This window comes from Solanum tuberosum, unplaced genomic scaffold (assembly GCF_000226075.1).
Source record: "Solanum tuberosum cultivar DM 1-3 516 R44 unplaced genomic scaffold, SolTub_3.0 scf00382, whole genome shotgun sequence".
NCBI classification, from domain to species: Eukaryota; Viridiplantae; Streptophyta; class Magnoliopsida; order Solanales; family Solanaceae; genus Solanum; species Solanum tuberosum.
This window is the reverse complement of record NW_006239306.1, coordinates 342799-398295: the sequence shown is the minus strand read 5'-3', so window position 1 is coordinate 398295 and position 55497 is coordinate 342799. Positions and strand designations below refer to the sequence as shown.

General features: G+C 33.8%; 3 protein-coding genes across 3 annotated transcripts; all 3 read right to left on the bottom strand.

Annotated features, from left to right (window-relative positions):
- Positions 1-4070: 4070 nt before the first annotated feature.
- Positions 4071-4880, bottom strand: LOC107057827 (F-box/kelch-repeat protein At3g06240-like). Its single transcript, XM_015302841.1, has one exon. The coding sequence runs from the start codon at positions 4878-4880 to the stop codon at positions 4071-4073; it is 810 nt and encodes a 269-aa protein (XP_015158327.1).
- Positions 4881-23642: 18762 nt separating this feature from the next.
- On the bottom strand, positions 23643-30607 carry LOC102602674 (O-acyltransferase WSD1-like). Its single transcript, XM_006362077.2, has 8 exons — positions 30341-30607; positions 26232-26598; positions 25233-25468; positions 25099-25165; positions 24806-24915; positions 24485-24700; positions 24124-24261; positions 23643-23933 (listed from the first exon to the last, which is right to left on the bottom strand). Exons 1-8 carry the CDS (start codon positions 30605-30607, stop codon positions 23766-23768), a joined length of 1569 nt encoding a protein of 522 aa, XP_006362139.1. The 3' UTR covers positions 23643-23765.
- A 7538-nt stretch (positions 30608-38145) lies between these two features.
- On the bottom strand, positions 38146-39114 carry LOC102604812 (putative F-box protein At3g10430). Its single transcript, XM_015302840.1, has one exon. The coding sequence runs from the start codon at positions 39112-39114 to the stop codon at positions 38146-38148; it is 969 nt and encodes a 322-aa protein (XP_015158326.1).
- Between the last annotated feature and the right edge of the window lie 16383 nt (positions 39115-55497).

Below are 55497 nucleotides of genomic sequence, written 5' to 3'. Positions count from 1 at the left end.
CTCTACCTTAAATTTGAATTATGAATTCAAGGGTTATGATTCATGTTATGAAGAATCTCTCGATGTTTAGATGTATTTTAGAGTAGTTAGAATAAACTTCAGAGACTCATTCTTGGCACACTGCTGGCACGCCTCCCTAGTCCCCCTAGTGCATCTGGGGTGCGCCGCCCTAGCTCCTCCCCAGAACATTCCGACGAATTTTCTTCTTCGAACTTTTGCCATAATTCGCCTAGAATCAAATGGTTTCTTCCCAACTCACTTAGATTTGCATACCCAACATAAGTACACGAAAATCTACTAAAAAAAACTGTCAAACTTCTAACATTCATCTCAAGAACTCATCAAACTCATCATTAACGATTTAAGAACGAAACTTCAAGAAACTTATCAAGAACTCAAATCATTCAACCGCAAGAACGAAATTATGGATTTAAAATCACATGATTGGCGTGTGGGTGAAAGAACCTAACACTATGAGAGCTTATATGCCTTAATTTGGAGAAAAAAATCCTCGGTTCGCAAGAACCTTGATCGTTCTTCTTTTTCTTCTATTCTCTTCTTCTTGAACTCCTCTCAAAACCCTAAGCGTATTTTAAGATTGTGAAAACTGAACCAAATCAGTTTAGATCCCTAAAATATTACTAAAAACGTTTAAAGCTGATGGGGTAAGGAAACCCCAGAATACCCCTCATTAATTCGGGTGAATTTCCTTAACTGGACAGGCTGACTTCAAACATGCATATTTCCCTCATTCGAACACAAAATTTAACAAACTCGGTGGCGTTGGTAAGAGGATTCAAAGACCTTTCATTTGATATCTTATGGGTCACCTAACTCATCCTATACTGAAAGTTCGTTTGAAGTTGACCCCAAACTCACAACTTAAGCATAACTTGCTAAATTCTAAAGTTGGCTCTTTCCAAATTAGTTCTTTCTAAATTTAGCTCTTTCTAAGGCGGGATGTTACAAAATGAAATGAGTATGAATTGAAATGTTAATTGTTGTCAATCGTATATAATAATCAATCTTTTTACTTGGGTGTACAAGTGTGATTTTTGTTAATTGTGATTGTGATGTGTTATTGTTGGTTAGCTCGGATACCACGCATGGCATGACTAGATATTCTCATGGTTGGCTTGGGTACCACACCTGATACATACTGACGATTGACTTGGGTACCGCACATGATATGAAATATCTATGTGGTTGACTCGGGTAACACGACGATACAGATTACTAACGGTAGAGATCACATAAAACTTTCGACGATTAATTTTGAAAGTGTGATGGAAGAAATTTTATGGCCTTATAATAAATATCGGTGATAATTTTTTATGGCTGAATAATTATTTTTATGCATAATAAATAAACATGACCCTTAACTTGGCTTCAAATTATAGTTTTAACCTTTAACTTTGATAGTGCACATACACTTTAATTATCCAAAATATAAACAAAACAACACTCAAATATTTCATGCAAAACGCATGATATACAAATGTTCCAACATGGATAAGTGAACCACTCATTTGCTGCCAACTGACTAAAATAAATACACGTAGATTTTTGAAAATAATAAAAACAAATTATAATATAGAATAAGGTGAATGTGAAAACAAATTCATTTTTAGGAAATAAATATCACTAGCACTTCTCCTCTTTCTTCTGAAAATAAACCCTAATCTAAGTTTCTATATTCCATGCTCCTTGTCTTCAAATCGAAGGAAAAATTGTACAAAATATGTGCTGAGATTTCATATGCTTGAATGGTACCACTATACAAAAAAAAATGTGTATTGTTGGTCAGATGCTCAAGCCAATAAGGGAATCACTAGAGGAAACTAATGTGTTGGTTGCAAAATTGTTTCAAAACAACTTGTAGATATGGAAGACATAATGAACTTTTCCTTGTTTTCTTTAGTTTGAAGTGTATTTGTGCTTTAAGTTGTCAAAGACTTGATGAAAAAAAAAGGATGTTTTGTGTATTGTGATTGTCATAGTGAGTAGGAAATTACAATTACGAATTTTTGGAGGCCAAACAATAAGCATAGAGTGCTAAAAATTACTAAATAAAATGGTGCACTTACACTATTTGATAAATTGTAAATGAAATTTCCAGAGAGATATTTGTCAAAGTCTGAGTAGCAATCCAATACCTAAGGGAAAATGTAAAAAGTCCCCTAAGTGTGGATAGGAGTCGTTGATTGAGAGTCTTCGAACTTAAATCGCATTTGTTTTTTATAAGTGTATACTCACCTAGGGATGGCAATGGGGAGGTGTAGGCGGGGGCGGTGCAGGTTGAGCTTAACCCGCAAAATTTTTAATCTGCCCCGCCCCGCCCCGCATGACAACTCTTTTCATTTTCAACCCGCCCCACATAATTTGTTTAATATTTTCTTTTTCTAGTTATGTATGATACTAAAAATAAAATTCATAAAAATAAATTCATTTTTCATTAAGTTGTATTAATTTAATAGGATAGTACTTAAAATTTTATTTTTAGAGGTCAATTGAGAAACATGTAAGAAGTTGTATTATTTTTTATTAAACCATTTTCATTTATTATCTTGAATATTTTAGTAGCTTTACTGAAATTATCTAAATAAATAATGCTCTATCACTCTTATAACATGTAAAAAGTTAAAATTAAGTTTGAACCCACATAAAATCATATATACCTGCAACCCGCCCCGCCCCACATTATTTTTTAAAAAAACTCACTTTAACCAGCCCCTCATCTGACCCGCCCCACACAACCTTAAACCTGCCCCACCCCACATAGCCTTAAACCCACCCCACCCCGCATCCGCCCCGCCCCATTTGTCATCCCTATACTCACCCCACATTGCTTACAATAGATATAGGCAAAAAAAAGAACTACTTTATAATTGTTTTTTTTCACAATAACAAAAAAAAAAAAAAATGCCACTTGCATTTAGCAATGAGCAGCAAATAATGCAAAAAAGAGGAAAAATTGTTGAACTGCTGGGCCTTGAAATTTACATTTGACGCGCATAGCTTGGGTGTATTTCAGCACTTTGCCTGGTAGGGTTCAAGTGTTTTTTTGTTTAAGATTTGAATAGTTAAAGTGCCTAGTTGTGCACTGACGAAGTTAAATGTCAGAGTTATAATTTGAAGTCAAGTTAAGGATTTAATTTATGTAATTATGCCTTATTTTTAATTAGTTTCTTACTCTTAAAAATCAACAATCATAGAATAACCACATACCTTCTCCATCTCTATATTTTGATAAGAAATTTTTTTAATGTATACGATATTAGAAGAGAGCTCGCTTTAGGTTACTCTAGATGGGCACACTATCTTTTTTAGTTCATACATATATAAAGGAAGTTTAAGGCTGATAACTCAACCTTCTTCTTGACGTTTGAATTTTTGCATTATTTAAGTATCCTCATTGGTCATATCGTCATAGAGTGTAAATTAAACTCTGTGATGATTATAGAATACTTAGTTTTCTCTAGTTCTTATTTTCTCCATTCTTGTTAATTAGTAGAGGTTTGTTACCTCATTAGGATTGGTAAGGTAAGACCTATAGCGCCCCCGCCCCCCACCCTTGCTTGTACTTATCCACGTTGAGAATTTCATTTTATTATTAATAAAATGCCGCTAGACTGAAGGGATATTAGTTAAAAGCCTGTTGTTTTTCCCGGCTGTGTAAAATCAAAAGGCAATTGTGCTTTAGCCAAGTAATGGTTCTCTTAATTATAGGTTTAGAAGAAATATACCTAAAATTAGAGGAGTTATTGTTTTTTTCCCGGCTGTGTAAAATCAAAAGGCAATTGTGCTTTAGCCAAGTAATGGTTCTCTTAATTATAGGTTTAGAAGAAATATACCTAAAATTAAATGAGTTATTAATTAATGAGAATTTAAATACTCAAATTGAAGGAAAGAAAGTTGCATATATAGTTTTTGACGGGTTCAACCCCAGTACTTCATAAAAGGAATGCAAGAAAATGTTGATCCAAAATTATTAATGAAACGATAAAAGTACCTATTATAAATTTATAACAATAACATGCATGGTATCAAAATTTAAAAGTACAGATCGATTAATGGTCCAGATCTTCATCCTCTCGTTGTTTAATTTTCACTAAGCTCTCCTTATAATAAAAAACTCCACAACCGCCATCATACTCTGCATCTTTTCTCAAGCCCGGATGTTGAAATCCAAGATGCCTCGTCTTGTTAGTCCGAACATCATAGGAGACCAGTTGAAAATCTTTCGTTGCCAAAATGAGAGAGCTATCATAACAAGACTTAATCCTAAAGAAGCATTGAAAGGTAACAAGTTTGTTCCATACACCTGGTTGAATCATTACCCATATATCATAAGCAAACACAATATGCGGGTTCAAGTTCAAGATGGCAATTATGGAACTATCAACCGACATCAAACCCAACATGTTAGTATCAACAGATTGATGACCTGGCCCTTCAATCTCTTTAAATATTTCACTCCCAAATTCGAACAAAAGAATGGTGTAATTACTATGGCGGCCCCCAGTTAGCAGCCAGTAATAAGTTCCATTCAAATAAGCAGTACCAAATGTGTGTTTCACGTCTATAAAGTAGGGGATTTTAGGTTTGAAAATTCTCCACAAGTCCCTAGAACACGAGTAGACCGATGCATAATGTTCACACAAATTATTAATGTGAAAGTAAACCACTTTATAGTCATAAGTCAAGGGGTCCAATCCAAACCCGAACACCAGGGAATCATGGATTGTGGCTACTGGGATAGGGAGATGGAGGGGTTTCACCTCCCTAGTCGCAAGATTCCATAATGCACATGAAACCTCACGATCAATTTCTCCAACCATAAAAAACAAGCCATCCACAAAACCGAAGAGTTGTTTCATACCTATGAATCTTCGAGGATGTTCTTCGGAAATAAAGGTTATGGAAAGGTCGTCATCATCATCATCATCAATGTCACCATTATAATAAATCAAGAGTTGTTGGGGGGGGGGGTATGATTTTTCAAGTGTTGTTGAACAAATTCAGGGGTTTTGATAAGAGTTCACCAATTCTTACAAACACATTTGAATCTCAACAACGAGGTCACCTCAACAAAATCTCCTTCACTATATCTTCAAGGGAATTAGCCAGACAACCATCCATAGTAGTAGGGCTAATCATGAAAAGAAATGAGGAGGGATTCAACCAGCAATTTGCTTCCTTAAATAGACAAGCAAAAATTCCTCATTTTACTATCATTAAATTTTATTCTACTTTTAGTCATGCAAATTAAAATACTTTGACTACATTTCTCACATTAAATTTTATTCTACATTTAGTGATGCAAATCTAAATACTACTTCCTCCTTCTCATTTACTTTGAATACTTTTCCCTTTACCAGCCATTTAAGGATTTAGAATAAATTATTTACTAACTTTATCCTTTAATTCTTTTACATTATTCTATTTATGTCTTATTCAAACAATACTTAATTTTAAGGGCAAATGAATATTTTAAGTAATTCTATCTTGATTTTATAAATTGACAAATAATTTAGGACAAATGCTTTAAGTACGTAATGTAAAATAATAATATGGGAGGAAGGAAGTATGAGAAAGAATATATTTTGTACTTTAAAAGGAAAAAAGAAATACAGTACTCATTCTATATATTTTTAATTGTTCAGTATACAACTAAACCCGCAAGCACCTTAAGCAACTTTTAGTAGACTACCACAAAACTGAAGGGAGAAGAAAAAGTGACTTCCTGATTATTACTGAACTTCATTTAGCCAATGAATCTACAAGCTAATTTTCCTAACACAATTTTTTCATATTTGACTAGTTCTTTCTCTTATAGGAAAAAATTTGCTTTGCTAGTTTTCGCCTGACATTTGATTATTTTAATCATAACAAAAATCTCATCGGAAGCTCAGAAAGATTGTTGAGAAGATTAAAAGCAGGATGGTGCTTCAATCCACCATGATTTTTTCCCTGGGACAATATGTTTCTTTCCTAAGGAACTATTCATAGATATTGTGTAGGACAAAATATGGATACAAAAAGTAATCCATGAAAACGCAATTCGCTCAATTTAGCCAATCAAAAATTTTTACTGATATGTAGTCCAAATTAACTTATGACGAACAGTCTTATAAAAATATTTATAAAAAATATTTTTTTTATTTCAAAGATCACCTGTTAACCTTCTTAACCTTATCATGTGCAAATTTACTCTAGTTTTATATATGTAATTTCTTCTAGATTTTTGGTGTTACTTAGGGGTTTTTTTTGTTCTATGTCCCCCCCCCCCACCCTATTGTAATTATTTCTAATAAAATAAGGCAGTGGTCAATGCCAAACCCATTTTAACTATTTTATTCTTAAGAAAAGGAAGACCCTGCCCATTGGGGTTAAAACCTGGTTGAAGAAAGACCAACATTCTTTCTAAAAAATAATTGAAAGACCAACATTCAAGATTCGAGCTTGAAAAAATTATTTTTTAATTCACTATCAAATTTATATAGCATCATGCAACTATTAAAACGACAATGAATTTTATCATACGATAATCCTAACTTGGAAATCAATCTCTTTGTCTGATAGAAATTCTTAGGTAAGTTAAACTCTGAATTAACTAGTTCACTCAAAAGATCAACAATTGAGTCCATAGTCATATGAGGAACACTCCAATCTAATTTAATATTCATTAATTTAACAGCAACTAACAAGGCAGAATGCGGACCCCTTCACATAGTGGACAACTAGTCTCTTCTAATTGTTCATAGAAACTTCTTGCTTGTTCATTAGGAGCTTCATCAAAATATTGTTCGGGTTTCACCCCTCCTTGAATCCCAAAAGCATCATTGACCATTTCATGAACTCTATCATGTTGAAATGCATCATGTTGAACCCTATCATGTTGAAATGCATCATGTTCAACCCTATCATGTGGAACCCTATCATGTTCAACCCTAATTTGGCCATGTGGTGCAAGAATACTATATCCATCCATGGGAAACAAATTATAAAACATGTCATTCAATCCATCTATTTCTTCATGATCAACCCATCCAAAATATCTAGGCGTAAATCTATTACGACACAAATGAACCATAAGTGTATCTGAATTAAAAAAATTCAAGCACCTATATGCACTATAAGGGCATCTAATCATTCCATTATTCTTTAAAATACCAAGTGTTAGTGCATGATCAATAAAACTTCTTACATCGTCAATAAACTCAGGTTTTAAACCACTACACCAGTTTTATAATGCATGTTATACATCCACAACTGATGATACATCGATAAAAATATATATTGTCAATTATAAATTAAATTTATTAATAATTTAACTACATTAAACTAATTTTATATTGTCAATATATATTTATTATTACTTAATAATTATATTTGTAATTACTTATATATATTTAGTTAATTTATATACCTAAGTTCGTAAATACAACATTTCAAGATCAACAAAATTCAGGCTTCATTAGCTCATAAACACTACATTTCATCAAGATTTCTAATGTTTACCAACTAAGTTCATAAATTCTACAATTCAATATATATTTCTAAAGTTCACAACTTAAAGTTCATAGATAAATCCTACAGTTAATAATTCAACATTTCTATAGTTAAAGCTTAATTCGTTCATAAAGACTACAATTCATCAAGATTACTAAAGTTCACAACCTAGGTTCATAAATTCTACAATTCAAAATTTATAAAGTTCTAAATCTTACAATAATTCAAGATTTCTAAAGTTTAAACTTAATTAGCTCATAAACACTACATATCATCAAAATTTCTAACGTTCACGACCTAAGTTTATAAATTCTACAATTCAATATATATTTCTAAAGTTCATATATAAATCCTACAATTAATAATTCAACATTTCTAAAGTTTAAGCTTAATTTGATCATAAAGACTACAATTCATCAAGATTGCTAAAGTTCACAACCTAAGTTCATAAATTCTACAATTCAAGATTTCTAAAGTTTAAAACTTAATTAGTTCATAAAGACTACATTTCATCAAAAATTTCTAACGTTCAACACCTAAGTTCATAAATTCTACATTAATTTAAGATTTCTAAAGTTTAAGCTTAATTACTTCATAAAGACTACAATTTATCAGGATTTCTAAAGTTCAAACCTAACTTCATAAATTCAAGAACAATTACAAAATTTCTAAATTAAGTTCACAACTTAATTTCAAATAAATCCTATCCAATTCAAGATTTCTAAACTCTAATTAGCGTAATTAGTTCATCAGGACTACAATTCAACAAGATTTCAAGTTCTAAGTTTAAGTTCTAAATTCAAGTTATAATTAAGTTCTAAGCTGTAATTACAAGTTATAATTAAGTTATAAGTTCATGACATTCAAGTTGAATTTTTCTAAGTTAGAGTACAAAATTTTCAAATTTCAAGTATAACTAAAGTTCAAAATCCTAAAATTCAAATTCATGAAACTATGAAGTTCTAAGTTCTAATTTATACAAACAAAAAAAAAATTCTAATTTCAACTTCAAAAGATTCAATAAACTACATAGGATAAACTAACTAATAAATCAAAAATTACTCAATTGAAAAATACTAACCCTAACCTTAATTTAATGAGAAGAGAGAGGATGAAGGGGCAATGGGGTCACGGCACAGTAGGGAGGTCAACGGCAACTCCAGGACCTACGAGAATGGCAACAGCAGGGAGGGCGGCGGCAGCAGCGGGGAGGGTAGCGGCGTCTGGTGGCAGTTTAGAGAGAAGAAGAGAGGAGAAGAGAGAAAGAGGGAAGGGAGAAAATGAAAAAAATCAGATCTGGTTCTCCAGATATTTTAATAAAAGTAACGGACAACATCGTGAAGTCCGTCGCTATTTTGATCAAACATCATATCATCATATCATATATATTATTAAAAGTGGGGAAAATCTAAGTCAAAAGTTGGATAACGAAAATACCCCATACCTACTAATTTATTTTCTTAAAATTATTATTTTTTAAATTCTTTTTCATTTAAAATCAACTTCATAACTACACCTCTTCATTTTCATAACTTATCCTAATAATATTCATTAATTTTGTGCCTTTAACTCACTCATTATCATCTTAAATTAATCTTATTTTCTATTTCTTTTTAGCTTCCATCGGTCAAAAGAAATTTTCATATTCTTTTACCTTCTATAAAATCAATAGTATTAGCCTTTGGGTCATTATCAAATTATTGTATGCTTTCTTTTTTAAAATACTCAATATTTGATGTATTATTAGCACTTTCTCCAGCAAAACTATATTTTTTTTATATTAATTTCTTAGACCTTTGTTTTGCTCTTAAAATTTTTGTTCTCGTTTGTTCTTTGTTGTTCTTTGCTTGCGTTTTCAATCTTCAAAATTTGATTTATATTATATGGCTTATTTTACTTAGTCATTTTTTAAATTCTGGCAGCCGCTCAATCTCTTGATTTTCTTCTCTATTATTTTAAGAAATTTGTACGAATTGGCATAGAATACACGTGAAACGCCTGTGTTCGAGAACTAGTTTTAAAAAAATGACATACTAAGTGACGTTGTATGTTGCTTTATTAAAATATTTGACCACTATTTTGATCAAAATTGCGACGGACTAAGCAGCATCGTCTGTCTCTTATATTAAAAATTTTGATAAATTAAAATTAGTTAAAAATGACACACGGTGTCATAATTAATTAATTTTTACATATTTATATTTTTTATTAAAAGTGACGGACGGTCTCCCTACCTATATTAAATAATTAAGTAATACTATATATATATATATAAATGAACGACTTAGAGCCACTATCTGTAGTTTTTAATAAAAATAATAATAACGGACACCGTCGCAAATAACATCGCTTTTGCAGTGGTTTTCCTTTCCATCGTTTTGCACCACCAATAAATTTTATTCTACATTTAGTCATGCAAATCCAAAATACTTTGACCACTTTCTCATATTAAATTTTATTCGGCAATTAATCTTGTCAATCTAAATACTACTCCCTCCTTCTCATATTACTTTGACTTATTTTTTCCTTTTACCATCCATTTAAGGAATAAGAATAAATTTTCTTACTAATTTTATCCTTTAATTCTTTTAAATATATTCTATTTATGTCGTACTGAAATAATTATTTCAAGGATCTTTCTAAAAAAAATTAATTAATTCTATCTAAATTTTATAAATTGGCAAATAATTTGAAATGGATATTTTAAGTAATGTGAAATAGTAATATGGGACGGAGGAAGTATGAGAAAGAATATATTTTATAGCTTAAAAAGGAAAATGGAAATACATAAACAAGATTCATTCCTTCCATTTTTACTTGTTTAATATAGAACTAAACTCGTAAGCACCTTAACCAACCTTTAGCATACTCCCGAAAAATTGAAGGACAAGGGAAAATGACTTCCTCCTTATTATTTGAAGAGAAGTAAAGAAAAATGAACTGGATAGGATCGTTTGGGGAATTTTCTGAGTTTGTATTTCTTTTTGCTCCTCTATTACAAAGCTACTAAGTATACAAGTAAGAAAGGGACTGAAATGTAAGAAAATAAAGTTTATAATAAACTACAGTTGTGTGACAGCACATGATACCACATGTACTATTTTCTGGAGGCATCTATTCTAGACTATGTATGATGGTATCTATACATGCATATGTATCTATACATTAGAGTGAAATGCTGGATAAGTGAGCTTGCTTACATACAATGGGCAAGACTCCTAAAGGCCCAAATAAAATAGTCCATTAAGTAATAGAGGTCATATCAGTTGCCTTTCTTCTTTCTCTTTTCTGATCATCATCTTCTTTCTTAGGATCAAGCGGGTCACCAAAAATGTCACGACCCAAGCCTAGGGCCTAGACGTGACATGGCGAATGAGGAACCCGAAGGAACACCAAACAAGCCTCTCAAACTTGTCATCACACTTCATCGGTCGCAGAAGTACATTCAACATTAATTAACGGGAAATAGGGACTAAGGGCAAACCATTTCAAAATGACATCATAGAACAAGAGTCAAGCTCATTTACAAAATACTTGTCCAACGCACACCTCTACATACATAGATAGGACGGGGCCATGACATTCTACCGGCTCCCCTCATAATCAAAATACAATTGCAAGCTAAAGTCTCAAAACATAGGAGTAGGAAACATAACATAGCCCTCGAATCATTGAGGACTCACCAACAACTCGGATAAGCACCGTACTAGCCACGTGAATGAAGAGAAGGATCAAGAGTAACTCCGGTCCCTACATGGTGACATCATGTAGGCAAAATATACATATAGCTTCATATGTGTATAATAATACAACAATATAATAACATTCACATAATGCCCTTCATGGCCTCAATTCACAATAATACAACAAATAACCACCTCCACCAAAGGTGGATCAAACCAACCAATAACAATTATATCAATACTAAGAGATTAAGCCATCTTACCATTTTCCAAAGCCATAACCAACATTACTCAATTCCCTACTAATTCAACATTTTTCATAAAATAGGTCAACTTACCCTTTTCCAAAGCCACAATCATCATTCCTCAACTCTCCAATAATTCACAATAGATAAGCATAGCTAATAATAAAAATCAACTATTCAACTCCATTTAAGCATAATTCTATCATCATTCAATCACAAACAATAATCCCACTTCATATGCCAACTTTTGGAAATTTGCAAAGACATGGGTTCATGGAATTTCCTTTCTTAAAACCATCAATAATAACATAAATCATCATTAAAACATTTAATGCAAGAACCCATGTTAGAATTCAAAATTAGGATTTTGAGTTTTTGAACAACTTTTGAAATCTTTTGGATTGACTCTTTGATTGAAGAAGGAATCAAAGATGAAGAGTCCCCATACCTTAATCTTCAAGAACCAAACGAAATTGGTGAAGAAATCAATAGCCACCATCCACCCTAGCTCCATCTTTCACCTTGAGCTTCCATGGGGTTTTGAGAGAGTTTTTTTGAGAGAGGGAGGGTTTCTTTTTTTCTTCCTAATTGGAGTGATTTAAATGGAAGAATTTTGGTCAAAAGGGTTTTATAATTTCTAGGAAATACATATGCCCTTTGGAAAAAAATGGTCCAACACTTAGGAAAAAAAAATGAAGCGGGTGAACAGTAAAAATGCTCACTGGAAATTGCCTTTCCTGCCGGACAGATTTTACGAAAATGAGCATAACTTCTTCGTCCGAACTCCGAATGAGGTGAAACGAAGTGCGTTAGGTAGCTAACTCAAAGGGCTTTCCATGGATATGTTATTGTCCACCCAATAATTTGTGTGCTAGGAGATATGACCCTCAAAGTAGACCCTCGAAAAAGGCTTCACTTGGAAATTTCGGATTTTGATACAGTTGCTCTAAAATTTGGGTTAGACCCATTCCCCACTCAATTTAACCCCCTAAACAAGAATATGAAGTCGGATTTTCGAAAAACGAAACGGATTTTTTTATATATAGCTAAACAAGTTTCCGGTAACTTCCGAAGCACATTTTTAAGAACTTTTTGGGTCATTTCAAAAAACATCCCCCCTCAAGGGGGAGATCGGAGATCGGATTCCTAACTTTCCAATGAAGTGTCGGTGTAGTGGTCCTGCCAAAACCTTGGTGAAGAGGTCTACCAACTGAGAAGAAGATGGAACAAAAGACAATGAAATCAGTCCATCAAGAAGCTTTTCACGACTAAGTGACAATCCAGTTAATTATGTTTCATTCGTTCGTGAAATACAGGATTGCGAGTAATATGTATGGTAGCCTGATTGTCACAATGAAGGTTGATAGGTAGTGGAAGAGAAAGAGAGAGATCAGAAAGAGACCGGACAAGCCATGAAATCTCTGCAACTAATCGTCGCATGGATCGATATTCCGCTTCAGCTAAAGAGAGGGATACCACAGTTTACTTCTTAGATTTCCAAGAAATGGGAGAACCACCGAGACTGATATAAAATCTACTAAGACGTGTATCGAAACACGCAGCCTAATCAGCATCACACAAAGAAAGGATCTGAAAAGAAGGATCACAACTCATAAAAAGCCCAAGATTTGGATCCTTTTTCAGATATCTCAAGGTGTGAGAAGCAGCATGTAGATGACCAGATTGAGAGAACTGCATAAATTGACTCAAAGTTTGAACACCATATGATAAATCCGGACGTGTATGGGTCAAAAAATTTAGTTGCCCCAACAAACGTCGATAAAAAGTTGGATCTTAAAGAAGAGTGCCAGAATCGGAGTTTAGTTTTACCGATGGATCTAACGAAGTGGAAGCAGTGCGAGTACCAACGTTAGGATACTCAAATAGCAACTCAAGAGTAAATTTTTTCGGTGTGATTACAAGTCCATCTGACTCAGGTAAAATTTCCATACCCAAAATATAACTTCCCTAACCAAATCATTGATTTTGAATTCTTTATCTAAGAAAAGCTTCAACTCTCTAATTTTCTCAACGTCATTACATGTCATCAGAATATCATCAACGTACACCGCAATAATAGTAATCAATGCACCAGAAGATTTAGAGAACAAAGAATAATCATTCATAGAATGCGAGTAACCCCTTGTACTCAAAGCTGAAGACAACCGCGAATACGACTATCGAGAAGCAATGAACATGTCATTGCATTTTTTCCACTTTCCAAACATAGGTGAGTCTTTCTTTGGAATTTCAATGTTTCTATTTATGAAATCTAACTTGTTCTTAGCTGAAAGTGATACTAACACTCCTCTTTCTAGTTTCCATAACTTGTGCCATCAAAAATCACGTTGATAAGGTTCATCCCAGGTGAATCTGATGGTGTAAGATAGTAAGGGTGATTTGAATCCACTACATCTTTGTTGGCAGTGCTAGATTCAGAAACAGGAAGAACGTCAGTTGCATCTCCCATTTTGAATATCAAAATAAGAAGAAGAAACATATGAAGAGAATTAGAAGAAAAAAAACTGGAAAGAAGAATAATCATGATGAATTCTTCTAGTTTTGCTCTGATACCATGAAGAGAAGTAAAGAAAAATGTACTAGATAAGATCATTTGGGGAATTTTCTGAGTTTGTATTTCTTCCTGTGTGACAGCAAAAGATACCACTTGTACTATTTTCTGGAGGCATCTATTCTAGACTATGTATGCTAGTATTTATACATGCATATGTATCTATACATCAGAGTGAAATGTTGGATACGTGAGATTGCTTTCCTACAATGGGAAAGACTCCTAAAGGCCCAAATAAAATAGTTCATTAAGCAATAGAGGCCATATCAGTTGTCTTTTTTTCTTTCTCTTTTCTGATCATCATCTTCTTTCTTAGAATCAAGCGGGTCACCGGAAATATTATTGAACTTCATTTCGCCAAAGAATCAGCAAGCTGATTTCTGTTGGACTTTTATAAATACACTGAAGAGACAAGACACCGACAACTTTTAACTTTGTTACAAGCAAGTAAACAACCTGATAGATTAATGAATACAATTGTACCACTCTAATGACTGTATCAACATACAGTTTTGTATCACCCTTTATATATTAGCTTGTATCTATCGAATATAATTTGTATTGCTATATTTTTGTATCATGAATATATATACAATCAATACAAATGCAAATGAATATTATTATTTTTAATGTTAAAATGCATATTGCTAAAACAAGTGCGCGTAACTTTTGTATGCAAGAGTAAAACTTGAGTATATATTGTAAATTGGAATAAAGGGAGAAATCAGTACACATTTAAAAATATATACTTTGACTACATAAATAAGAATTAACATTTTTACTAATTTTATCCATATACTCTTTTGACTAAATGAATAAAAAAAAATGACAATGGAGGAATTATTTTGAAACCTTTAAAATATTTATGTATGTGATCAATATTTTTTACATTTAGGCATGGAAATCAATATACTTGACTACATAAATAAAAATTAACATTTTTACTAATTTTATCCATATACTCTTTTGACTAAATGAATAAAAAAAAATGACAATGGAGGAATTATTTTGAAACCTTTAAAATATTTATGTATGTGATCAATATTTTTTACATTTAGGCATGGAAATCAATATACTTGACTACATAAATAAAAATTAACATTTTAATTAATTTTATCCATATACTCTTTTGACTAAATGTATACATGAAAAAAAAATTAACAATGAAGGAATTCTAATGAAACTTTATAATCAATACGGTTTACACCCTCAAAAAGAATTAATTTAAGGGGTAAATAGAAAAAAAAAAATTAATTTTATCTAAATTCTGTAAATTGCTAACTAATTTGGGATGAATAATTTTTAGTAATGTAGAAAAAATAATATGGGACGGGATCCAAATACCAACATTCTTGTACATGCTGTGTTGTTAATCTATTAGGAGTTGCTTCAGAAATGTATGTTTTGTTGTAGTATGAATTTATTTAAACAATTAATGCACTTTTTTGACTAAATATGTACATGAAAAAAAATTAACAATAGTGGAATTCGAAGTCTCCAACTTATTCTCTACTCAAATCTTCAAACAATTTTACATACTTATAAGCTCAATTACAAACACTGAATGCATAGATTATAACTATGAAATTGATTGAACATGCTTATACACTCAACGGCGATTAATGGTCCAACTCTCGATCATCTCATTGATAAGAGCGTACCAGTTCTTGCTAGCACATTTGAATCGCAACAACGACTTGATAGGACAACTTAACAGAATCCCCTTCACTATATCTTTAGGGAAATTAGCCACGCAATCATCCATTTTAATCTAGGTTTTTCCACAGAAGCAATTTGCTACTTCTTTAAATAGATGAGGAAATTTCCTCATTCTTATCCTTCATTTTTCGTTACTATAATTCATTTTACAAACACTAAATTTTATTCTGCATTGAGTCATGCAAATCCAAAATACTTTGACTATATTTCTTATATTAAATTTTAGTCTACATTTAGTTATGCAAATCTAAATACTTTGACTTCATCTCTTATATTAATTAATTTTATTCTAAATTTATTCATGCAAATCTAAATACTTTGACTACATTTCTTATATTAAATTATATTCAACATTTAGTCTTGCAAATCTAAATACTTTGACAGCATTTCTCATATTAAATTTTATTCTGTTATTAGTCATGCAAATCTAAATATTACTCCCTCCTTCTCATATTACTTTGACTACTTTTCCCTTTACCAGCCATTTAAGGAATAAGAATCATTTTTTTACTAATTTAATCCTTTAATTCTTTTAAATACAATATATTTAGTATCTTATTCAAACAATTAATGCACACTCTTGACTAAATATATATGTACATGAAAAAAATATAACAATGGAGGAATTCATTTGAAATTATAAAATATTTATGTTGAAGAATTAATTTTGAAAGCAAAATAATAAAAAATTAACTCATCTTCATTTTGTAAATTGAAAGATAATTTGGAGCAAATATTTTATAGCTTAAAATGGAAAGGGAAATACATAAACAATACTCATTTCGTCTAGTTTTGCTTGTTCATTAGAGAACTAAATTCGCAAACACCTTAATCAACCTTTAGCAGACTCCCCTACACAAAACCCAAGGAGAAGAGAAAAGTAGTTGATTTCCCTGACTCTTATAAATACTCTGAAGAGACAAGACAGTAAAACTTTTAACTTTGTTACACTCATGAATTAAACGCAGGATTTCATGCATTTGTTTATGAAATTTCCACATAACCTAACAAACATAACTACTATATTTACTATGCATAGTTATAGTTTAAAAATATTATTGAACGTAATTATAGTTAGGGTTTTATAAAAAATCTCTCTCCTCTCTATATCAGCATGTATCAACCAGTAAAATGTGCCTAACACATTTATAAGGAAGGGAATTGATGTGTATAAATCTTTAGGTTGGAAAATTCTCCATGAGTGCATAGAATAGGAATAAGACATTGCATATTCATCTGGTTCTAGAAAAAGTAAACCACCTTATAGTCATTAGTCAAGGGGTTTATTTCGAACCCAAAGTAACGGTTGCAATTTTCATATGGTTGAAGCTTAATTTTGTGTGCAGGGTTGGCAGAATTCCGCAATGCACATAAAACAACATTAGCACAACATTAGCAATTTCTCTGGCCATAAAATCCAAGCCTTCCACAGCTTCTTGGACTTGTGAACAGCTTCTTAGCCTTGTGATTCTTTTCAATTTTCCTTTTGTCAGTTTCACTGTATTGGTGTCGGATTTTAGGAACAACCCTTATGATATTCTCATCGTTTACCTTGATAGTGGGCACATAGGGACCATCGAGAATAACATCTCATAGCTCACTATCCTTAGTCATGAGATAATCATACATGCGAATTTTTCACCATCTATAAAACTGACCACAAAAAAAGAGGGCGGAAAACCACGGCCTGTGCAACAGAAATTTCAAATTGTCTTCACTATCTTCAAGCAACAAGTGAATATATGTCACACCCCGAGCTTACACTGTAATGACCCTGAAGGTCATTTTTGGAAATTTTCATAAAATGACCGTTTTACCCCTCCCGATAGTTGCCCCGAGTCCTAATTGTTGTATTTTCGAAGTTGGTTTGAAGGAAAATTGATGAAAAGTTGAGTTTTTGGAAAGCTGAGTTTTTAAGAGTTAAAAGTTTGGTTAAAAGTGTTATTTCGAGTCATTTTGGAGTTTCGAGACTCGAATCGGATTTCCGTCGATTCCAGAAGTTTTAGAATGTTGAAACGAGTCTATGATACTTTACGGATTCGAATTTGGAGTTAAAACGAAGATTTGAGGTCCTAAGTTGCAAAAATTGTGAAATTTTGATCAAGAGTTGACTTTGATCAACAAACGAGGTTCCGGTGCTCGAAATGGAATTCCGAGGGCACCGTTGGATTCAGGGGGTGATTCTAAGTCTAGAATGAGTCTTGGTTGAATTTTAGAGGCCCCGAGTGCGTTTCGAGTTTTTGAGCCTAAAGTTAGTTTCTTGACGCCTTATCGGATACCGGGTCAAGGAGACCTCGAATTCAAATTCCGACGATTTCATTGAGTCCGAAATGTCATTTTCAAGCTAGTAGCATATTTGGTTTGTGTTCGGGAAGTGCCAAATGAGTTTTGGGTGAGCTTTTAAGCTTCTTGGATGCTTTGACACTATTTCAGCAAATTGTGGCAACTAAAGGGTTCATTATTAGTTTTAAAGGTCGAAAAATTATTCTGAAGGTTCTGAAATTTTGAGCATGAATTATAGGACTTATCTGCAAATTTTGGTGCATTTTCGCTAACCCGAGATTGGACTTTTATCGCAAATAAGAAATAATTGTTTACCGAGTAGAAATGATATTTGACTGGGCAAACGAGCATGAAATTGAGCTCCGATTGAATGAGCAGGTCCGTATCATTATTTAAGACATTTACAAAAAAGAATCGGGTCATTTCACTATCGTATGAGGAAATTACGGCCTTTTTAGTGAAAGATTAACTGCTGTTTTTCTGGTGCATAACAGTCATGCACTGTTATAAAAATCTCAGACTGTGTTCATTTGGTATTTTGAGCATATCGGGAGTTCTAGAGATCGGAATGGAGTGATTCTTACGGGTTTCTTCTTGAATTAATATGAGGGTTAGTATTCAATCTTCAATTCGACATTTTCTCATAATTTCTTTATCTGGTTTTATTTTCCCTATCCGTAAACCTCTTGGAAAAATTGGGGTTTTATCGATTTGGACTCCCTTTTTGATGAAAAAGGTATATTTACGATCCTTATGTTATGGGTAAACTGATTTTAACATAAAATTATTGATTCATCGATTATTTTCATCATATTAACCGCGTACAATTTGGACTTTCCCGGTAAAGTTAAAGTTTGATAAATTGAGAATTTCAAGGTCGATCTTAACTCCGTTTTTGATGAAATTTCATATTTGAACTTATCTAAGCATGGGTAAGATGTTTTTCAAGAGATATTTCATTTTCGAGTCGGGGTTTTGGATCCGAATATTTTAGGCTTCTTCAAGAACGTGGATTTTTCCTTCAAATTGAGTTTGTGAATTGATTTCAACTCCGTTTTCAAATTGGTTTTCACCATTAGCTTCCAAATACTTTAAGGATCATTTTACATCAAAATTTCCAGATTTGGGTATCGTTTTCCGGTATGAGACTTTTGGACCGTTTTGCCCTTTTTCCCTAAATTTCTTGATTTTGGTGTCATTGGACTCGAATTGTGATTGTGAATAATTGTTTGAATAGATTATCGTGATCCGGATTCTACTCGGAAAGGAAAGGCTCAAGTCAAGTAACTTTTGGAGTTCATTTTAAGGCAAGTGGCTTCCAAACTTTGTAAAACTCTTAGACTACGCATGACTACTTTCCTAATTGTGTTGGGGAGTAATGGGGATTGAGGATGGGTTTTATTTGTTGATTGGAATTGTTGTAAATGAAAGATGGGGAAATAAAACGAGCTAAATGTGTTATATGTGACTTGAATTTGTTGAATAAGTCATGTGATAACTCATATTGAGGGGATAGAAGAGCATGAGTAGGCTATGATTGATACAGACATTGATGTTGAGACAGATGATGTGTAATACTATGATGTGATCGTGATATGATTGTGATTGATGACATGTGCATATTCATTATTCATCCCATGTGTGAACTATCTGTTGCATGAGTTCTGAGACACTGATATGAGGATGGATGGATATGAGACACAGTTGAGACTAGCTATGGCTAGAGATATATGAGATGGACTAGCTCCGTCTAGCGATTTGGATGCCGATGGGATCTGGTTCCGGCGGTGATACATGGTCCATGTGTGGCCCCCATGGGTTCTGATTTGAGTATTCAGCGCGGACTGATTACGTCAACAGATGTGTATCGTAGGACAGACATTCATCACGACTACATGACATCATTATTGCATTTGCATCGCATTTCACTTCATCTTTGTCTGTGGTGTGTGGATTTTACCTATTTGCCCCTCTTCATGTGATATATGATCTATTTGCTCTTATATGAGGATATGAGGTTGATTTTGAGACACTGTTGGATATATATGTTGATTATGAATTGTGTAGTATAGGTTGTTGGTTCGCTGTTAGAATGAAGTTTCGGTGGTTCGGTTGGGATTGAAAGGAGTTGTTTGTAGCTGCTAGTTTTGCTTAGTTTAGAGTTACTTGCGAGTACCTGTGGTTTTCGGTACTCACCCTTGCTTCTACACAATTGTGTAGGTTGACAGCTCTCTCAGATTCGGCTTAGTATTTTCTTTAGCAGATTGAGCTTCGGGACATACTCGAGAGGTAGCGGTTCATTCCAGACGTGCCCTTGAGTTATCTTTACTTTCAGTTTTGTTCTATTCGAGAACTATACTCTGAGACTTGTATATTTTTATTCGAATTCTGTATTTAGAGGTTTGTACATGTGACAACCAAATTCTGGGTAGTGTTGAGTCTTAATTAAAGTCTTCCGCTTATTTATTATCTTTTATTCTCGTATTTCTACTTCTCTATCGTTGTGGTTGGGTTAGGCTGACGTGTCCGGTGGGAAATGGACACGTGCCATCACATCCGGAATTGGGGTGTGACATACACCCTGGGCGGGATTGGCACTCGAAGATCATTGCTGGCCCCAAGACAATGCAGGCCAACTGGCATCAGTACATTGAATGTACGAGTATGCGAGTTGGAAGGCTAAACATAACATAGGCTTGAAAAGGATCTGAAAGAAACACTTACCTTAGCTCTTCTCAACTCATGAATACTTAACTGAACGCATTTCATTATAAAGCAGTTTAAAACAAGTGCAATATAAAGTAAAAGAAAATTGTTTAACACATGTTATCAACTCATAAACATAAAATCATAAAAGACATATCATGATCCCTCTCAAAGTCTACTTGTGCAATGTATGAATGAAGTCTCATACCCCCATCCATACTAAGAAGAACCCCTTGAGGAACCATGCAATTACTGTTGTGTGAGTTTCTCTAACCGACAACCATCACTTAAGAACCGTTACTAGCCCTACGCTACCTGGGCCATCCTATACCTTGTCATGGTATAGGACCTGAACTACTAAGTGGATCCACTAGTCTATGCGAAAAGGATTCATCTAAAAAGTATGACCCTATCTACCCATGATGGCTACATGGTTAATGGAAACTTGAGTTAATGTGAACTCATATCCCCATATCGGTGCTCAATACTACTCCCAAAAAATATAATATAAGCTCTTATGTTTAAAAAACACACTTCTTCTGTTGATTTGAGATTAGTGCTCAAAAACATAGCTCAAAGACTATCTTGGAATCTCAGTTTCCCTGCTTGTTTCATTTAGAAAGCTATTACTCTTTTCTGAAAACTAGCCCGAAGGCCCTTTGGAAATCTCAGTTTCCGTTCTTATTTAAATGTGAAAAACATTTTAAATCTCTTTGGGAAATACTTAGTCCCATATGTTTATTTGAAGAAAAGAACTTCAATCTTTACTCTTTACTCTTTACTCAACTTGAACTTTAAGTCTTAAAACAAAGTTAAAAGCATTTGCAAAAGACTTCTTGAAAGACTCGAAGAACCTCCTAAACTTGGCTCTTAACTTTCCTTGAATTTGAATTTATGGATTCAAGGTTATGATTGCTAGATGTTTAGAAGTCATTTAGAATAGTTAGAATCAATAGGGAGTGTTAATACCCTTTAGACAGGCTTAAACGGACTGAATGACGAAAACTAGGTGAAAAACGCCGATCCGGGCGCGTCCGGGGCGCGCCTCCCCAGCCTCTCTGGCGCTATGGGGGAGCGTCGCGCCAGCCTCCCTTCAGGCGAATTCATGACGAATTTTGCATCTCGTTTTCTTATCCTAAATCGTATTAATCCGATTATTTTTCTCAAATTCACACTAGATTCATGTGCCCAAATCATATATACAAAATCTAACCCAACAACTTAAAGAAACAACATTTAATCATCAAGAAACTCCTTAATCCCCAACTCATGTTCAAAAACGAAATCAATTCAAGAACAACTATCAAGAACATCAAATTCTCAATCTTTTTAGGACGAAAATATGTTAAATTAAACATACTTGGCGCGTGGGTGAACTAACCCAACGCTATGTGATCTCACATACCTTGTGGGGTCAATTCCTTGGTGAATCAGCAACCGAAATCGATCGTTCTTGGTGAATCTTGCTTTTCCTCTTCTCCTTTCTCTTGCGTTCTTTCTCCAAAAGCCCTTACTCTATTTCTCAAAAGTGCAAACTGAACTAACTCAGTTTTGACCCCAACTATTTTATTAATAACGGATTTAATTAATTGGGTAAGGAAAAGACCAAACTACCCTTCAAAATCCGGATTGGGCATTTTCTTATTCGAACAGCCCAACTTCCAAAGGGGATAACTCACTCATACAAACTCGGAATTGCACAAACTCAGAGGCATTGGAAAGATTATTCCACGAGCTTTCCAACCATATCTGGAAGTACACCTAACTCATCCTGAGCTAGGAGTTATGGTCGTTTGAAGTTGATCAAAAACTCACTTTAACACCTTTACCAAATTTCCAGATTTTTAAATCTTCCCAAAAATGACTATTTCAGATTTTAAACTTCCTTCTAGTTCTTTCTAGTTGCGAGATGTTACAATATAGACTCCAATGAAACATGTAAGGATTGAACTCTTAATCCTACAATCTGTAACAACCTATTACAGAGAGAGTCAAAGTAATACCTCTATTGCCCACTATATCAACTACCTCTAGTTAATACATAATTCAATCACATCATACACAGTCAACTCTAACTATGCTCATAAAGACACGATATATTCCTTTATAGATTAGGAACTGATCCTACAAGTTATGACGCACAAGACCCAAGCTTCTGATCAACAACAAAATACACGCTTGATAGCTTTATCAGGTCCTTTCCAGTTCTTGAAAGCTTGTGTTCACGAGAGACAAAAGAAAGCTTTTCTTCAATGTATTCAATTGTCCTAACTAAATTGTTTCATGTCAATGAGGATGTATATATTATCCTCTGAACAAAACAATCTAGTGTCCTCCCATTGGTCGAGGGCACTATCCTCTTTTCCCGTGCTCACCAATTGTGCCAGTCTTGGCAGCTTTACAATTGTTCTTCATTTCACCAGATATACATGACTCATGGGATCAGGGACCATAGTTTGTGAGGAGGATCATCAAAACACCAAAGTTACATTTTCTCCCTTTTTCAGCATGTTCTTAATTTATTCCCCTTGTCACCAATAAAGCATACATTCATTCCCCCTGTCACTAGTATGTCCCTGCTACCCTATCACCCATAACATATTTCCTCTGTCCCCTATTTTTTCATCTCTCTATAACAGATAAAGGTTTTAGTGACAATAAATAATTGTCACTATATTATATTTAGCGGCAATAATAAAGATAGGTATTTATAACCAGCACTCTATATAAATGTTGTCAAAGGCTTTAGCGACTCTTGATGCAATGGCATTGACAAATTAATATATCTGAGAGTGGACAGATACCGAAAGTAACCAAAATGCTGCCATCAGTTTCCCATAAATTGTAATACATTGATATGAATACCATAAATTAAAATGTACGTAGTTTACAAAGTACCGTGTCCTTCAATATCAAATTGAAAGCATTAGGAAAGATAATTACTGCAGCAGTACTCAAGTGCTGGTGAATTACTGGAAAAAGTTCTTAATATATAGAGTTACTAATACAACCTTAGCTTCATAATTTGGTTGCATTTCTTGATCATTTCAGATTCTTAACAAGCCCTTTTTCCATGACAGCATTCTTTATGAGATTAAGAGAATCTTCAAAATCATCAAGCAATTGATGTGGATCAGGAATAGCATTTTCATCAACAGATACGACGATAATCATCTTGTTGATATAGCTTTGGAAATTGATCATCAATGCCTACAATTACAAATATTGTAAATCAAAATCTTGATTTACTCTGTCACTGCTTAAGATGCATGTGTGATGCACATAAAAGCTAATTTTAATAAGACCTCTTATTATAATTTGATTTTAGGCCACCAATTTCGTGGAGCCCCAATTAAATTAAAGAGCAAATGACTCAACAACAGAGTGTAGCAATACTTACACTTGGCTGCCCATAAGCACTTGGAGCAAAATAAGTAATGGGGTAGCCACAGAACCCAATTTCCTCTTGTGGTCCAACCAAGTTGGTGAAACATATTGTTGAATTTGAGAATCCTTTGCAAGTCACCTCTGTAGCTACCTTAAACACACATTTTTTAACAATTTAAATTAGTTAAAATTTAAATATGTTCGAGTCATATATATATAATACAAAGTATCAAAATTAACAAATAACTAAAGGACAAAAATTGTTATTAATTATAGCTCTACATTTTACTAATGCAACAACATTGTTTTAAGTTTTATACATCAAGGAAATTAAATGTAACTTGAAATATGCAAATATATAAATGTATATATACCTTGATCCCAAAAAACTTGATAAGTAATTCGGCCATGATCAAAGTGGACAAAGCTTCAAAGGATCGCTTCTTGCGATCAACTGTCGCTTTAGCTTCTTTCACATAGTCTAAAGGATTATCTCGTAGTGCAATCTTGAATGGTAACAACGCGTAACCAAACCAATTTCCCCAACCCCGCTTCCCTTTGCTTCCATTCTCCATCATATTGGCTAGATCCTAAATGTTTCATTCATGTATGTCATATAATTTTATAGCGAAATTTGAATGTCACATAAATTGAGACAGAGAGATCGTAACAAAAATAGAGTGCATGAAAGTTACTTCAATTCCTGCAGAGGATCTTAGGTTAAAACAAAGACAAGACCGAAGTCGAATGCCATTGGGAAGATTATTGCTTCTCTCTGTTGCTCCCTTGTCTTTTCCACCAATAGCTGTGAATATTTGGAACAATAAAATAATTTAGAGGTATAAATGTGAAAATTTATTAATATTTGAACAAGTATTAAAATCAAAACTCATAAGTGTGAACATGTATCGAGTTCAACGGAGAGAATAAAGGTCGAATCTATCAAATTTAAAATGTGAATCTGTCTCTGTAACTAAAAATAACTTACCATATCTCCTATTAAGATATTGAGATAAACCAGCTTGTGTTAATCCCAGGGCAACATCATTTATAGTCTGTGCAGAAAAAAATATTAGCTAATTTTCACAACAATATGAACAAGAGAGGTTGATTATAACTTACAACATTCATAGCATTTTTCACAAACTTCAAATCATCCAGACTGATTATCCGATGAACGATTCGTCTAGCTTTATTAGACTCGAAATCAGGCGGGGCGCTGATTGGTGTTTTGGTATCCTTGAGGAACATGATTGTGATGATGAACATGAAAACATCCACTGCAGTATTCACAAGCATTACCATGAAAAGCCAAAATTTTCCCAACAAACGCCACAACCCTTCCTTTGCTGAATAACCTACAAAAGTAAAAATTAGATATGGTAAAATTAACTCATTTTGCGGCAGCTTGTTCAATTCGACTACATAATTACACATAGTACTCTTCTATTATCTATACTTTCAAAATGTTATGTATTTCACAACTTATTAAGAGTTTTCTTTCATAATATATTGAGGAAGATACTTCTAGATACATGTATTGTTGCTACCAAATACACTAAATTAGAGAGAAAGGCGAGTGAGATAGTCATGTATCCAATGGCGAACGAACCCCCTTCGATGGAAAATTATCTATTAATACATGGTTAAAATAATTTTTTAGGTATATATAGTAGATGTCGAACCCCTTCGGCTACTTCGTGTGTCTATTTGTTCAGATTTTGAACCCCCTTATTGAAAATCCTGGCTCCGCCACTGCATGTATCCCAAATACATGTGAATCACACTAGATACATGTATATGTATGTATTTAGAGTGATTCGCTTGTATCTGGGATAGGAGAGTGGCGAACGAGATGAGAGGGAGGCAAAGGAGGGGAGGCGAGAGGCGAACGAGATGAGAGGGAGGCAAAGGAGGTGAGCGAGATTTGTTGTGTATCCTAGATACATGTGAATCCACTTGCATACAGTATATCTAGAATAAATTACACCTAATAAGATTCGTAATATTACAAACTAGAGTGTATCTAAGTAATTCGCTCCTAAACTTGTGAAATTTATGTAAGTTTTGTCCGATAATTATTAGAGTTCACTTAACCCGACGGGTTGTACCCAAAATGACCCCTCAAATAATTGGGTCTAGGCCTCCTTTTCTTGGTGGGAATGGTAGGAAGTTTGAGATCATCAGCAGTTTGGCGAGTGCACGCGAGTAGAAGAGAAATAAGGGAAGTGCCATCGCCAAGAGAATGGTGTACCCTAAACACAACCACGGACTCTGCTTGACGAGTTTTGACATTGATAATGTGAAGGTCCCAAAGTGGCTTTGATCTATCGAGGCTTGTTTTGCTAAGATTGTAAATATAATCCTCCACGAACTTGTCAGGTGATTCCATCTGAGTTTCATCTACTTCAACAATTATAATATGTTGGTCCAAGTCAATCTTTGTTTGGACCCATTTCATGTCTGTTAAATTTTCTTCATCCACAACCTGTGTGTACATTAAATTTGTTAGTACATATATTTTGTCACATAATTAAAGAGATATCACTTCTTCGTGAATTTATATTCAAATTGAAATCTTTTGCTCAATTTTAATCTTTTTGTGTCTAGAGAGATCTAGTTTCCTTTTCATAACTAAACATACTCTCGCTTTTTTTAAAAAGAAAATAGATTATTATTTGATTATATATAATAAAATATAATTACACATAAATTTGACTATAACTAGAGTCGTAGACTTAATAATTGTAAGAGTTTTTTTACAAGACTAGTACTGTAATGTATACTTCCTTTATTTCCTTTTGTTTCTTCGATATAACTAAAAAGAGATTATCTTTTTTAATCTATTTTTACTATTCTATTTTAACAGAATTTTAATTTATTTTTTTTATTATTATTATCAAATATTTATTTTCCAAATGAATTGGAGTGTTAATAATCAAATTCAATTTTTCAAAATTTTATTAACAAAAACAATAAAGGGCAATTTGATACACTAAACTTTTGTTATACGTAGATTTTGAGAAAGGATCAGATCATAAAGGTCTATTGTATATAATTTTATCATGTATTTCTATAAGAGACTGTTTTACGTCTCGAACATGTGCTCTTCTAATCATGTTAAAGCAACTTGACCAGTCATGTATCATGGCTCTCCATAAATAAAGATAATTTGATAAAAATAAATACTCAATTAATATTGTTATAAGAAAGTATGTGTCCATCTTTACTTGTCCGGTCTGTAAAACTAGTTATCCAACTTTACTTGTCCAGTTTAGAAAACTAAGAGATAATTACTATTTTATGTCTATTTTGCTCTTACTATGAATACTATATTTATTTTTCAACATTTTAAATAAGAGTAACTTTCACATATAGCAAACCTAAAAAATCATATTTGTATGTTATAGCTATAGTTTGCATAATTGCGCTCCATAGCAAATTTTTATGTTTGCTATGGAGCTTTTGATTTTTTATAATTCGCTACAAAACATCCAATTTTATACAAATTATTTAGTTTTGTATAAATTCATTTATACATTGTAATTTGTATAATAAGATCTGTATTTGTATAATTATAAGTGTATAGGACGAAAATATATGTATTTGTATTTGTATATACACTTTTCTCTCGCTTTATACAAACACACAAACATATTTTATACATTTGTATACCGAATGGGTAATTGTATACCGAAAATGGCTGATTGTATACCGAACCAAATGAAAAAAATATGGGATGTTTGTATGGCTATAGCATTTAATTTGAATTAATAATTTGTTATTTCATACAATTTTCTCTTTAAATAAGGCATAATACATAAAGGGGATGTTTGCTGCGAATTACAATTAAAATAAATTATGGCTATAGCATTTAATTTGAATTAATAATTTGTTATTTCATACAATTTTCTCTTTAAATAAGGCAAAATACATAAACATGACATTTAACTTGGCTTCAATTGGCAACTATGACCTTTAACTTTGGGTGTGCACAAGTAGGCACTTAAACTTGTATAAAATTGAACAAATAGACACATTCATCCTACATGGCACCCTACATGACAATTTTGTATCCTACATGGCGTCCTACATGTATTATGCCATGTAGGACACATGTGTCTACTTATTCAATTTTATGTAAGTTTAAGTGTCTACTTGTGCACACTCAAAGTAGGAGGGCATAGTTATCCGTTGAAGCCAAGTTAAGGGTCATGTTTATGTATTATGCCTTTAAATAACTTATAGAGAAAAGACATAAAGTCACCACTGAAGTTGTTCCAGATTTTCAAAAAGACACCTTAACTTTGCGAGCGTCATATTAGCCCACAAAAGTATTGAATATCCATCAGGTGAGAATATGGCTCAAAATGTTCCTTTTACAAAGATATTCAATACATTTGTGGGGTAATAGGACACTCATAAAGTTAATGTGTAATTTTGAAAATTCGAGACAACTTCAGTGGTGACTTTATGTATTTTCTCTAACTTATATAATTAATAAGAGTGATCTAATAAAATTACTTTTTATTTATTTATTAAAAGAATATGTCAAATTAAACATGGACGGAACAAGTAGTTGGAATATTGAATATTGAGGTCACAAAATTCCATATGTTATGGAGAAACATACATGGCGTGCACCCTTAAGAGATGCTTATTACTAGGCACATCACACGGTATCATGCATCTTTCTCTTCATCTACCAACTACCGTATGGGACTCTTTTATGGGTCTAAAAACTTACATTTTTGGAGTACCAATTATCATTAATACGACTTACATTTTTTGCTAAAATTAAGTTTATTAGTAATAAATAATTAATAATTATTGACTATTTTCAATTTATCTATTTTTCCATAGCCATAATATATAAATATGACTCTTAATTTGTATTCAGCTGACAATTATGATTTTTAATTTTTGGTATGCACAAGTAGGCACTTAAACTTGTATAAAGTTGAACAAATAAACACATTCGTCCTACATGGCAATTTTGTGTCCTACATGGCGTCCTACGTGTATTATGTCACGTAGAATGCATGTGTCTACTTGTTCAATTTTATACAAATTTAAGTGTTTATTTATGCACACCCAAAATTAGAGGGCATAAATATCAGCTAAAACCAAGTTAAAGAGCATATTGATGCATTATGTCTTTCACATACCTTGACTTTCAACCTAACAGCACTAGGTAAAGTTCGTCATCCCTCTTTAAGATTAGTAAGGTAAGATTTGGTCTTAGTAATGTTCTCATATATCGAGATTTGTAATTATTAATTCTAAAAATAAATAGTGTTATATTAGCTTTTAAAAAAACTAATATAGGAGGATCAGCAATGGAATTAATAATTGGCTGATGATAGTAAAACTTAATCTCTAAAAATATAGTGGGATCATGGGCGGAGTCACCTTAGGCTAAGAGCGGTCATGTATACATTTTTTTGTTGTAAAATTATGTGGTGTACGGAGCTCAAACGTTACTTCCTTTATTTCAATTTATACAACTTAGTTTGACTCGCCATAGAATTTAAGAAAAAAGAGAAAGACTTTTGAAATGTGTCATAATTCATTTTATTAAGGGTAAAATAGGCATTTTAAAATTATATTATTATGAATATCTATTTAATTTTGCTCACTTTTAACACAACTGAAAGAAAATTTTGCACATTCTTGTTAAATTTCTGATTCCACCGGTGGATGGGTAAGGCAGGATAAGGTAAATTAGAGCCATTTCTTCTTCTTTGTTTTTTACGAAGGAAAAATCCATGTTGATAATTGAAAGGAGAAAAAAACTTAGCGCATATACAGAGGCGGAGCCAGGGTAAAGAGTTTGGGGTTCAAAATTTCCTTTAGAACCGTCAATCAATTTTGTTAGGGATTCACAAATACAGAGTCTACGGAAAAGCTACTAGGTTCATCTGAACCCACGAACCCCCACCTAGCTCCGCCTCAAGGTAAACTTATAAGTAGGAAAATATGTCAAGCAATGGAATCAGTTGAACCAATAATTTTAACACGATAATCTACCTGAAAGTCACTAAAATTTTAGTTATTTATAAATTTTTCACGTAGTACGTTCACAAGTATAATATTAAGCTCCTAGATCCTTCTTCAATGGCATGCTCTCAAAGTACATTTTTATGTTTTGATGAAAATTCCGACTCTATCATGCACGTCCAAGAACCAATTACATCTTACATAAACGGAACATGCAAAAAAAAACATACCATCAAGCTAGTGAAACGAGGATGCTTAAGCAAAGTATGCACCAACTTTTCCTTCACAGGCTGTGGTGAGATTCGAGTTTTGCAAGCCATAAACGCAATGGCATGGACATCGAACCTCCTATCGTGGAAAAGACGAGCCATTGGACTCAATGGCTCGTCTTCCACGGTTACCATATCGTACTCTTCGATTCCCCCTTTCCTCTTTGTTTCTATTGGTTTTAGACCTGATGATCTACTTCTTAATCCTTCAGCCATGGGTGACTCCATTTGTTTCTAAGAAATGTGTGTACTATATTTTGATCTTGTGTATTTTTTGGTTTGTTTTTTGCTTTGTTATATAGAAGAATAATAGTACGAATCTCAGATAATTTATTACTATGTATTTTCTTTATTTTAATTTGTGTGATATATTTTGATTGGATGTGAATTTAAAAAAAGTGTAAACTTTAGTTTAAAAAGTAATAAATAAATATTTATGTGACTATAAATTATTATTTTTTTCTTTTTATTTTGTTCTTTATTTATACGAGTGGAGAAGCCCCGTTGGTGGAATTACTTTGCTCTATGTTAGACATAATTGGATGGTGTTTTATTTTGTACTAATATTTCTTCTACGTAAGTTCATTGATCTACGAAATATATATCTTATGTATTTTCTATTTTATAATTTTACTTAAAAAACAATTTTTTCATAAATAAATTGTCAAAAAAATAGAAAATATTATAATTACTATTCGAGAAAGTTAATTATATAAAAATAATAAAATAGTCAAGATATTCTTGGAGTATTTCTTTTCACCCTTTGTGCTGATTATTGTTTATATATTTCAAAGAAAAAAACTTAAGAGAAAGTGTCAGAGCAATAATAAAAAAATAGATAAAGTTGCTTCGAAAACATAGTATTATAGAATCTCTATTGTATCAATATCAAGCATAATCATCTAAAAAAATATTTATGGCACTGTCATTTTCTGTGAGAGCTTCTTTATTTATCTATATATTTTAGGAAAAATCACTACAACATGATAGCAAAAAGTAAAATTATCATTGCACAAATAATAAAAAAACTTGATTTATAACAAAAATACTTTTAAACAATAAAAATTATATTTTAATGCTCGGGATGTACACTTTTAAGCCCTTGATGCCCCAAATTATAGGGCTTATTCCTTGTGGATCTACGCCTTTCATTTGTGCCTCGGAGCGGATTTGGTATGCCCACCCCAAAATTCGCCCCAAAAATGTCTTTGAAAACACTCATGACTAGTTCCTCATGCCTTTAAAATATATGATGATATTTAACTTGTTATGAAATTTTCAAAATAAAGGTTTTTTAAAAAAAGTTTACAGTCTTAAATAAGTTATAGATACTTTGTGATTAGAAATTATCTCAACAACAACAACAAATCCAATGTAATCCAACAAGTGAAGTTTAGAGTTGATAGTATGTACGCAAACCTTCATTACCTTTGTGGAGGTGAAAAGGTTGGATCTAAAGACTCTTTGCTCAAAAGAAGTGTAAACAAAGCAAGATGGAAAGAAAAACAACAAAAGCAAAATAGCAAGATATACGCATAAGTCATAACAAAATGAAGCAGCAAGTAGTAGTGAAAATTAAAGCAGTAATTGTATATGTTCTAGCATAAACGATTTGGTTATCTATTATTCATCTAAGGAATAAGATTCTGGTATGTTTCCGTTGTGCATATAGTTTTCCAACATACGCATCCATTTGGTCATCCTCATTTATGTTACCGTCATCGTTTGATGTGTGGGTAATATTAGGCATCATTCAACAATGTATATCTAACCATCACTATGCATAACTTATCCTTAAGCCTTGGTGACATGTTCTTATCACTCAGTACATCAGATACGAGCCTCTATTTAACTCACTCTGCTCCAATAATGTATGTTACATCCTTATTATTCTCCCCGTTTCTTTGAATAATAGAACCAAGGTATTTAAAATCTCTTCTCTTGAATATAACTTGTGTATTGATCTTCACTTCCACCTTCGATTCATTTGTTGTGTCGTTGGACTTGCACTTTAGGTACTATATTTTAGTCTCGCTTAATATAAATCTTTTGATTATAGGGTTTGTCTCCAAATTTTCAACTTATTATTAATTATAGTATGTGTCTCATTGATGCATATTATGTCATCTACAAATTGTATATACCACGACACCTTCTTTTAATTTGAATATGTCACCTCAATTCATCTATCACTAAGGCAAAATAACTGGGTTAAAGATTGATATCCTAATGCAACCTTACCATGATTGGAAAGTATTGAGTCGCCTCCCACTATCCTTATTACTTGGGTCTTGGATCCATTTTACGTGTACTAATGTAAGTTACAAGTATGCATTTAGACTCCTGTTAGAATAGAAATAAGTATTTCCTACTTAAAATAGGAATAGTAATAGGAATAAGAATATGAATTCTAGTTGGAAAAGGATTCTAATGTAGTGTCTATAAATAGGGTCTCAATGTAACAATTTAGATACACAATTCAATAATATTTTTCCCATATTCAATAATACCCACTCTAACACCCCCCTTCATGCCCAAGCCCAGCTAGAGCGTGGACCGGGAGTTCGAACGGAGATAAACCTAACTCTGATATTGTGTAAGGATATTGCACCTGGGCCTAACTCAACTCCAAAAGCTAGTTCATGAGAGAAGGATTGCCCAATTCCATATAAGGAGACCACTAGTCCATTCCCCAACCAATGTTGGACTTTTACCCACTCTAACAACAATTACAAATATTTAGGTTCTAGAAATGAACTCGGTCTTGGACCATTAATTAATTTTTCCCAAGAGGTGAACGATTGATCTCCATATGAGGTTCTCACGAATATATATATATATGAGTTATTTAAATAAGAGTAGTGATTTAAGGGTGTATTTACGCATTCAAACATCATGTTTTACCCATATTTTAGCTAAGTTCTAATTAAGTATAAAATGTTGAATATCCTTATATTTATTGAATACATGTTGTGATGAGCTAATAAATATGTAGAATGATTTCAGGTAAAAAACCGCCAGAGAAGACCCAAAAGATGGATTCAAACGTAAAATGAAGTGTTTTGGATTTAAACGCAACCAAACAACGCTGATGGAATACGTGGTGCGAGGTGACCTTACCTGAGATGGATCTCACACCGCACTTGCCTTGAATAGAGATTTAAAGACTTGAAGAAGAAGGCTGGAGTTGGAGAAGGACCCCCATTAATTACCCCTCTAAATTTGGTTATTTGATAATCTTTACCCCGTACAATATTGTCCTAAGAGAAAGGAATACACTAACTTGTTTGTTCACTTGAATTTTTTAAACTATTTTTAAAAAAAAAAAATGGGGTCATCAATTTTTTTAAATGAACCGGCTAGAATTTCACTTCTTAAGAAAAATATTAGGGATGATGAAATAGATATTTTACAATAATATCTTCTTAAGAAGGGGGGTGGTCATTGTGTATTAAGGTTATTTCCTAAATATTGTTTTTTTTAATGGTTGTATGCATTAAGAACTTGCATATATTCGAACTTGCTTGATAAAAAGAAGTTTAAGATTTTAAAAAATTATCATTAACATGGATTTGGGGATACCAACCTCCATCTAATAGCTTGAGCTCGAGAGGGGATAGCTAACCTGAGGTTTTTGATAAATGAACAAATTAATTTGACACCCAAGTGCCGACAAGGACTTAAGATGATATTTTCTTAATTGGGCCGAGATGCTTTAGGAAACTTTAGATTCATCAACTTTGAACAATGAACACACCTACATGAGTTGATAGTAAATAATCTGTTAGAGTTCAGATATTTAAGAATTGTAACCCTAGTTCATCTTTATTATTGATTAAAATTCAAATACTTAAAGTAGTTAGTATTTCTCGTAAAAAACCTCAAATTTTCAATAGTAATTATTAAGTAGAATTTAGATCGTAAAATATAAAAGATCTCTAACAACACTCTTTATGAGATTTGACCTCAACCTAGCTAGATACTATATTTTGCAATCGATCGTTTTAATCCCGTAAAAAGGTGTAGTTTGGACGGCATTAAGAGATCAATTATGCCAAGTAAATTCTATTATCCTTATGAGAATTTATCAAACAAGAGTTACAGTCTTAAGTTCATGCAAAACTTCTTCTATCATATAGGAATCATGGTCTCCGGACAATGCCTCAAGCAATCACATATATTTATATATAACATAGGGGATAAAGGGATGAACTAATCTTGTTTAATAGTACTGTTGAATGATATAAAAAGAGATAGACACATTATTATTCATATAATTAATTAAAAACTTCAGTACTAATAATTTGAGAATTACATTCAAAACCACAACTACGACAATACAAGACATTGAAAACTAAATATCTCAAGTAAAAGTATAACTCAAAAATTATATCACATGTTTAATCCATATTATCAAATATTGTTGGTAGTTCCAAACATGATTGCTGCTTCTAAATTCTTGTTTGGAATTACCTTCACCGCAGTGCTTTGCTTTCTTGATTCTTTTTCCGGTGACAAAATAATACCCTTATCAATCATTAAATTAAATTCAGTTGCATTCAACAAATATTTTCCCTTTCTTAATCAGACAAAAAGATACATGGCCATGAAATAGGGATATATTTAGTGGAACAAAATTAATTAGGAGTAGTATTTTTATGTGAAAGTAAAAATTTAAGAATTGTCAAAAAAATGAAAGAAATATTTGTTTTTAAAAAATTGAATGGAAATAAAAGTAAGATAATCGAATTAAAATAGCAGGAATATTATTTTATATCAAAATCTTATTGCTATAATCCAGGTTTGAAAATCAAATGACAGCTAAGAAAATTAAAGGAGAGACATACGAGTAAAAAACTAGGGTGGAAACCCTCCTTCCCATTATCACTTTACCTCCTTCGTATCATCATGACTCATGAATTCGATCAGTAAATATATCAACATAAATAAATATCAGACAAAGAACTAGAAAAACATGAAATCTTTTTTAGTGGTAAAGAAATGAAAAGATGAAGCAAGTAAAATTAATGAACAAACTTATTCCGGAAAAATCAAGAAGAATCAAAATAACCTCTTCCTCCTTTTTTGGTAAGAGAAGCCTTGAACCTACATAGAGTGTTCTCATCACAAAGCCCCAAATGATGCTCAGGGAGTTGTGGTTGGCATCTGCTAGAAGAAGCTAGAGATGGAGGCAATTGTTGAGCATTTGTTGAATCAGTGACATGTTGGGGAATTGATGAGATGAGAGTGCAATCATGTTGAAAATCAAAAATGAAACAAAAAAATTTCTTTGGGGGGTTCCTTTAACCCAACCATCTTTAAAGTGACACCTTGTATGGGCTGCTATGGCTTGGCTTGAAGAAAACCTTCTTCCACAATAAATGCATCGAAATATCGATACACCATCTTGTCTCTTCATTTTCATTACTTTCATTTTCATTACTTTGTGGAGAGGATGAGGAGTATTTATACAAAAGGGAAAAATTAGAAGAGGCAGGGGATGGATTTGGAGATAAAATTGCTTTGATTCCAATTTTGGATATATAAGAAAATATGTTGACTGTTTTAATTAATTTCTTTATGTGGCATTAGTGCATTTATTATATATGTGAATAAGAAGAAATTAGATCTTAAAAAATCACCAATCTTCATATTTATTTTTTATTTTGGGCTAAATACCCTAAACTTAGCGTTTTATTTAGAACCCCCTAAATAATTAAAAAATTTAACTACCCCTCTAAATTTGGTTATTTGATAGTCTTTACCCCGTACAATCTTGTCCTAAGAGAAAGGAATACACTAACTTGTCACGTAGAAGTTTTGTTCACTTGTCACTTTTTAAGCTTTTTTTTTAAAAAAATGGGGTCATCAATTATTTTTAAACAACCGGCTAGAATTTTCACTTCTTACCCTAATCTAACTTTCTATATTTCATGCTCCTTTTCTTCAAATCAAAGGAAAAATTGTACAAAATATGTGCTGAAATTTCATCTATTTGAATGGTTATCACTATACAAAAAAAATTGTGTATTGTTGGTCAGATGCTCAAGCCAATATGGAAATCACTAGAGGAAACTAATGCTTTGGTTGCAAAATTGTTTCAAAACAACCTGTAGATATTGAAGACATGAGAATCAATGAACTTTTCCTTGTTTTCTTTAGTTTGAAGTGTATTTGTGCTTTAAGTTGTCAAAGAGTTAATGAAAAAAAAAAGTATGCTTTGTGTATTGTGATTGTCATAGTGAGTAGCAAATTACAATTACGAATTTTCGGAGGCTAAACAATAAACATAGAGTGCTAAAACTGATTAAGTAAAATGATGCACTTAAACTATTTGATAAATTGTGAATGAATTTCTCAGAGATATTTGTCAAAGTCTAAGTAGCAATCCGATACCTAAGGGAAAATGTAAGAAGTCCCCTAAGTGTGGATATGAGTCATTGATCGAGAGTCTTCGGACTTAATATGATTCATTGATTGAGAGTCTTCGGACTTAAATTGCATTTGTTTTTTATAAGTGTATACTCACCCCCATTGCTTGCAATAGATATAGGCAAAAAAAGAACTACTTCATTATAGGCATTTTCTTCCCAAAAACAAAAAAATTAATTAAATGCCACTTGCATTTAGCAATGAGCAGCAAATAATGCAAAAAAGAGGGAAAAATTTTAAACTGTTGGGGCCCTTGAAATTTACATCTGACGCGCATAACTTGGATGTATTTCACGCACTTTGCCTGGTAGAGTTAGAGTGTTTTCTTGTTTCAGTTTTGAATAGTTAAAGGGCCTAGTTGTGCACTAACAAAGTTAAATATCAGAGTTATAATTTGAAGTCAAGTTCAGGGTTTAATTTATGTACTATTCCTTATTTTTAATTAGTTTCTTACTCTTAAAAATCAACAATCGTAGAATAACCACATAACTTCTCCATCTCTATATTTTGATAAGAAAAAGATAAAGTATACTATATTAGATGAGAGCTCTCTTTAGGTTACTCTAGATGGGGACACTATCTTTTTTAGTTCATACATATATAAAAGAAGTTTAAGGCTGATAACTCAACCCTCTTCTTGACGTTTGAATTTTTGCATTATTTAAGTATACTCATTTGTCATATCATCATAGGAACTTTGTGATGATCATAGAATACTTAGTTTTCTCTAGTTCTTATTTTCTCCATGCTTGTTAATTAGTAGAGGTTTGTTACCTCATTAGGATTGGTAAGGTAAGGCCTATAGCCCCCCCTTGCTTGTACTTATCGACGTTGAGAATTTTACTTTATTATTAATAAAATGCCGCTAGACTCAATGTATATTAGTTAAACTCTTGTTGTTTTTCCCCGGCTGTGTAAAATCAAATGGCAATTTTGCTTTAGCCAAGTAATTGTTCTCTTAATTATAGGTTTAGAAGAAATATACCTAAAATTGAAGGAGTTATTAATTAATGAGAGTTTAAATACTCAAATTGAAGGAAAAATTAATGAGAGTTTAAATACTCAAATTGAAGGAAAGAAAGTTGCATGTATAGTTTTTGATGGGTTCAACCCCAGTACTTCATAAAAGGAATGCAAGTAAATGCTGATCCAAAATTATTAATGAAACGATAAAAGTACCTATTATAAATTTATAACAATAACATGCATGGTATCAAAATTAAAAAGTACAGATCGATTAATGTTCCAGATCTTCATCCTCTCGTCGTCTAATTTTCACTAAGCTCTCCTTATAATAAAAACTCCACAACCGTCATCATACTCTGCATCTTTTCTCAAGCCCCGGATGTTAGAAATCCAAGATGCCTCGTCTTGTTAGTCCGAACATCATAGGAGACCAGTTGAAAATCTTTAGCTGCCAAAATGAGAGAGCTATCATAACAAGACTTAATCCTAAAGAAGCATTGAAAGGTAACAAGTTTGTTCCATACACCTGGTTGGATCATTACCCATATATCATAAGCAAACATAGTACGCGGGTTCAAGTTCAAGATGGCAATGGAACTATCAACCGACATCAAACCCAACATGTTAGTATCAACAAATTGATGATATGGCCCTTCAATCTCTTTAAACATTTCACTCCCAAAGTCGAACAAAAGAATGGTGTAATTACTATGGCGGCCCCTAGTTAGCAGCCAGTAATAAGCTCCATTCAAATAAGCAGTACAAAATGAGTGTTTCACGTCTGTAAAGTAGGGGATTTTAGGTTTGAAAATTCTCCACAAGTCCCTAGAACACGAGTAGACCGATGCATAATGTTCACACAAATTATTAATGTGAAAGTAAACCACTTTATAGTCATAAGTCAAAGGGTCCAATCCAAACCCGAACACCGGGGCATCATGGATTGTGGCTACTGGGATAGGGAGACGGAGGGGTCTCACCTCCCTAGTCACAGGATTCCATAATGCACATGAAACCTCACAATCAATTTCTCCAACCATAAAAAATAAGCCATCCATAGAACCGAAGAGTTGTTTCATACCTATGAACCTTCGAAGATGTTCTTCGGAAATCAAGGTTATGGTAAGGTCGTCGTCATCATCAATGTCACCATTATCATAAATCAAGAGTTGTGGGGGGCTATGATTTTTCAAGTGTTGTTGAACAAATTCAGGGGTTTTGATAAGAGCACACCAATTCTTACAGACGCATTTGAATCTCAACAATGACTTCACAGGACACCTCAACAAAATCTCCTTCACTATATCTTCAGGGGAATTAGCCAGACAACCATCCATAGTAGTAGGGCTGATGAAAAGATATGAGGAGGGATTCAACCAGCACTTTGCTTCCTTAAATAGACAAGCAAAAAATTCCTCATTTTACCATCATTAAATTTTATTCTACTTTTAGTCATGCAAATTAAAATACTTTGACTACATTTCTCATATTAAATTTTATTCTACAATTACTCATGCAAATCTAAATACTACTTCCTCCTTCTCATTTACTTTGAATACTTTTCCCTTTACCAGCCATTTAAGGATTTAGAATAAATTATTTACTAACTTTATCCTTTAATTCTTTTACATTATTCTATTTATGTCTTATTCAAACAATTATTTAATTTTAAGGGTAAAGGAATAATTTTATGTAATTCTATCTTGATTTTATAAATTGGCAAATAATTTAGGACAAATGCTTTAAGTAATGTGAAAAAATAATATGGGAGGAAGGAAGTATGAGAAAGAATATATTTTATATCTTAAAAGAAAAAGAGAAATACAATACTCATTCCATCCATTTTTACTTATTCAGTATAGAACTAAACCGCAAGCACCTTAAGCAACTTTTAGTAGACTACCACAAAACTGAAGGGAGAAGAAAAAGTGACTTCTTGATTATTATTGAACTTCATTTTGCCAATGATTCTACAAGCTAATTTTCCTAACACAATTTTTTCATATTTGACTAGTTCTTTCTGTTATAGGAAAAAAATTGCTTTGCTAGTTTTCGTCTGGGTAGGATTCACCAGCCGCTAGACATAGCACATAAGCCAACAATAGTATGAATGGGTTTCAATCATAACAAAAACCTCATCGGAAACTCAAAAAGACTGTTGAGAAGATTAAAAGCAGGATGGTACTTCAATCCACCATGATTTTTTCCCTGGAAAGGTCAAGCTCCTCAAGAACAATATGTTTCTTTCCTAAGGAACTATTCATAGATATTGTGTAGGACAAAATAGGGATACAAAAAGTAGTCCATGAGAACACAATCCGCTCAATTCAGCCCATTGAAAAAATTGATAGATATGTAGTCCAAATTAACTTATGATGAACAGCCTTATCAAAATATTTATAAAAAGTTATTTTAAATTAATTTAAAAGATCACTTGTTAACCTTCTTAGCCATATCATGTGCAAATTTACTCTAGTTTTATATATGTAATCTCTACTAGTTTTTTGGTGTTAATCCCAAACCCCATTTTAATTATTTTATTCTTAAGAAAAGGAAGACCCTGCCCATTGGGGTTAAAACCTGGTTGAAGAAAGACCAGCAGTCTTATTTATTTTTTAAATTGAAAGACCAACATTCAAGATTCGAGCTTAAAAAAATTATTTTCTAATTCACTATCAATCTTGTAGAGCAATATGCAACTATTAACACAACAATGAATTTTATCATACGATAATTCTAACTTGGAAACCAATCTCTTTGTTTGATAGAAATTCTTAGGTAAGCTAAACCCTGAATTAACCAGTTCACTCAAAAGATCAACAATTGAGTTCATAGTCACATGAGAAACACTCCAATCTAATTTAATATTCATTATATTAACTACAACTAACAAGGCAGAATGCGGACTCCCTTCACATAGTGGATAACTAGCCTCTTGTAATTGTTCATAGAAACATTTTACTTCTTCATTAGGAGCTTCATCAAAATATTGTTCGGGTTTCATCCCACCTTGAATCTCAAAAGCATCATTGACCATTTCATGAACTCTTATCATGTTGAAATGCATCATGTTGAACCCTATCATGTTCAACCCTAATTTGGTCATGTGGTGCAAGAATATTATATCATCCATGGGTAGCAAATTATAAAACATGTCATTCAATCAATCTATTTCTTCATGATCATCCCATATAAAATATCTACGCTTAAATCTATTACGACACAAATGAACCATAAGTGTATCTTAATTTAAAAAATTCAAGCACCTACATGCACTATAAATACATCTAGTCAATCCATTTTTCTTTAAAATATCAAGTGTTACTGCATGATCAATAAAACTTCTTACACCATCAATAAACTCAGGTTTTAAACCACTGCACCAGTTTTATAATGCATGTTATACATCCACAAATGATGATACATCTATATAAATATATATTGTCAATTATAAATTAAATTTATTAATAATTTAATTAGATTAAACTAATTTATATTGTCAATATATATTTATTATTACTTTATAATTATATTTGTAATTACTTATATATATTTAGTTAATTTATATTCCTAAGTTCGTAAATACAACATTTCAAGTTCAACAAAATTCAAGCTTCATTAGTTCATAAACACTACATTTCATCAAGATTTCTAATGTTTACCAACTAAGTTCATAAATTTTACAATTCAATATATAATTCTAAAATTCACAACTTAAAGTTCATATATAAATCCTACAGTTAATAATTCAACATTTCTATAGTTTAAGCTTAATTCATTCATAAAGACTAGAATTCATCAAGATTACTAAAGTTCACTACCTAAGTTCATAAATTCTACAATTCAAGATTTATAAAGTTCATAAATCTTACAATAATTCAAGATTTCTAAAGTTTAAGATTAAGTAGCTCATAAAGACTACATTTCATCAAAATTTCTAACGTTCACAACCTAAGATCATAAATTCTACAATTCAATATATATTTCTAGAGTTCACAACCTAAAGTTCATATATAAATCCTACAATTAATAATTCAACATTTCTAAAGTTTAAGCTTAATTAGATCATAAAGACTACAATTCATCAAGATTAAGCTTAATTTGATCATAAAGACTACAATTCATCAAGATTGCTAAAGTTCACAACCTAAGTTCATAAATTCTACAATTCAAGATTTCTAATGTTCACAACCTAAAATTTCATAAATCCTACAATAATTCAAGATTTCTAAAATTTAAAACTTAATTAGTTCATAAAGACTACATTTCATCGAATTTCTAACGTTATGCACCTAAGTTCATAAATTCTACAATAATTTAAGATTTCTAAAGTTTAAGCTTAATTACTTCATAAAGACTACAATTCATCAAGATTTCTAAAGTTCAAACCTAAGTTTATAAATTCAAGAACAATTCAAAATTTCTAAATTAAGTTCACAACTTAATTTCAAATAAATCCTATACAATTCAAGATTTCTATACTCTAATTAGCGTAATTAGTTCATCAAGACTACAATTCAACAAAATTCCAAGTTCTAAGTTTAAGTTCTAAATTCAAGTTATAATTAAGTTCTAAGCTGTAATTACAAGTTATAATTAAGTTATAAGTTCATGACATTCAGGTTGAATTTTTCTTAGTTAGAGTACAAAAATTTCGAATTTCAAGTATAACTAAAGTTCAAAATCCTAAAATTCAAGTTCATGAAAACATGAAGTTCTAAGTTCTACTTAATTAGTTCTAAAGTTATGTCAAAATTTATACAAACAAAATAAAATTCTAAGTTCAACTTCAAAAGATTCAACAAACTACATAGAATAAACTAACTAATAGATCAAAAATTACTCGAATTGAAAAAACTAACCCTAACCTTAATTTAATGAGAAGAGAGAGGATGAAGGGGCAGCGGGGTCACGGCACAGTATGGAGGTCAGCGGCAGCTCCAGGACCTGCGAGGGTGGCAACAGCAGGGAGGGCGGTGGCGTCTGGTGGCAGTTTAGGGAGAAGAAAAGAGGAGAAGAGAGAAATAGGGAAGGGAGAAAATGAAAAAAAAATAGATCTGGTTCTCCAGATATTTTAATAAAAGTAACGGACAACATCGTGAAGTTCGTCGCTATTTTGATCAAACATCATATTATATATATTATTAAAAGTGGGAAAAATCTAAGTCAAAAGTTGGATTACGAAAATACCCCATACCTATTTATTTATTTTCTTAAAATTCTTTTTTTTAAATTCTTTTTCATTTTAAATCAACTTCATAACTACACCTCTTCATTTTCATAACTTATCCTAATAATATTTATTAATTTTGTGCCTTAAACTCACTCATTATCATCTTAAATTAATCTTATTTTCTACTTCTTTTTAGCTTCCATCGGTTAAAAGAAATTTTCATATTCTTTTACCTTTTATAAAATCAATAGTTTTAGTCTTTGGGTCATTATCAAATTATTGTATGCTTTCTTTTTTAAAATACTCAATATTTGATGTATTCTTAGCACTTTCTCCAACAAAACTATATTTTTTTTATATTAATTCCTTAGACCTTTGTTTTGCTCTTAAAATTTTTGTTCTCGTTTGTTCTTTGTTGTTCTTTGCTTGCGTTTTCAATCTTCAGAATTTGATTTATATTATTTGGCTTATTTTGCTTAGTCATTTTTTGAAATTCTGGCATTCGCTCAATCTCTTTATTTTTCTCCTTTATTATTTTAAGAAATTTGTACGAATTTGGCACAGAATACACGTGAAACACCTGTGTTCGAGAACTAGTTTTAACAAAATGACGGACTAAGTGACGTTGTATGTTGCTTTATTAAAATGTTTGACCAACATTTTTATCAAAATTGTGACGGACTAAGCAGCGTCGTCCGTCTCTTATATTAAAAAATTTGAGAAATTAAAATTAGTTAAAAACGACACACGGTGTCATAATTAATTAATTTTTACATAAATATATTTTTATTAAAAGTGACGGACGGTCTCCCTACCTATATTAAATAATTAAATAATAATTATATATATTTGGTGCAAAATCCGCCAAAATAAATAAACGACAGACTTAGAGTCACTATCTGTCGTTTTTAATCAAAATAATAATAACGGACACCGTCGCAAATAACATCGCTTTTGTAGAGCGACACTGTCCGTCGTTTTCCTTTCCATTGTTTTTCACCACCATTAAATTTTATTCTACATTTAGTCATGCAAATCCAAAATACTTTGACCACTTTCTCATATTAAATTTTATTCAGCAATTAATCATGCAAATCTAAATACTACTCCCTCCTTCTCATATTAATTTGACTATTTTTCCTTTTAACGGCCATTTAAGGAATAAGAATATTTTTCTTACTAATTTTATCCTTTAATTCTTTTAAATATATTCTATTTATGATCTTTCTATAAAATTTTAATTAATTTTATCTAGATTTTATAAATCGACAAATAATTTGAAATGGATATTTTAAGTAATGTGAAAAAGTAATATGGGATGGAGGAAGTATGAGAAAGAATATATTTTATAGCTTAAAAGGAAAATGGAAATACATAAACAATATTCATTCCTTCCATTTTTACTTGTTTAATATAGGACTAAACTCGTAAGCACCTTAACCAACCTTTAGCAGACTCCCGCAAAATTGAAGGACAAGGGAAAATGACTTGCTTCTTATTATTTGAAGAGAAGTAAAAAAAAAAAAAAGAAACTAGATAGGATCGTTTGGGGAATTTTCTGAGTTTGTATTTCTTCCTGCTCCTCTATTACAAAGCTACTTAGTATACATAAGTAAGAAAGGGACTGAAATGTAGGAAAATAATGCTTATAACAAACAACAGTTGTGTGACATCAAAAGATACCACTTGTACTATTTTCTGGAGGCATCTATTCTAGACTATGTATGCTAGTATTTATACATGCATATGTATATATATATCAGAGTGAAAGATAAGTGAGCTTGCTTTCATACAATGGGCAAGAATCCTAAAGGCCCAAATAAAATAGTCCATAAAGCAATAGAGACCATATCAGTTGCCTTTCTTCTTTCTCTTTTCTGATTATCATCTTCTTTCTTAGGATCTAGCGTGTCACGCCCCGAGCCTACACCCTGGACGTGGCCAGCCCTCGAAGACCATTGCTGGCCCCAAGCGAACCCTTGGTCTGGCTTACTTACTCAGTGGAAGACTTACTCATGAAAAATACTATAAAAAAAAAGTTATAAATTGAACTGCTCAAACTGAACTCATAATGTTTTTAAAATAGACATTTAACTTAGCCAAAAATGGCGACTCAAATCTGAACACAAGTCAATAAAAGTAAAGACAAATGACTTACTGACTGTCGATCTATGAAGCCTCTAAAACAACTGAGATGGATGTCGGGACAGGCCCACGACACCCTAATGAACTAAAACTATAAAGCAATGAAAATGGATCCTTCGGAAAGCAAGGAGGCTCACCAACTAACTCTGAGTGCTCAACCTGATCAACGATGTGCTGGGTGCTAATCCTGGTTACCTGCGTCTGCATCATAATACGATGCAGGCCAACTGGCATCAGTACATTGAATGTACGAGTATGCGAGTTGGAATGCTAAACATAACATAGGCTTGAAAAGATTCTGAAAGAAACACTTACCTTGGCTCTTCTCAATTCATGAATAAACTTAACTAAATTCATTTCATTATAAAGCAGTTTAAAACAAGTGCAATATAAAGAAAACGGAAAACTGTTTGAAACATGATGTCAACTGATAATCATAATATCATAAAAGACATACTATTCTCCCTCTCAAAGTCTGCTTGTGCAATGCATGAATGAAGTCTCATACCCCCATTCATACTAAACAAAACCCCTTGAGGAACCATGCAATTACTGTTGTGGGAGTTTCTCTAACCGACAACCACCACTATGAGCCTAAGTGGCAATACAACGTTTTTACCATCACGCTGCCAGACTATCCTATACTTTGCCGTCATATAGAACTACTTAACTTAGTGGATCCAGTAGCTTAACTTATGTGATCATCTAAAAAGTATGACCCATTAATACCCATGATGGCTATATGGTTTATGGAGACTTGAGTTAATATGAACTCGCTCCTCATATCGGTGCTCAATACTACTCCCAAAAATATACTTAGCTCATATATTTTAAAACAACTTCTTTCTTTGGTTTGAGATAATTACTCAAAACTTAGCTTCAAAGCTCTCTTGGATCGATGTTCCCTTTTCTTGCTCAAATATGAAAGACATTTATAAACTCTTTGGGAATACTTAGTTCCCTTATAGCTTTTTGAGAAATGAACTCAACTCTTTACTCTTTGCTTAACTTGAAACTTCAGTCTTAAAACAAAGTTAAAACATTCGTTAAAGACTTTTGAAAAACTTTATAAACTTTGCTTTGACTTACTTCTTAACTTCCAAACTTGACTCTTAACTTCTCTTGACTTTGATCCTAACTTTCCTTCAATTGGATTATGGATTCAAGGTTCATGATCTCATGTTTATGGATGATTTCATGATGTTTAGATGTTCCTTAGAGTGTTTGAATCAAGTAGAAAACATAGGTACATTGATAAGGAACAAATACTAAAAGGTGGGGAACGAATAGGGAGAATTGGTGTCGCTGGGCATTCAACAATCAACCAACAAGAATTCAACAATGTTCTTCAAGAACTTCACTTTCTTATCATTCAAACAACTCCAATTTTGCTGAATTTAAACAAGTTTGGCGTGTGGGTGAACTAACCCAACACTATGTGATCTCACATACCTGTAGGGATCACCCCAGACGAAATCCACAAGCAATCCTTGAACGTTCTTGACGAATCTTGAACTTCCTTCTCTTTTCTCCTCTTTTCTCTTTTCTCCAAGCCCTAGCGTGAACTCAACTTTTTCTAAACTGACTAAAAATCTGATTTTTACCCCAATTAACTCTTAAAAATGAATTAGAATAATAAGGTAAGGAAAAGACTAAATTACCCTTCAAAAATCCGGTTTTAGACTTTCCTTATTCGAACAGCCCAACTTCCAAAGGGCATAACTCACTCATACGAACTCAGAATCATGCAAACTTGGCGGCGTTGGAAAGATCATTTCAAGATCTTTTCTACCATATATGAGAGTGCTCATAACTCATCCTGAGCTAGAAGTTATGGCCGTTTCAAGTTGACCAAAAACTCATTTTTCCTAACTTAAACAAATTTCCAGATTTCAATTCTTTCCAAAAATGACTATTTCCAAATTCTTAACTTCTTCCTAGTTAGTTCGATTTGCGAGATGTTACATAGAGGGTCACCGAAAACATCCCCCCTCAAGTGGGAGACCGGAGATTGAATTCCCAATTTTCCAATGAAGTGTCGGTGTAGTGGTCTTGACAAAACCTTGGTGAAGAGGTCTGCCAATTGAGAAAAAGATGGAACAAAAGACAATGAAATCAGTCCATCAAGAAGCTTTTCACAAACGAAGTGACAATCCAATTAAATATGTTTCATTCGTTCGTGAAATACAGGATTGCGAGCAATATATATGGCAGTTGATTGTCACAATGAAGGTTAATTGGTAGTGGAAGAGAAAGAGAGAGATCAGAAAGAGGTCGGACAAGCCATGAAATATCTGCAACTAATCGTCTCATGGATCGATATTTCGCTTCAGTTGAAGAGAGGGATACCACAGTTTGCTTCTTAAATTTCCAAGAAATGGGAGAACCACCGAAACTGATATAAAATCTACTAAGACGTGTATCGGAACACACAGCCCAATCTGCATCACACAAAGCAAGGATCTGAAAAAAATGATCATGATTTATAAAACGCCCAAGATTTAGATCTTTTTTCAGATATCTCAAGGTGTAAAAAGCAACATGTAGAAGACCGGATCGAGGTAACTGCATAAATTGACTCAAAGTTTGAACAACTTATGATAAATCCAGACGTATATGGGTCAAAAAATTTAGTTTCCCCACTAAACATCGATAAAAGGTTAGATCTTGAAGAAGAGTACCAGAATCGGAGTTCAGTTTTACTGATGGATCTAAAGAAATGGAAACAGTGTGAGTACCAATGTTAGGATAATCAGATAGAAACTTAAGAGTGAATTTTCTCTGTGTGATTACAAGTCCATTAGACTCGGGTAAAATCTCCATACCCAAAAAACAACTTGCCCTGCCCAAATCTTTGATTTTGAATTCTTTATCTAAGAAAACCTTCAACTCTCTAATGTAACATCTCGCACCTAGAAACGACAAGAAAGAGTTTTAAAATCTAAAAATACTTATTTTTGGAAAGAATAAGAAAAATCTGGAAAATTTGTCTAAGTTAGAAAAGTGAGTCTTGGTCATTTTCAAACGACTATAACTCCTAGGTCGGGATGAGTTAGGAGTAGTTATTGATATGGTTGGAAAGCCCTTGGGAAGATCTTTCCAAAGCCGCCTAGTTTGCGCAATTTCAATATCGTATGAGTGAGTTCTGCCTTTCGAAAGTTGAGTTGTTGGATTGAGGAAAGTCCAAATCCGGATTTAAGGAAGGGCAAACTAGTCTTTTCTCTAATTAATTTCCTAATTCATTTTTAGGGGTTTATTGGGGTAAAAACATAACTTAATTCAGTTTTGGAAAATTAGAATACGCTTAGGGCTTGGAGAACAGAGAAAGAAAGAAAGAACGGGAGAAGAAGTCAAGAATTCGCCAAGATCATCCAAGCAGTTCGAGTGGAATTCATCGGGGGTGATCCCTACGAGGTATGTGAGATCTTTTAGTGATGGTTTAATTCACCCACACACCAACTTGTTTCAATTCAGTGATTTTGGGTTATTTACATGTTAAAAAGTAAGGTTCTTGAAGGACATCGTTAAGTTCTTGATTGGTTGTGTTGTTGAAGTTTCTTGTTGATTTGATTCGTGTTTTCGGGTGGATTTTCGAGTTAGATTTGTTGTAAGTTGAGAGTACTAATGACCCTAAGTGTTTGGGGAAAGAACTAGGGAAGATTGGAGGGTTTAGAGATGAAAACAACGGAGAAAAGTTGGAATTTTCTGGGTAAAAAGGGTGGGGCGCCGCGCCAGCCAGCGCGCCCCAATGCAATGTCTGAAGTTTTGGCCTTGGGGAGCCACACCAGCCAGCACTCCCCAACATATTCTCTGAAATTTGGGGCCTGGAGCCCCATGCCTCTCAGAGCGCCAAGGACGCCAGTGCACCCTATTCTTCCCCCATCTTTTCATACTTGTTCCTAAGCGATGTACCTATGTTTTCTAGTTGATTCCAACACTCTAAGGTACATCTACACATCATGAAATCATCCATAAACATGAGATCATGAACCTTGAGTCCATAATCCAATTCAAAGAAAGTTAAGATCAAAGTCAAAGAAGTTAAGAGTCAAGTCTAGAAGTTCAGAAGCAAGTCAAAGCAAAGTTTGTTAAAGTTTTCAAGAGTCTTTAATAAAGTTTTAAATTCATTCTAAGAAACAAGTTTTGAAGTTAAGCAAAGAGTAAAGAGTTGAGTTCATTTCTCAAAAGTTATAAGGGAACTAAGTATTCCCAAAGAGTTTATAAATGTTTCACATTTAAGCAAGAAAAGGGAACATCGATTCCAAGAGAGCTTTTAAGTTAAGTTTTGAGTAATTATCTCAACCAAAAGAAAGAGTTGTTTTTAAAAACATATGAGTTAAGTATATTTTGGAGTAGTATTGAGCACCGATATGGGGATGCGTGTTTATATTAACTCAAGTCTCCATAAACCATGTAGTCATCATGGGTAGTAAAGGATCATACTTTTTAGATGACTCTTTAAGATGCTTTTAGCATAGACTAGTGGATCCACTAAGTTAAGCATTCTATATGACGGTAAAGTATAGGACAATTCTGGCAGCGTGGGCAAGACGTTGTATCACCACATAGGCTCATAGTGGTGGTTGTCGGTTAGAGAATCTCCCACATAAACTCTATTATTTTATTATATGAGTAAAGTTGAGTTTGTTACTGCATTTCCTTTAACGAACTAAGTTGTTTTTATTGATTTATAAAGTTGTTCATTTATTGCATGTGTTCATTGCTTTATTTTTTAGTTAAGTTATTCATAAGTTGAGAAGAGCCAAGGTAAGTGTTTCTTTCAGAATCCTTTCAAGTCTATGTATTGTTTAGCATTCCAACTCGCATACTCGTTCATTCAATGTATTGATACCAGTTGGCATACATCGTCTTATGATGCAGACGCAGGTAACCAGGATCAGCATCCCGCGCCTCGTTGATCCAGCTTGAGCATTTAGAGTCTGTTGGTGAGCCTCATTGCATTCCGGAGGACTCTTTTATTCGCTTTCTAGTTTAGTTCATTAGGATGTTGTGGGGTTTGTCCCAACATCTATCTCAGTTGTTTTAGAGGCTTTATAGATTGTTAGTAGTTTAGTAGTCTTTACATTATTCATTCAGATGTTGTTTAAAGACTGAGTTGCCATTTTGGCTAAACTATTATTTCTTAAGTTATGCATGAGTTGTATTTTCTTATGTTTAAGTCTTCCGCTGAGTTAAGTAAGCCAGGCCAAGGGTTCGCTTGGGGCCAGCAATGGTCTTCGAGTGCCAGTCCCGCCCAGGGCGTAGGCTCGGGGCATGACAAACTTGGTATCAGAGCATAGAGTTCAAGAGTCCTAGGAAGTCTATGAAGCTGTGTCTGTAGAGTCCTAGTTATCGGTGTGAAGCGCGCCACATCTATAATTAGGAGGCTGCAACATTTAGGAACTATCTCACTTCTTTCACATTCATTTCATGCGATAGAGTTAATCTTTATAAAAGTTTCCTTCTAATTCATGCTTGCACGTGTTTCAGATAATCATGCCTCCACGAAGAGCTGTCAGAGGTCGTCCTGCTAGACGCAATGTTGAGGAACAAGAGTTACCCAATGCACTTGAAGTGCAACCGCAAGGAAAAGTTACTAATGCTAAGTTCTGTGAGGCTATCCAGATGTTGAGTCAAGTTGTGACCAACCAAGCCGGGAAACAGAGAGGAGCTCGACAAGAAGAGGCTGACACTTCAAGGATTCGTGAGTTCTTGAGGATGAATCCTCCAAGTTTCACTAGTTCGAGCACTGCAAAGGATCCAGAGAACTTCATTGAGGAATTGAAAAATGTGTTCGATGTGATGCATGTTACTGATATCGTGAGAGTTGAGCTAGCTACATATCAGACGAAAAATGATGCTAGGACTTGGTTTGATCAGTGGAAAAGGGGCACAACTGAGGATACACCACCTGCGAGTTGGGCACGTTTTGAAGAGGCTTTCTTGGGGTATTTCTTTCCCCGAGAATTGAAAGAGGCCAAGGTACGTGATTTCCTCACATCTAAGCAGGATTCTCTAAGCGTTCATGAGTATGGGTTGAAATTCACCCAACTGTCTCGCTATGCTCCGAAAATGGTTGCGGGACATGAGGAGTAGAATGAGTTTGTTTGTTGCTGGGTTGTCTCGTCTGTCGAGTAAGAAAGGGCTGCAATGCTTATCGGGGACATGGACATTTCGAGGTTGATGGTTTACGTGCAGCAGGTTGAGGAAGAGAAGCTGAGAGACAGGGAAAAGTTCAGAAATAAGAAAGCGAAGAGAGGGAATGAGTCTGGGCAGCAGAAGGGTAGTATAAATCGTCCATCCTTTCAGAAGCAAAAGGGACCTGCACCCAGAAACAGAGATGAGTATAATGGTCAGAATTCACAGAACTTCAGAGCTAGACCTGCACAGTCTTAAGGTAGTGTGGCACAAGGAGGTAACTAGGCTACTGTATGTGCTAAGTGTGGTAGAACCCACCCATGTAAGTGTCGTGAGGGCCAGACAGGTTGCTTCAAGTGTGGACAAGAGGGTCACTTCCTAAAAGAGTGCCCAAAGAACATGCAAGGTAGTGGAAATCAGGGCAATAGGGCCCAATCTTCATCAGTTGCTCCCCCAGACAGAGCTACACCTAGAAGGGCTACTTCAGGTATTGGCGGAGGAACAAACCGTCTTTATGCAATCACCAGTCGTCAAGAGCAAGAGAACTCTCCAGATGTTGTTACTAGTACGATCAAAGTCTTTGATTTTGATGTTTATGCTTTGCTAGACCCCGGATCAAGTTTATCTTTTGTAACCCCTTATGTTGCAAATAAGTTTGATGTTCTTCCTGAGAAACTTTGTGAACCATTTTGTGTTTCCACACCTGTTGGGGAGTCTATTCTAGCAGAAAGAGTCTATCGTGATTGTCCCGTTTCCATCAATCACAATAGCACCATGGCTGATTTAGTTGAGTTAGACATGGTAGATTTCGATGTCATTCTAGGATTGGACTGGCTTCATGTCTGTTATGCATCTATAGATTGTAGAACTCGAGTTGTCAAATTTCAGATTCCTAATGAGCCAGTCATAGAGTGGAGTAGTAGTTCAGCAGTGCCTAAGGGTCGTTTCATTTCGCACCTTAAGGCGAGAAAGTTAGTTTCGAAGGGTTGTGTCTATCACTTAGTCAGAGTTAATGACTTTAGTGTTGAGATACCTCCCATTCAATCAGTTCCTATAGTAAGAGAGTTTCCAGAAGTCTTCCCTGATGATCTACCTGGAGTCCCTCCTAAGAGAGAAATAGACTTCGGTATAGACATCATTCCAGATACTCGTCCTATCTCTATTCCGCCATATAGAATGGCACCAGCAGAGTTGAAAAAGTTGAAAGAGCAGTTGAAAGATCTCCTAGATAACGGTTTCATTCGACTAAGTGTCTCACCTTGGGGAACTTTGGTTTTGTTTGTGAGAAAGAAAGATGGTTCCCTTAGGATGTGTATAGATTACCGCCAGTTGAACAAGGTTACCATCAAGAATAAGTATCCTCTTCCTAGAATTGGTGATCTTTTCTATCAGCTTCAGGGTGCTTCATGTTTCTTGAAAATTGACCTCAGATCAGGTTACCATAACAGTTGAAAGTAAGGGAATGTGACATTCCAAAGACAGCATTCAGGACCCGTTATGATCATTATGAGTTTTTGGTCATTTCATTCGGTTTAACTAATGCACCAGCAGCGTTCATGGACCTTATGAATAAAGTCTTCAAACCTTATTTAGATATGTTTGTTATCGTCTTCATTGATGACATACTAATCTATTCAAGGAATGAAGAGGATCATGCTAGCCATCTCAGAATAGTTCTTCAGACTTTAAAAGATAAGGAGTTGTATGCCAAGTTCTCTAAATGTGAGTTTTGGCTTAAGTCAATGGCATTTTTGGGCCACATAGTTTCTGGTGATGGGATTAAAGTTAATACTCAGAAAATTGAGGCAGTGCAGAATTGGCCTAGACCCACATCTCCAACTAATATTAGGAGTTTCTTGGGTTTAGCTGGCTATTATAGAAGGTTTGTAGATGGGTTCTCATCTATTTCGTCTCCTTTGACGAAGTTGACTCAGAAAATAGTAAAGCTTCTGTCACGACCCGATTTCTCGAGTCATGATGGCACCTACTATACCCTACCAGTAGGTAAGCCAACCCGTAACCCAGAACATCAAGCAATGAGCGAAAGGGCAGAAACTAGCGAAAATAATAATCTAAACCAGATTAACAAGGCGGAAGCAACCCAAAATAAATATATACAGAAATCCCTCCCAGAACCTGGAAGTCACTAGTACAGAGCTATCTAATAAATAGTACAAGTCCCAAAAGTGGACCACAACAGAGCGTGTCTCAAAGGCAACAAGACTAGCTAAAACAAAAGAAGGAGACAGAACAAACCCCAAAACGCCAAGTGCTCGCCCACGTCTCCGAATCACAGCTGACAAAAAAGGACTGGAACTAATCACCGCTGGTAACTGGTACTGGGACCTGCATCACTAAATAGATGCAGAGTGTAGCATGAGTAACGACACAACAGGTACTCAGTAGGCATCATAGGCCGACTGAGCAAACAGGGTAAAAACAAAAAGAAAGGATAAAATCTAGACACAGAGAGGTCAAAGCGGATAAGAAAAGAAAGCACACGAGCATACCAAAAACAAACTAAGTACAACTAAACTAAACCTAACTGGACCCCCATATGCCCAGAAGGTACACTCGTGCGCAAGTTTAAGTAAAACCTGAACGGACCCTCATAAACCCGACAGGTACACAGAAAAGCTAACTCTACTGAGAAAGAAGAAAACCAGGCTCCAGCCCAAAGTAACCAAGATAATCCATCAGACTCCACCCAGCCAAGCTAGAAAGAGTGACCCTAGTGGGACCCAAACCAAACAGTCCACTCCCAGCCCAGCTAGAAAGAGGGACCCGTGAGTGAGGTAGATATCGTGAGTCGTCCTACCATGCAGTCAGCTCCCAGCCCAGCTAGAAAGAGCGACCCGGGGACACCCAACCAGCAACACACTCCCAGCCCAGCTAGAAACAGAGGCCCGGGGGTGATCGCCGATATCACCGAGTCTACCCAGCCAGCGATACGTTCCCAGCCCAGCTAGAAAAAACGACCCCAGGGGTGATGGTATCTTCAATAGGATTCAATCCAACAACAACCACTGTGGAACGCCGTCCACTCTAAGATATCACAGAAAAGGCTCCAAGCCTATATTATCTCAATCCACACCTCGAGTGATGCACCAAACGTTCGAGAATGCGTCGAAACCGCAGAATGAGAGGGAGAAGATACAGAAGTGCAGCAAGTAGCGATAACGCCTAATCTAAGGCTCAAACTATCAGACTCAAGTCTGTTATTCCAGTCTACAAGGAGCTAAGTCATCCGAACAATGTCGGCAGCAACTCAAGGCTATCCAGCCCACACGGGTCATAAGTCTGAGGCAATGCTAGCCTAACCTAGACTAAGGACATCATGCTTACGGTTAAAGATGAACAAGGCATGCAACACATAACATACAAGCATACAATAGCATTTAGCACATAAGCATGCAACTCTACTAAACCGGTTAACATGATACTATACCCGAAATGTTGTCAATCGATCCTAACATGAGGTATCTAATCAAAGTAAGGTAGTAAACTGGTACCCACCCCCAATTCACTCCAATCGACATGTTTTTACACAATTCAACTCAATCTAAAAGTAAGGAAGCCGTAGCCGACCTTTAGGCCAATCGCGCGCTCTCCAAATCACTTTACCGGAGCTTTCCCTTTCCGAACAGTCTCGAAACGCTGCCCCGCTATCAAAAATAGAGTCACACCAAATGGAGACGGGTCAATTTTGGAGTCAAAATGGGAATCGTGGGACCTGCACCAAACTGTCCGAATTTGACTCCGTCAAGAGGCCCTAAACAACACTCCAAACTTGTGTTCCAAAATGGAACACAATCCGAGGCTCAAAACACAGCAAAACCAACAAGCAAGAAACCACACTTTAATCCATTCAAAGAAACCCTACAGCAGCAATCTAAGCTTGGAATAAACGAGAATCGAAAGGTGCCCAGCACTCCTTGAACACTCTACAACAAAGTCACGGCAATTCTCAACATGTGGGACTTCGAATCACCCAAAACCGAGCTAAAATGAGTGAGATATGACCAAAACAAAAATACCAAAAACAAAGACTCGAAAAAGGTACTGCAGTCAGATTTTATCGCGAAATTACCTCAAACTACGCACACCCAACAACTTTCAAACAGCCTACAGCAAAGCCACCGAAAATACGAAGCTCCCGCACTTCGAATCGCCTAAATCGGATGAGAGATGAGAGAGTTATGAGAGTTTGAACTTTTGGGAATTGTTTCTGGTTTTCTGCATTTATTGCAGAAAATCTGCAATA

Excerpts from the sequence above, each read along its gene's own strand:
- LOC107057827 (XM_015302841.1), bottom strand. The coding sequence starts at position 4,880 with ATGAAACAACTCTTCGGTTTTGTGGATGGCTTGTTTTTTATGGTTGGA.
- LOC102602674 (XM_006362077.2), bottom strand. The coding sequence starts at position 30,607 with ATGGAGTCACCCATGGCTGAAGGATTAAGAAGTAGATCATCAGGTCTA. Across the intron at positions 25,469-26,231 it reads TAGACCCAATTATTTGAGGG|GTTATTCAGCAAAGGAAGGG; the intron begins GTCATTTTGGGT and ends TTACTTTTGTAG. Across the intron at positions 24,262-24,484 it reads TCAAGTTTTTTGGGATCAAG|GTAGCTACAGAGGTGACTTG; the intron begins GTATATATACAT and ends TGTGTGTTTAAG.
- LOC102604812 (XM_015302840.1), bottom strand. The coding sequence starts at position 39,114 with ATGGATGGTTGTCTGGCTAATTCCCCTGAAGATATAGTGAAGGAGATT.